The sequence below is a fragment of the Rattus norvegicus genome, chromosome 15, assembly GCF_021556685.1.
Source record: "Rattus norvegicus strain SHRSP/BbbUtx chromosome 15, alternate assembly SHRSP_T2T, whole genome shotgun sequence".
In the NCBI taxonomy this organism is placed as follows: Eukaryota; Metazoa; Chordata; class Mammalia; order Rodentia; family Muridae; genus Rattus; species Rattus norvegicus.
Window position 1 is genome coordinate 15,219,971 of NC_141548.1, and position 72,089 is coordinate 15,292,059.

General features: G+C 41.3%; 1 long non-coding RNA gene and 1 other non-coding gene across 2 annotated transcripts; both read left to right on the plus strand.

Moving 5' to 3' along the window:
* The first annotated feature begins 18,876 nt into the window (after nt 1-18,876).
* Nucleotides 18,877-19,007, plus strand: LOC120097249 (small nucleolar RNA SNORA17). Its single transcript, XR_015639206.1, has one exon. It is a non-coding gene; the product is annotated as a small nucleolar RNA SNORA17 (small nucleolar RNA).
* Nucleotides 19,008-19,101: 94 nt separating this feature from the next.
* On the plus strand, nt 19,102-24,720 carry LOC102552767 (uncharacterized). The gene is made up of 2 exons (XR_015638244.1): nt 19,102-19,281; nt 22,586-24,720. It is a non-coding gene; the product is annotated as an uncharacterized LOC102552767 (long non-coding RNA).
* The last annotated feature ends 47,369 nt before the right edge of the window (nt 24,721-72,089 follow it).

Here is a 72,089-nt window from a genome sequence, read left to right on the forward strand (position 1 = left end):
TGCTGGATTCTGCATGTAAAAGAATAGATTCATAACCCTGCATACAAGTTAAGTCGAAGTGGATCAAAGACCTCAACATAAAACCAGATGCAATGAACTTGATAGAAGAGAAAATGGGGAATTACCTTGATCACATAGGTACAGGAGATCACTTTCTGAACAGAACACTGATAGCCCAGACACTAAGATCAACAATTCAAAATGGGACCTCATAAAACTGAAAAGCTTCTGTAAGGTAAAGGACACTGTCAATAGGACAAGATGGCACCTTATAGAATGGATTTTTACCAATTTCACAACCAATAGGAGACTCTATATTCAAAATATATAAAGAATTCAAGAATCAAAATAACAAAAAAAAATCAAATTTAGAAATAAGGTACAGACTTAAACAGAATTCTCAATAGAAGAAACTCAAATGGCCAAGAAACTATTTTTTTAAAAAATGGTCAATATCTTTATCAGGGAAATGCGAGTCAAAATGACTTTGAGATTCCATCTTCTATCTTCCAGAAAGGCTAAGATCAAAAACACAAGTAACAGTCCATGCTGGCAAGGCTTGGAAGAAGGGAAACACTCCTCCATCGACGGTGGGAGCTCAAACTCATACAGCCACCATGGCATCTATAAGGTGGGTCCTCAGAAAGTTTCAAATCCATCTCCTTCAAGATCCGACCATTCCACTCTTGGGTATATATCCTAACACCAAAAACATCAGGGCGTGCAGAGAGTCACTGATAACAGTACCTACTGTCAATCAACGAACCCTGGGCTTTGAGAATGTTGCTGTTGTGATGGGGGCGGGAGAGAGGAATGAGGTCTAGAAAGGCATCCTTTCATCAGTCTGAAAACATCTCTTCATTTCTCAAGTGCTTGCTCATACATGGCGCTTAGCATCACATCTTTAGATTCATGTGTTTAACTTAGATAGAATCCATGAAATTGGAGAAGGATTATTGCTGGTAGGTGGGGGGGGCAAAATCTTAAAGAAGGAGACGTAAAGGGGAAAGGACTAATAACAAGAATGAGGTTCAGCTGCAGAGAAGAATGGAAAGTAGGTCAGAGAAGGGATAAGTAATATGAAGGGTTATCTGATAAAGCGTATGGAGGCCCTGTATTTTATAAACTTTATATACAGACTCTTTATATCCATATAAAATTTTAACTGGAGTTATCCTACAAAAAGTCTAATGTTTCTCCCTGAAGCCATAGGCTACTCAAATATTCCAGTCACGTGTAGGATACCACAAGTTGCTGGTCAGGGTTACGCTGGAGATCCTCCACAACAATACAGCAAATCGCCATTGCTCTTGATTGTTCACCATAACAAGATACTATCACTGAAGAGACCACACACTCTGATCACATGATATTGAGAAATCAAATTGGTACCGATTGGGATGTTGTGTGATCTTTTTCTTGGGACGATCTTAACAAATATCTACTCACCTCAATTTTCAAAGTATTCATATTTGCTTTGAATATTGTATATAAGAATTTATCTTTTGTATCATATATTGTATGTAGAAATTATCATAATCAAACATGTATGTATCAAGAAATAACTAATTAATCCAGAAGTCAAGTGGCTTATTTTCCCTCCATGTTTCTAGTCCCTGTAATGGCAGCTGTCTATCTTAGGCAGCGCAGGATCTAGGAGCTCTCAGCTCCAGTTCTTCCAGTTGACAATGTGTGCTCACAGAGGAGCAGCATTTGACAGATCCATTGTTGGCACTCAACAATACAGCCCCTACAAACGCACCAAGCTGTCCCACAGTCTGTAAGAGAATTGTTCAGAACAACAACGGGAAAGCATCCAGATTTGCATGAGCTCAGTACCTAGCAGGCTTCTTAGGGTCTATGACACAGAAACACATATGTGCAGGGCCTATGGCCATTCCAGGTATGCTGTGTGTCAGTGACAGGACCATATGTGCTTCCCTTGCAGAAGAAAGAGTGAAAAATCTATCTACATGAAAATGTTGAAGGTACAAGATGTGTGAGGAAGCAAAACGAGAAATTAAGAGATGTTTTCAGATTGATGAAAGGATGCCTTCCTAGACCTTATCCCTCTCTCCCACCCCCATCACAACAGCAACATTCTCAAAGCCCAGGCTTCATTGATTGACAGTGTATCCTGTTATCAGTGACTCTTTACATCCCCTGATATCATTTTCACACTTAAGACATAGTACGAAGAAGCATGACTTCACATTAGCCTGATTAGGGTAGGAATAGTTATTCCCTTGGACAAAGTACCGACTGTCCAAGAGAGACTATCTGTGTGTGCTGAGCATCTGTAAAGTTAACAAGTTCAGACTATTTATTTGATTTTTGCATTTTAGTGGCTATTTAATGTATTTACACTTTAAATGTTATCCCCTTTCCTTGTTCACCCTTCTTCTGCCCCACTTCCCCCTGCTTCTACGAGGATGTTCTCCCTCTTACCCATACATTTCTACCTCACTATCCTGGCATTCTCCTATACTGGGGAAACAAGCCTTCACAGAACCAAGGGCTTCTCTTCCTATTAGTGCCAGACAATGCCATCCTCTGCTACATATGAGGTTGGAGCCATGGGTCCCCCCATGTGTACTCTTCGGTTGGTGGATTGGTCCCTGGGAGCTCTGAAGGGTCTGGTTGGTTGATATTGTTGCTCTTCCTATGGAATTGCAAACCCCTTCAGCTCCTTCAGTCCTCCCCTAACTCCTCCATTTGGGGTCCCAAGCTCAGTCCAATGGTTAGCCACATGTATCCTCAGGTGTATCAGTAAGGCTCTGGCAGAATCTCTCAGGAGACATTCATATCAGGTTGATGCAAGAAGTACTTCTTCACGTCAGCAATAGTGACTGGGTTTGGTGGTTGCTTATGGGATGGATTCCCAGGTGGGGCAGTCTCTGGATGGCCTTTCCTTCAGTCTCTGCTCTACTCTTTATTCCTCCTGTGAGTATTTTGTTCACCCTTCTAAGAGGGACTGAGCATCCACATTTAGGTCTTCCTCCTTCTTGTGGTTCATATGGTCTGTGAATTATATCTTGGTTATTACAAGTTTTTGGGCTAATAACCACTTATCAGTGAGTGCATTCCATGTGTGTTCTTTTGTGACTTGGTTAACTCACTCACTATGATATTTTCTAGTCCCATCCATTTGCCTAGGAATTTCATGAAGTCATAGTTTTTAATAGCTGAGTCCTCTGTTGAAGGACATCTGGATTCATTCCAGCTTCTGGATATCATAAGTAAAGCTGCTATGACCATAGAGGAGCACGTGTCTTGTTATATGTTGGAGCATCTTTTGGGTATATGCCCAGGAGTGGTATAGCTGGGTCCTCAGGACCACTATATCTAATTTTCTGAGGAACTGCCAGACTGATTTCCAGGATGGTTGTACCAGCTTGCAGACCCACTAATAATGGAGGAGTGTTCCACTTTCTCCACATCCTCACCACCATCTGCTATCACATGAGTTTTTTTCTTAGCCATTCTGACTAGTGTGAGGTGGAATCTCAGGGTTGTTTTGATATGCATTTCTCTGATGACTATAGATGTTGAACATTTCTTTAAGTACTTCTCAGACATTCGATATTCCTCAATTGAGAATTCTCTGTTTAGCTATTTTTTAAAAATAGGATTATTTGATTCTCTGGACTCTGACTTCTTGAGTTCTTTCTATATATTAGATATTAGTCCTCTACCAGTTATGGGATTGGTAAAGATCATTTCCCAATCTGTCGGTTGCCATTTTGTCCTAATGACAGTGTCCTTTGCCTCACAGAGCCTTTGCAATTTTATGAGGTCCCATTTGTCTATTCTTGATCTTAGAGCATAAGCTCTTGGTGTTCTGTTCAGGAAAATTTCCCCTGTGCCTATGTGTTTGAAGCTCTTCCCCACTTTCTCTTCTATTAGTTTCAATGTATCTGGTTTTATGTGGAAGTCCTTGCTCCACTTGAACTTGAGCTTTGTAAAAGAAGATACATGCTGACTGCCAGTTGAACCAGCATCATTTGTTGAAAATGCTGTTTTTTTCAACTAGATGGTTTTAGCTCCTTTATCAAAGATCAAGTGATCATAGATGTGTGTGGATTCATTTCTGGGTCTTCAATTCTATTCTATTGATCTACATGCCTGTCTCTGTACCAATACCATACAGTTTCTCACACAATTATTCTGTAATTCAGCTTGAGGTCAGGGATGGTAATTCCTCCATAAGTTCTTTTATTGTTTAGAATAGTTTTAACTATCCTGGGTTCTTTTGTTATTCCAAGTGAATTTGAAAATTTCTCTTTTAACTCTATGAAGAATTGAGTTGGAATTTTGATGAGGCTTGCATTGTATCTGTACATTGCTTTCGGCAAGATGGCCATTTAAAAATGGCCATTTAAAAAATATTAATCCTGCCAATCCATGAGCATGGGAGATCGTTCTATCTTCTGAGATATTCTTTGATCTCTTTCTTCAGGGACTTGAATTTCTTGTCATACAGATCTTTCACTTGGTTAGAATCATACCACGGTATTTTATGTTATTTCTGACTATTGTGAAGGGTGTCCTTTCTCTAATTTCTTTCTCAGCCTATTTATCCTTTGAGTAGAGGAAGGCTACTCGTTTGTTTGAGTTAATTTTATATCCAGTCACTTTGCTGAAGTTGTTTATCAGGTTTAGGAGTTCTCTGGTGGAATGTTTGGGTCTCTTAAGTATACTATCATATCATTTACAAATAGTGATATTTTGACTTCTTCCTTTCCGATTTGTATTCCTTTAACCTCCTTTTGTTGTCTAATTGCTCTGGCTAGAATTTTAAGTACTATATTGAATAGGGAGGGAGAGAGTGGGCAGCCTTGTCTAGCCCCTGATTTTAGTGAGACTGCTTCAAGTTTCTCTCCATTTAGTTTAATATTGGCTACTGGTTTGCTGTATATTGTTTTTACTTTGTTTAAATATGGGCTTAGAATTCCTGCTCTTTCCAAGACTTTTAACATGGAGGGGTGTTGAAGTTTGTCAAATTCTTTCTCAGGATCTAATGAGATGATCAAGTGTTTTTTTTTCTTTGAGTTTGTTTATATATTGGATTACATTGATGGATTTCTGTATATTGAACCATCCCTGCATCTGTGGCATGAAGCCTACTTGTTCATGGTGAATGATCATTTTGCTGTGTTCTTGGATTTGGTTTGTGAGAATTTTATTGAGTATTTTTGCATCAATATTCATGAGGGAAATTGCTCTGTAGTTCTCTTTCATTGTAGGGTCTTTGTGTGGTTTAGTTATAAGTGTATTTGTGGCTTCAAAGAACAAATTGGTCAGAGTTCCTTCCGTTTCTATTTTGTGGAAGAGTTCGAAGAGTTGGTATCAGGTCTTCTTTGAAGGTCTGATAGAATTCTGCACTGACCTCGTCTGGTCCTGGGCTTTTATTAGTTGGGAGACTTTTAATGACTGCTTCAATTTCTTTAAGGGTTATGAGATTTTTAGATGGTTTATCTGATCCTGATTTAACTTTGGCACCTGGTATCTGTCGAGAAAATTTTCCATTTCATCCAAATTTTCCACTTTCGTTGAGTAAAGGCTTTTGTAGTAGAATCTGATTTTTTTTTTAGTTTCCTCAGATTCTGCTGTTCTATCTCCCTTTTCATTTCTGATTTTGCTAATTTGGATATCTATGCCCTCTGTTTAGTCTGGCTAAGGGTTTATCTATCTTGCTTATTTTCTCAAAGAACCAGCTCCTGGATTTTTTTTTATTCTTTGTATAGTTCTTTTTGTTTCTACTTAGTTGATTTCAGCCCTGAATGTGATTATTTCCTGATGTCTTTTCCTCTTGGGAATATTTGCTTCTTTTTGTCCTAGAGCTTTCAGGTGTGTTGTCGAGATGCTAGTGTATGCTCTCTCCAGTTTCTTTTTGGAGGCACTCAGAGCTATGAGTTTTCCTCTTAACATTGCTTTCATTGTGCCCCATAAGTTTGGATATGCTGTGCCTTCATTATCACTAAATTCTAAAAAGCCTTCAATTTCCTTATTTCTTCCTTGACCATGTTATCATTGAGTAGAACATTGTTCAACTTCTATATGTATGTGGGCTTTCTGTTGTTTTTATTGTTATTGAAGACCAGCCTTAGTCCATGGTGATCTGATAGGATGCATGGGATTCTTTCCATCTTCTTGTATCTGTTGAGGCCTATTTTGTGACCAGTGTTCATGGTCAGTTTTTGAGAAGGTACCGTGAGATGCTGAGAAGAAGGCGTATTCTTTTGTTTTAGGATGAAATGTTCTATAGATGTCTGCTAATTCCATTTGATTCATAACTTCTGTTAGTATCACTGTGTCTCTGTTTAGTTTTTGTTTCCATGATTTGCCCATTGATGAGAGTGGTATGTAGAAGTCTTCTTCTATTATTGTGTGAGGTGCAATGTGTGCTTTGAGCTTTAGTAAGGGTTCTTTTATGAATGTGGGTTCCCTTGCATTTGGAGCATAGATATTCAGAATTGAGAGTTCATCTTGGTGGATTTTTCCTTTGATGGATATGAAGTGTCCTTCCTTATCTTTTTTGATAACTTTTGGTTGAAAGTCAATTTTATTAGATATTAGAATGACTACTTCAGCTTGTTTCTTGGGACCATTTACTTGGAAAATTTCCTCCTACCCTTTACTCTTAGGTAGTATCTGTCTTTGTCACTGATGTACGTTTTCTGTATGCAGCAAAATTCTGGGTCCTGTTTCTGGTCCAATCTATTTGAAGTTCTGTAGGCTTCTTGTATATACATAGGCATCTCTTTTTTTAAGTTAGGGACGTTTTCTTCTATAATTTTGTTGAAGAGATTTACTGGCCCTTTAATTTGGGAATCTTCACTCTCTTCTATACTTTTTATCCTTAGGTTTGGTCTTATCATTGTGTCCTGGATTTCCTGGATGTTTTCAGGTAGGAACTTTTCACATTTGTATTTTCTTTGAAGATTGTGTCAATGTTTTCTATGGTATCTTCTGCACCTGAGATTCTCTCTTCTATCGCTTGTATTCTGTTGGTTATGTTTGTGTCTGTGACTCCCGATCTCTTTCCTAGATTTCCTGTCTCCAGGGTTGTGTCTCTTTTTTATTTCTTTATTGTTTCTATTTCCATTTTTAGATCCTGGACAGTTTTGTTCAATTTCTTCACCTGTTTGGTTGTGTTTTTTGTAATTCCTTAAGAAAACAGAATTTTATTTGTTTGTGCAATGTCAATAAAAAACTATTCAAATTGTTTCTAGCTCCTTTTTATGAAGCACCACTGAAGGAACAGCTGAACTAAAAATAATCTAACTCACTCTTTTTTAAAATTCAAATTTAAAATACAGACCTTTTCTATCAGAACATATTTACATGTCTCACTAATTTTAATCAGCATGTATTCCTGACTGCTCTATGGTGTGAGAAGTTATCTCATTTTACTAGAACAGCTATAGAAGGCACTGAATTTTCTTTGTTCAACTTCATTTTTGTGAGGATTCCACTCTCTTGGACGGTCATAAATTAATGTCTTTCAAGTCATATTTTTCACTCTTTGGCTGAATTCTGCAAGTTGTCTGTGAAACTGAGAAGGCACTGACAGAGTCACCACACATGTGGCCCTTGGTGGCTTTCCACAAGAGTGGGCAATTGCAGAGTTGTGTGTTTTCATGCATGTTTCTCAGTGGTGATTCCTGTAGAATCCAGCCACCGCTGGTTCCAGTTCTGACCTTTGGATTTTCTCACTACAACAGTGAATGGAGTTCACTCATGGGCTCTCTCAAGTGCTCCTTTTAGTCACACCAAACAGCTCTCCCACTCTAGTCTCAGTCACCCATCAAGACCTCTCATGTAGTCAAGGGCTTTGTCATTTTCCTAATGTTCTTCTCAGTCACACAAGTGGAAATAATCTATGATCATGTTAACTTTTACCCTGAGACTCATCCTCAAATAGAAAATTAATTCTTTGAGGGCACATGCCTAATTCACCTCCAATGCTGCCCTATCCTCAAAGCCTCAGGATTTTCTTCCCTAAATCTATGGGAACAAGGTTTTCTTACTCAACTGCACAAGCCTTCTAACATTCTGTTTAGGTCAGGATCTGTTCTTTGAAAACAGAAAAGCAAACATTCTTGATTTCATTTTTATTTGCATTCATCTGTGCCAAGTATCTTCTGAAGTAAGTCATACAAGGCACCAGATCAGAAAGAAATTGAAACCAAAAGAAGAAATGACATAAGATGCTATCTAACATGTTTGTGTTGTAATTATTAGTGGCCACATAGACATTTCGATCTCCTTTACTTCTGTTATTGTTGTGGAACGCTACAATAAATATTGTTGTTCATAAAGCTTAAGATTTATGTTTGAGTATGACAATGAGGACATCATGGGACTTCTTGGGACAAAGAGTATGTTTTTAATGCTGATGGATGGCATCACCTCCCCCTCTACAACAGTTACTGTTTCCCTCTTCCGTAGGGTACGCCATTTTCCACAGCTTCGTATATAACACTTATTTTATATCTTCTCAGATTGGTAGCTGCAAATATTCTTACCCATTTTGGGTTTTCCATGCCTTTAATTATGAAAATGATTGGCTGTATTATCATGGACACTCTAGCATTTTGTATCTTGCATTAGTTATTAATATGCAAAACATTATGTGAAATAACCCGAAAGCATATTGAATATAATTCTAGAGTTATATATCAATTCTTCTGATTAAGGAGTTAGAGTTTTACAGAATTTAAGGCAATTACTTTCTTTACTTCATTTGATAACAATGAAATATAATGCGGGTGTAAGAGGGCGGAAAACTGAGTCTCTGAGGCCCCACCAATCATTATTCTGTGACAATATCACTGTATCTCCAAGCTACAAACCCAGAGATGGTACTTATTACAGTGGAATTTGTTTCAGCGCTCAAACGACAGCAGCCATGAGAGACAGCTAGCACTGTCATGTCCCTTGAGCATGTGTAATTATGCAAAGACTCCAGTGTCTAATTAGTACAATGGATTTTGGTCTCAATTCAAATTTTGCAAAGCCTCTATTTCACGTGTCCCATGCTGTTACTGACTCAGACTTCCCAGGATAGATTCTTCTCCCCATAAGAATTCCACAAATAGAAGCTAAAAGAACATGCATAAGAGTTTCAAGAAAAACAGATGAGACTTACTGTCAATTATATGATTACAATTCTTAAGTAGGCACCAAAAACATCTAAAATATACTCTCTCTACATTCTGTGCCCATTTGTTATATTTGTTATATTTTCAATTTCATAATTATCTAGGTATCTCCCAATTATCAGTTTCTTCAAGCTGTGGGTTAAGAAAAACAAAGACAAAGCAAAACAACCAACCAACCCTTGATATCTGAATAACACTAAGGTGATTCGCTGCCACCACTGCCTTGATAACAGTCACTGTCACGCCCTAAAACTACACTTCATGGTGTGCTGGAGAACTTTGGGGGGAATTGTCACCTCCCATTTTACAGAGGAAGTGTAACACTCAGATTGTATTAGTTATTTTTCTGTTGCTATGATAAAATACCAGGGTCAAGGCAACTTACAGAAGGAAGAAGTTTATTTCAGTTTATGCTTCCAGAGGGACACAAGTCCATGATGGTGGGGACTGTGTCAGCAAGTACAAGCTTCCTTAAATGCAAGAGAGAGAGAGAGAGAGAGAGAGAGAGAGAGAGAGAGAGAGAGAGAGAGACTGGAAATGGGGTGACAATATGGACATCCGGGACATCCAAAGCTCATCCCGAGTGACACATTTCCTCCAGCAAGTTTATACCTCCTAAATCTTCTAAACTGTCTTCAAACATCTGGGCACGTCGGGGACATTCTCATTCAAACCACACTAAACGCAGACTTTTGAAACCTTGGCCAACGTCAGTATGCGGTTATTGGCTGGACCACTGAAGATTTCAAGGAGTCTGCTAACTTTTACGTGGAGAAGAAGGGGAGGTTTGTAATGGAGGTGAGGTATTCCTTAGAACAGACTTTGCATGAGTTATCACTAATAGCTTTTAATGCTAAGGTCACCTTCTACAGTATCCTCTCCACTCAGGTGTCTGTCTCTTCAATACTAACAGTTTCATTTATGTTTCCTTAAATATAAGGGTGGGTAGGAAGCCAGTTTTCTATAACTCAAATGGGGAAGGGAGAGTGCACAGACTATAGCCTGGATCATTGATTCCCATCTCCATATATCTGCATATATTCTATAAGAGAATGATCGAAGTGCCTGTTCCTAGGCAGACATATGAGATAGGTTTAAGGAGAAACAGTTGGGATGACTTTTTTTTTTTGGTCTGGAGATGGAATCCAGTTTGTGTGTTGAAGTTAAACCCAGGTAATAGAGCACTCTGAAAATGTAGCAAGAAACTGGGAGCTTGGGGAAGCATCCTCATATGGTGCATGTAATCAGACAGCCTTTCAGGAAAGCCCTGTTGCCTGGTCAGCAAACCCCAAAGGAAGAGTTCTTAACCACCAAACTCTGTGCTTCAAGATCAATTTTTTTCTTGAGGGCTGGGCTTGAAGGAAAATTTCCTTAATATCTTTGCAAGAAGTAAATCAGAAGTTTCATGTAGAGATTTTAAGACAGAGGAAGAAATGATCATGCCACTCGGAAGTTTTAGCTTGAGAGCCTCCAACTTCAAGAAATTCCATTGTAAATATTCATATGAAGAAATCAGTATGTTCAGGATTACAAAGGAAGGAAACATTTCTGCTCACTGGATAGTTTTCAGCTAGAATATAGACGCCATATCAGTTTCAATGCTTATGATCAATCATGTGTTCAAATGTTGCCGATGAACTTCAGAGAGTTCAGCTGTGTTTTCTTGATCACATACTCTTAAGCAGGATGCCATGCAGGGGTGTGTGGTGGAGGTTGAGCTTCATGCCTTGCTAAAGAGGAGGCTGAGAGTAGGGGGATATAGGAAGGGGATAAGGAAGAATGTAGCCACAAGACCCACCCTCTAGTAACTTGCTCCATGCATTTTAATTTCACTGTTCCTCAAATGGTCATATTAAAAATCCATTGGTGTTAATCTGTTGATTAGGCAGAACACTTATGATTTAATAGTCTCAGAAAATACCTTTGGACATCAAAATGATGTGATTTACTAATTTCCTCGGTGCTTCTCATCACAAGAAGCTGACAAAATCAACTCTTATACATATGATATACTGTGCCTAACTGAATGCAATGTGTTTGCAGAACTGGCAGCATCAGCACAGACACATGAGCAGCATGTTGCAGGATGATGTTACCATGACTACTTATCTACCACTGGATTAGGAAACCTTCAGCTGTCCTGTAATCTTACAGGACCACCATCCTTCCTGTGGAAGATCTAATTGAGCAAAATGTGTGTTGTGTTACAGAAAGCTGTGCATAGGCTTTTCCTCAGGATTTTTTAAATTTAAAAGCAGAGTCTCATCTATGCTGACATCTTTAAAATTTTTATATCGTCGACGTATCTAAAGCAGATCAACCGGCTTGCTTCAGAGGCTTTGTACATGCTGTTCCTTCAACCTGAACTTACCTTTCTCTAAATGAGAACAAGGTATAAACTCTGGCTTATTTCAAGTCTCTGCTTAAGTGTCACTTTATTAATAAAAATGTGTAACAATTTGGTATAAAATGCCTACACCTTAAGTTCATACATCTTAACACCTTCATTCGCTCACTTCCTTATACTGAATTCACTATCAGCTACCATATCATATCAGTGTTGTATCTGTCACCCATAAAAATGTAATCCCTATGAGGTCAGGGACTTGAATCTGTTCCTCGTTTCCTCAGTACCAAGAAGAAAGCATGGCACACAGTAACACTGACTAAAAACTTCCTGAATGACTGAAGGAGGAAGTCAACACAATCTCACCTCAAAATTGGGCCTCATTTTACACACACACACACACACACACACACACACACACACACACACACACACACACACACACAGAGTCACATCACAACACATCACATTTCAGGACAATTTTGGAGATTCCAGAAAGTACTATTTAAAATATATCTGGTCCTGTTTAAAAAAAATATACTTCAAGAAAAGTCTAGAAGGGGCTATATTTTCTTCAAGCACTGCCAGCTGGCAGAAGAATGCTCACATCTGCGTACATTGTCTGCCTGTCTGCCTCAAGGTCCCTTCCTCCTTGAATAGTTCTTAAGTTAAGGAGTCACTGGACATTCATTGTGAGAAATGTGGAAGAACCCTTTTTCCCCCTTTCATAAGCCAAACAAATGTTCCCGGCGGGTGACATTCAGCAAAGGTGAGCGTTTGACTCCAGCACTTACCAGTGTTTCTGACATGTACACTGTAATTAAATTACTCTGAGGCCATGCTTTCGTCACTGGTGAATTTCATGAATATTCAAACCGCTCATTGTGAGGAAATGGAGAAAGATTTGAATATTTTCATTCTAGCCTCAGAAGAAATCCAGAAGAGCTTGCTAATGTTCTTACAAAGAATAGCGCGCGCGTGTGTGTGTGCGCGCACACACGTATACATACACACACACAAACACACACACATGCACGCACGCACACACATATACACACACACACGCATACACAAACACACACACATGCATGCGCGCACGCACACACCTTCTATCAAAATTAAAAGACATTTAAAAGGACAAGTATTTTGATCAAAATTGTATCTAATGCCAGATTTTAAGTAAAAATCAACACTTTACTTGTCTAGGATCATGTTTTTTGTTCTCTCTTCTGAAAGTAAATTAAGATGTCTACTATGCATTATTCATCATGAGAACAACCGTTCTGAATTCCAGCTGTACACTCAAAATGAACAAGAACTTTGACACCGAATGCCTTTTTTGGTTCATATAATCTGGAGTAAGGTTTTGAAAAACATGAAACCTTTATGAACTAAATAATTTTCAAAATTATTTTCTATTTATTCAACTTGAAGTGATATAATATTCAGTAATATAAATATTCAGTAATTTCTCTATCACTGTGACCACATACCTGCCAAAGGCATTTAGGGAGGGAAGTGTTTATTTTGACTCATGTTTGGAGGATAAACTGTACTACGGAGGGGCTGGAAATGGCTATGTGGTTAAGAGCACTGGCTGCTCTTCTAGAGAACCCCCTCTTCAATTCCCAGCACCCACGAGGCAGATCACAACTGTCTATAACTACAGTTCTAGGGGATTCACACATGCATACTGGGACACATGAGAGCAAAGCACATTAAATAAAATGTTAAATTTAAAACAACAAACAAACAAACAAACAAACAAACAATGAAACAGTGCACCTCAGCCAGGAAGGTGAAAAGGTAGAAAGAAGCCCTAGGCAGCTGGCCGTGCTGGGTCTGCAGTCAGGCAGCAGACAGATGAACGATGGTGCTCAGCTGACTTCCGCAACTTTTCCTCTCTGTTCACTCTGGAGTCCCTGACCGTGTGATGGTGCCACTACATTCAGATGGGTTAAACCTCTCTAGAAACTTCCTCAAGACACACCCAAAGAGATGTTTCCTAGGTGCTTCAAATCCAGTCAAGCTGACATCATCACTATAGTTGTGGCAAAGTCCTCTTTCCTTTTTTTTAAAAAATTTTATTAGACATATTTCTTTACTTACATTTCAAAGGTTATTCCCCTTCCTGGTTTCTTGTCCATAAGCCCCCACTCCCTCTCCTCCCCCTTCCCCATACCGGTATTCCCCCTATACATTCCCCTTATTGCCCCCCCCCATATTCCCCTGCACTGGGGGTCCAACCTTGGCAGCACCAAGGGCTTTCCCTTCCCTTGGTGCCCCAACAAGGCTATTCTCTGCTACATATGCAGTTGGAGCCCTGGATCAGTCCATGTGTAGTCTTTCGGTAGTGGTTTAGCCCCCGGAAGCTCTGGTTGGTTGACATTGTTGTTCTTATGGGGCTGCAAGCTCCTTCAACTCTTTCAATGCTTCCTCTAATTCCCCACAAGGGGATCCTGTTCTCAGTTTGGTGTTTGCTGCTAGCATTGACCTCTGTACTGGACATGCTCTGGATGGTCTCTCAGGAGAGATCTATATCCGGTCCCTTTCAGCATTCATTTTCTAGCTTCATCAATCTCATCTAGTTTTGGTGGCTGTATATATATGGACCACATGTGGGTCAGGCTCTGAATGGTCATTCCTTGAGTCGCTGCTCTAAACTTTGCTTCCATATCCCTTCCTATGGATATTTTCCCCCCTTTCATTTGTGTTAAATTGCACCCAAGTTTAACCCGAGTTGCTGTCTTTACAGTTCACCAAATTGGTATGTTTATTATCCCTTTGAAGCTGGGCAGTCATGTGAACTGTACATTTTCTGTTGATACAATGAATACAAATAAGTGGAACTTTCTGCTTCTGTGTCTAAATGATTTTCCTCAGAATACAAATAAGAAAAGCCATGGAGACAGCAAAAGCTATTTTTGTATTCTACTTGTAGCTTGAGGCAGATTTGGGAGGACAGAGACATCCTAGAGAGCTCAGTGGAAGGATCATCTTAAATGAAGTCCTCTCCACACAGCAGTAGAGCAAGGCTTTCCCTGAAGAGTCTATGTCTGCATGGCCTCTTTCAAGCAAAGATTGACTCTCAGCATGCTAGCATGGAGGCTCTCGGGTGGCTGGAAAAGAGAGAGCAGAAGACTCTGCAGAAACTTTGAACAGTTAAAGTGCATGGCTTGCTCTAAGTCCCCCCACCCCAAATCTATCATCCCGGAGTCAACCACCCCTTGGCTGTTGCCAAACCTCTTATCTATCCTTCCCTACCAGACAATGCACGCAGTAGACTTATGTTTCCTTGCCTTCTACTGTGAACTTGATTTAGCTATGAGGAGATTCTAAGGAAGGCTTGGGAAGCAAGTAAAAGACAAAGCAATCAAGTGAATCTATTCCATTCGACCTTCTCTGTGCTTTCGGTAGCTTCTGAGGCAGAACCTGGGATGTCCATGGGCTCCAATCCTTACAGGAAGATGACTGTCTTCACCTTATCTTGGTTCCCATAAGATATCCTATGCCTGATTTCTAATACTATTCTCACAAGACTTTCTCACTGTGGCCCCAGGTTGGTAGTAACTTCCTTGCTTTGGTGAAATTCAGCCTGGTCTATCTTCAATGACGTTATCTTGAATTTACACTAAAAAAAAGTGTGTGTGTGTGTGTGTGTGTGTGTGTGTGTGTGTGTATACAACTGCCATTTTATTCAAGCAGTCAATCAGTTTTCAAATTATGCTTTATTTCAATGGGCTATGAATTTCACTGTCATATTTCCATCCTACTCTTTCCCATTCTTCTAATTTCTTCTTCTCATAGACTGTGGTTGTGCTGACAATGATTTAGAATAATGATGTTAAAATCAGTTGCAGGCAATTTGTGGGCTTCTCTTTCTTAATATGCAATTTTTTTCATTAGATAATCCTATTCTCCATCCTGGTACTTTACCCCCTACCACAGTTTGAACTTCCAGGGTCTTCTTCAGTGGAAACTAATGGTCATGAGTATCCCGGTCTCTCTGAGCTATGAAAATAATTCTGTTAAGCTGACTTAGCATTTCTTTGAGGTCCTGGCTGGTTGCTTTTCAAGTTATTTCATCGACTTGAAGTATCTACCGTACACTAATGATGTGACCTTGGACTTGCACATTCAGATTATGGTAGGTTAGGATTTCCTAGGATTTCTTTCTCTTTTTAAGACTCTGTAGATACACAACAAGTTTCTTGATGCTTGGAACCAAGGAGGGTAGACTTTTCCCAGCCATGAGTATTACTCAATATTCCTGTATAAGGCTGTGACCTAAGCAGCTACCTTCTCATTCCAGGTAGCCACCTTCTCGTTCTATATAATACCCCAATTTCAGCCTACACTACAGCTCGCCTTACTTGAGAGTTTTTGTTTGGTGTCTAGAAATGCATATTTGCTTTTGGACTCCCATTCACATATTTTATTTTCCTCCATAAGATTTTATTAATTCAGATTCTAATGTAGAAGTCTGTATTATTTAGGGTTTTCTAGAGTGGCAGAACTTATAGTGAGAGGCCAAACCTACTCCATCTTGGAACTGGCCTCCATTTTAAAAGAAAAGGAGCCTGAAAACTTGATCTGCAGCTGAACCCACGCTCCACTCAAGTACCAGGAAGACCCCAAGGCTTGTCCCTGGACCATATACTGTAGAGTTACTCCTTAGCAACCCCCTAGCAACAGCCAATCAAGATTAGTCTGGTGGTTCCAGATGTACTTTCAGACCGCTTGTGATTGCTCATGGTTTTGCTTCAGAGCACCCATCTGTCAGCTTACAATAGTCATTCAATTAGATGGTTGCCAGGCTGGAAATTCCCTTGCTTGCTAGCCATTTCCTATAAAGCCTTGTCCCACTGATGGCTCAAGGCTTCACCTCCTGTCCTGCTGTTTCAGTGTCGAGCCCAACATCAAGCTTGAATAAAAGAGACCCTAGGGCAATTGCACCGGAATTGACTCCTTGGTGATTTTTTCCAGTTCACAATCCTAAGCAGGCACAACAATAGATTGAATCTCTCTCTCTCTCTTTCTATATCTATCTATCATCTATCTATCTATCTATCTATCTATCTATCTATCTATCTATCTATCTATCTATCCTACACACACACACACACACACACACACACACACACACACACACACACATAAAGGATTTATCAGAATGAGCTACAGGGTATGGTCCAACTACACCAACAATGGTTGGCTATAAATATAACAATCCAGAAATTGTTCAGTCCACAAAGCTGGACTTGTCTCAGCTAGTAGATGTGTAGATTCAGTAGATGCTGGAATCCCCCAAAAAGTTGGCTCTTATGTTCTAAGCCTACACAAAATGAACTTGATAACAAGATAAGAGCAAGCAGACAAAGAACAAAACCTTGCTTCTTCTGTGTCCTTTATATAGGCTTCCAGAAAAAGGTGTGGCTCAGATTAAAAGTGCATCTTCCTACCCCAGGGTCTGCATTAAAGATTTGGATCTTCCTATCTCAAAGGTTTGAATTAGGAGTGGATTCACCCACTTCAAATCAAGCAAAAATAAACAAACAAATAAATAAATAAATAAAATGATGATGATGATGATGATGATGATGATAATAATAAACAACAACTTTCAAGGTGTGCCCTCCATTTCCAGATTGTGGTTCATCCCAGATGTAGTCAAGATGATGATGATGATGGTATCTTTCATAAGTACTTTACCAAGGGTTTATTCCCCCATACTGATCATGAAGAAAAAAAATATGTTGAGAATTACAGACTCTTCTATAGTACATAGTATCTATATAGTTAGAAGAAGATGTAAAATATATCCCATTAACAGGAAAGAAGTAGCATTACTCTCAGATAATCATAAATTTACCAGAAGTTCATGAAATTGTGGTGAATGATGAGGGCTGGGGAAATCTTAATAAGAGGTAGTTAGATCAGATAGAAAGACATCCACTTGGTGTTTCCTGCCTCTCATCAGAGGAATAATCGAAAGACAAGACAAAATTAGAAGTTGGGAGCAAATTTTATTGCAGAGTAAAAGTTACCATTCAACGGTAAGTGTGGGTGATCTAGGAGATTTTCTTGGACAGCATGATGCTTAATGATACAGGAAAGTCCTCCTAATGAAGCGAAGGTTAGAGTTTATCTTCATTAGCAATGCCGGTCCTATCTTGACCCAAAAATGTCATATTTTTCACGAAGTTCTTACATGGTGTCCTGCTTCATTATAGCTTGGGCTGTGCCACCTTTAGCTTTCATGCATTTGCTTCAGTTCCTATGATGTCTAGCCTGCCGTAAAATGATGTAAAATAGGGCTGGGGAGGTAAGTCTGATGGTTAAGAGTTTACCCAGTAAACACATGGATACAAGTTAGGACTCTAGACCCTATGTTTCAAAAGTCAGGTATGAGGGAAGGAGATCCTGGGAAGGCACACTTTTAATCCCAGCACGGTTGAAGCAGAGACAGATGGACCCCTGAAGTTCACTGGACATCCAGGTTACTCTACTTGGAAATTTTAGGTCAGTAATAGATTCTTATCTCCAAAACTAAATGTGAATGGTATCTGAGAAATGACACCCAAGATTGATTCCTGGCCTTTGCATACCTGCCTGTACACACACACACACACACACACACACACACACACACACACACACACCACACACACACACTCCATGAAAAGAAGCATTTATTTAATTCTTTATCAGATTAACAATTTATGTTGATATCTGTGCTGGTTTGACTAGGAGTAACCTTCATAGACTCATGTATTTGAATGCTTGGCCCATAGAGAGTGGCATAATTAAGAGGTGTGGCCTTCTTGGAGTAGATGTGGCCTTACTGGAGAATGTGTGTCAAGATATACCACCCAATGTGGAACACAGTCTTATTCTGCTGCCTATGGATCATGATGTCAAACTTTTCTAGTACCATTTCTAACTTCATGCCATCATGTTTCTCACCATGATAACAATGGACAAAACTTCTGAAAGTGTAAGCAAGCGCCAATTAAATGCTCTTCTTTATAAGAGTTGCCATGGTCATGGTGTTTCTTCATAGCAACGGAAGCCCTAATTCTAGACCAACCCCTTTGTCCAGAAAAAAATGCAAGTTTATATATATATATATGTATTTAATTAAATAAATATAGAATAAATTAAAGAAATGTTTAAGTAAACAAATATATTTAAATATTTATATATGTTATATTATACATAGTATATTAATATATCTATGTATTTATAATATGTACATTATATTATATAATATAGGCATATATTACATAATTATATGTAATTTTATATTATATAAATATGTGCATAGTATATTGATATAGTATGCATATTAAATATGTGTATAATATATATATTTAATAATAAATGTGGAAGCTATATCACATGTGTGTCAGTAGGTGGCAGAGAGGAGAGAGGCTATGTTTATACTCTGTGTTCTTACCTATGAACATCTGAATGATTAATAGCCTAACATTTTCTGAAAAAAGAACTTGAGATGACAACAATTCTGGTGCCAGAGGTCTTGGACAGGGAACTAGTCTGAAACCAACACCAGTCTACTGTTTGCAGGTCTGGGTGGTATTCCAAGGCAGAAAGCAAGCCTGACACTAGAAGAATCCTGCCTGAGATCATGGGGCCCTCAGAGGAACAGAGCTGGAGACAGACGACACTCACATGGGACTACTCAGGAGGACCTGGATGAAGACCAAGTTCAAGTTAACCACCAGACCATGGGGCCCAGACAGGGAGGTAAGATGAGCTCACCACTAGTCTAGCTCTGCCCAGGACTTGGGGCAGTGGCAGGCAGACCATGTGCCATGGTCACCCAAGTGCCATAATGCATGTGCAAGGCATAGCATGCCTAAGACCACTCCTGAGATGTCCCCAGACACTCAGGGACACCGGGCCCCACCAGGAGGAGCAAGTAAATGGTAGAGAAATGGAAGAGAGCAAGAAACAGAACAATGTGGGCAGGATGAAGAGAGGCAGAACTGAAGACTGGAACATAGTGAGAAACGGTCTGACGTGAGTAGCTGATAATGCTGACTGGAACCATGGTGGGGTCCTGGCCTGCACTGGCACCAGGGGCTACTATGTCTGAGTCTGTGTCCCTGTAGTCTGTTACCACAAAAGGACAGGAGGACATCCCTGGTCTGGGCTACTGCCCAGGGACATGTTCGTGTCTAAGGGCTGTGCTGAACTGGTCCTACCTCTTCCCTAGGTATCATGGGAAAACTGGCCCTGGGTGGGGAGTGGGGGGGTGATGTGATCAGGAGGGCTGATCCTGTCCATGACCAGTTGCCCTTGAACAAGAAAGAACTTCTCTAATTTCTGGTGATCTTAGCTGGGTACTGACTAGAGATAAGTCTATTCTTATCAATGATAAGGGTAATAAAATTATAACAAACAAGATCAAATTAGACTCACAGTGGGTTGGTCTCAGGCTTCTCTGAGAGATAAACTTGGTAAATGGTTGCTCAGTGTCAGGCTCTGTAACTTCATGGATAAGCAAGTGTGAATGACTGCCTTTCCCATCCTCAGGCCATTTAGATGCAGCATGGAGATGCTCGTGTCTGTTTTCCACCTTTTATTGCTCCACTTGACATACCACCATTCTCCTCTGTTTTTCTTTGAGTCCCAGCTCCTCCGAAGGCACCAATCCCTCCAACATATGCCTGTTGTCTCTTTCTTTGTCTTCTGGGAGAGTGAAGGCAGATCCTGATGGTTGGAGTCTTCTTACAGTCAGTTCAAATCTTACATGCACAGCCTCTTTAGACTTCGCTCACCGCAGAATTCTCCTGGGCCATATTTATCATTACCCCGCTTTAGAAAATTTGCACTTTCAGAAGTCCCTTGGTCTGACTGAGAGGCATATGTTTATAATGATGTCCTTGTCTAGGGAGAGTACAGTCTTCCACAGTATAGCAGAATGGGATCACAGCTAGATAATTAGTTCAAAATATGTTGGTGATGAATGAAACTGCATGTTGCCTAAAGTCCTAATCGATACAATCACAAACATGGCTTGTTTTCAGTGTTATGGACAATTCTAAGTTACTACAAGACTCATGGACAACTGGCAGCAAATCCTATGGTCTCCTCCACAGGAATAATAAGTTTGTGTCATTTTATTCTCCAAAATGATTTAGCTAAATATTTTTATCAAAAATATTATAAAAAGTTATTAGTAACTTTTTAATTTTTGAATGATAAAAATTTATGAGTATGAATTGTGGTGTCTTGAGAAATAGAGGCAGGAGATCAGAAATCTGAGATTATTCTTGTTTACACAGTGAGGTTGAGATTATTCTGGCATACATGAGACCCTGACTCAGAAACAAAAGAGAAACAGTTTGTGTGATGACAAGTACAGCAAACTAATGACAGCAATAGACTCAATCCTTCCTGAGAAGATAGCCACTTCCAAACACGGATGTACTGAATTCTCACTGCTACTTCAGTTCAAAACCCACTGCTATGAAACAACCTCCCGGGTTGTCTGACGTCCTGCCTCCAGGGCTCAATTTCATCCTGATCCATATTAAGTACAAATGACTCCTCAAAGTGTCCAGATGTTATCTTCTACCTATCTAGCCATTAAAATTAAGTAGAAAAATCACATCTCTTTTTATATCATAGCACATTTTTAGTTTAATAGCACTGAGAAGACTCTGGAAACTTAAAATGTCCCTGTGTTACATCTTTGTTTTGCTTTTTTAAAAAAAAGCATTTAACCTAATATAAACATTATGCTGTTTTATGCCTCTGAGTTTTCTGCCACTAAGTTTCATACTGTAAAAAAAACAGTTTGAAATGATCCCTGAGAAAGTAGGAGTGCTGTTGGGAGGGCAGTGAGGGCTGCGAGGAGGGAGGCTGTCGGACCAAGAAGCCAAGGAAGAGAAAGAAGACCCAGGCAGATAAGGTCTTCTCTACCTCTTCTGGTGACCAAATCACTGTAAAAACAGAATTGTTGACTTAAATTGTGTATTTTTCATTAACTCTAATATCTGACCAAGATATTACATCCCTTTCCTCTCCATTATGCTGAATTATCCACTCTGGAAATGGTTGCAGAACAACCAGAGCATGCTGCTACATGGTGGGTAGTGGCAGGGCTCCAGGCATCAGGGTTTGAGAAAGGATGGAATGGCAGGGAGTCCGTATTTGTGAAAGAAGACATTTATCTCTTCCTCACCCAGATAACAAAGGGTTATCTCACTGGCAACGTCACACAAGGCTTCTGTGAGGAAACCTGATTAGCACCTCTCAGTCCAACCTATCCATCTACTCTGAGTCGGAAACTCTCCGGCCCTTGCAGCGATTGATGAGCTCAGCCCTGAAGAAAACATTTCTAGGTCCTGAGACAGCCCAACAGCAGCCAGTGGGAGTGTGTGCTGCAGTACACCCCATGGAGACCAAAATACCAACACAAAGACTCTCAAAGTCTGGCATCACAGACAACAGGAGGCTGAGAAGTGTGTCTTGGACCTGCACAAACAATTGCTTGTCAACCTGGAAGAATTCAATAGGAGGCTTAGTCTTCTAAGCTGCACAAGAACAAGCCAGACCAAAAAAATCCCAGGATGGAGAGGCAACCATGAAGCCCACCACTTGGTGGAGAACCGTTGAAATTGGAAGCTGCTTGGATATGGAGAGTCAGCTTTCTTTAGGATGTGGTTCCCCAGAGGCCAGCCATGCTCCAGTACATAGTCCTACACCCAGACGAGTACTGGCAGCAATAAGGGTACTCAGTGCATTTATTAAATATCACAGAATTGGGGGGGGTAGTTATGGAATAAAAGGAATTGGAGGGTGGATTTGATCAAAACACATTATATACATGTGTTAGATTCTCAAACAATGCAAATGAAGTTGGGAGAGTTGGTTCTACTCACCACTAGAGGGTAGCAATGAATTATGAACACTATTTTGCATGCTTTTTAAAAACGTTTAAGATGCTTTAAAACATCTATAATGTGGACGTTTTAAGACATGCGAGTGTCAAGGCAATACAAACAATTTATTAGTGGCTCTTTTCCCTCTTATCTTCCAGTTTAATCAAGTACCAGAACAAGCCCGTATTCAAATGCGGAAGAGAGTGAGCTCTGGCCTGGGAGCCACGGCAGCAGCAAAGAGCAGCAGCAAAGACTCCTCCCCTCCTGCTCTGTATAGAGCAGGTGTCTATGCAGGACCTTTCTTCTTCCATACAAGTCCCAACCCAAGCCCCCAGTCTACTGGGTGGTTCTGTTCTTTGTCACCCAATCTGCCACCCCCTGAAGATGCGTCTGGAAATGATTCCCCAACAGAATCCCTGACCAGTTCTCTGTCAAGTGGGATAGTCAAGGCCAACGACCGCACCAAGGGAAGGCAAACAAACAACCAACCAGGAGCTGAGAGAACAACAGGGCAATCAAACCACTTTTTGGTCCTTTCATTAAAATGAAAGGAGAAAGACGAAGGCATCCCTGTGAACCAGCCAGTCCTTGGGTTTGGAAAGGAAGCCTGTTCCAGGGTAGAACCTCTTCTTTCCTCCTCTCCTCCCTGTTCTATTGCTTTTCTAAGAGGCACCTGAAAAAGGCTAATGCTCTTCCCAGGGTTCTGTTCCTCAAGGGCTAAGTGTGAGGGGCTTTTCTTTGAAGGATGCTGACTACTTTTACTATGAATCCTCAAGCAGATCCAGTCCTGCTATCTCTGTGAATATGTGTTCACTTTTTACCTTTGGGAGTGTAAAAGGGAGTTGCTAAGCTGTAACCTAATGGTTATTCCTCTTCACCGGGGGAAACTATGAATTAGTCACAGCATGGCTTTGGAAATGGCATCTTCTAGGAAGCCTCCTTATATCACAAATGAGCCTCACTTTGTCAGGTTCCTAGTATTAGGTACTGAGGAACTTATTTAAAATGTCGTATTGCTTCCTCAGAATAACCCTATGGAGTGGTTGCTATTATTTTGCCTAATTCATGGAGGCTGGAACTGAAACTAGGCTGAGCTAAGCTACCATACAGAATTAGAGGTGGAGAATGTTTCTGTCTTCAGGTTTCTATTGCTGTGGAGAAACACCATGACCCTGAAACTTTTTATGTAGGAGAACATTTCACTGGGGTTGGCTTGCAGTTGGGAGTTTTAGCTGTTATCATGGCAGGAAGACCTGGAGAGGTAACCAAGAGTCATTAGGCAGCAAAGAGGGGGAGGGAGGACTGAACTAGACTTGAGCATTTGAAACCCAGAGCCCACCCTCCGTGACACATTTCCTCTAACAAAGTCATTGTACACCAACAAGGCCACATGTCCTAATCCTTTCAAACAATGCCACTCCCTATGAACCAGTGGGGGCCACTATCATTCAAACCACACAATTTCTCAAAGACAGCCCAAGCTCCTGTGTCTGCTCTTCCTTGCCCTGCTCTGTCACCATGAATTCTCATAAAGAGATTTGTTTCCAGTGGGGGCTTGTGTGCTGGTCTTGAACATTCTTACAGTGTACATCAATCAATTTTCTTCTCAATGTTCTGGTGCCCCTGGAGAGGGGAACAGAGGCTGATGAGACTAAAGAGACTAGCAAAAGGTGCTCCAACTACAAGAGGAAGTAGGATTAACCTGGGGGTAAATGTCAAACGAAAACTTCCATGCTGTCTTTGCTGTAGTGACTCAGAATCCACCCTCCAGAGTCTCCATAGAAAGAAGGAATAAATAGAAAATACATCAAAAGGACCAGCCCTTAGAAATGCTATTTGTGATCACATCAGAGACTTGGTATCACTTCAGATATGTATTAAAATACCATTCTGGAACTTCAAGGCCTTTACCTCCCTTCCCAGTGGTTTAAAACTCCATTTTATCGGATTGTTCTGTGGAAACGTAAAGGAGAAAAGAAGCCACTGGGAAGAGAAAAAATTGATATTCCTACCCCAAAGAGTCAGGCAGGCAGAAGGCAGGGCTGTCTACTGTTGGAGGATAGTGGCACCTGACATGATTCTGTATGACCAATGAATACATTTTTTAACATTTTTCTGTGTTCTATTGAAAATAGATTTTTTTCATACAGTATATTCTGGTTCTCCTCCCTCAACTTCAAGATTTCCTCCACCTCCTATCCTGTTAAAATTTACACCCTTTCTGTCTCTCCTTAGAAAACAAAAAGAAATTGCTTCTCGACCTTTTGGCTAAGATCATGTATAGAAAACAAAAGGAAATCTAAATAATAATAATAATAATAATAATAATAATAATAATAATGAACAAAACTGAAACAGGACAAAACAAACAGAGAAAAAGAGCCAAAGAAAAAGCCAAAGATATGCCTGTAGACACTGAGAAACAAATGTGTGCACACAGGAATTTCCTAAAAACATAACACTGGAAGCCATAATATATATGCACTAAGCTTGAAAGAGTTACTAATATCTGATTATATTAGGGCACACTCCATGAGGGGCCCTGTCACCAACACTCCAATTGGTCAAACACCTGAGAGGCTAGGGACCTAGAGGAAAACCAAATAATATTGTTCTGCTGAAGCTATGGTTTTCAACCAGTGGGTCGTGCACAACACCTTGGGGACCGGGGAGACTAGTGATCCTTTTACAGGGGCCACCTAAGACCATTGGAAAGCACAGGTATTTACATTATGATTAATAACAGTTACAATAGCAAACTGTTACAAAATAGCAGTGAAGATGATTTTATGTTTGGAGTCATCTTAACTGTACTAAAGGGCTGAGGCATAAGAAAGGTTTGGAAGTACTGTGCTAAAGGAACATAGCCATAAAGTGATGCCTAGTGTCATTCCGCTACACTCACAGATCAGGGTTTGCTCAGCCATTACCAGAGAAGCTTTTTCCTGCAGTAGACAAAAATGTATACAGAGACACATAGCTGGACAATGTGCAGCAAAAGAGAGAAAGACACACACCACACACACAAACACACACCACACACACACATACAGAGAGAGAGAGAGAGAGAGAGAGAGAGAGAGAGAGAGAAAGAGAGCGAGCTGGAGAGACAGACACACACAGAGAGAGACAAAGCCAGTGACAGAGACACACAGAGACAGAGAAATAGAAACAGAGACAAAGACACGGAGACATAGACACAGAGACAGAGTGAGAGAGTTAGAGAAAGAAAGACAAAGAGAGAGAGAGACAGAGACAGAGAGAGAGACAGAGACAGAGACTGAGAGAAGAGAAGCCGACCAACTGTGGACCACAGCATCCTAAAAGGGATGTCTCCATTATCTCCCTCCCCTTGGGGTTCAGTGAATACATTCCTTACAAGGAATTGTTTATGGTTGTATATTAATGTCATTAGTAATAAAGGTAAAAAGTCAATCATGTAAAATTAGTAATTTCTGGCATTGTTTCTTAGAGCAAGGCTATGTTTTGGGAAGAAATCTGAAGACAACAATTGAACAAATAATATAATGGAAAGGGAAGGAAAAATGCCGAGGGTGTGTGTGGAACATTAAAGTTGGGACTCATTTGTATCTGTCCAGATTCTCCAGTATGACTACTTGTTCAAAATGTGCTAGCCTTTGACTTGGGGCATATAAGGATTCCTGCAAATGCTGCCTGGAAGAGTAACGGACCATGAGAGACAAGAAGGAAACCCCATTTACCACGATGCCATTAGCAGTGCACGAACATTTTATTTTTTACATATTTAAACAAAATACAACTTTGGAAAGATGTTTCCTCATGACAACTATCACAAGAAAGCCTAAGGCATGGCTACATCAACTCTGGCAAAGGACGTGTCTTTGACAAACTGCCTGTGACCTCTTCCACAAGAATTGTTTCTATTGACTGAGAGACCATGCTCAGGATAAGGAGGACCAGGGTGCAGCCTGGCTCTAGAGTAGCAGAAGTTCTTGGACTACAGACAATATCTGTCCCAGGCTTCTAAACAAAACAGCCATGAATCACTGCCTTTCAGGAGACAAGTCTGCATGTTTAACGTTTCTGGTTTCCCTAGTACTATGTGTGAGCATGGAGGTCTCACGTCCTTCTACATCCCCCCATTTCTAACCTTTTAAAGAGAAAAAACCGTGGCTGTAGTAGAGGTCATGGTACAGTGCATTGCCTCCATGGTTAGTCTAATTAATCTAGGGAAGCACCACAGAATTATAAGAATAACTAGCAGATGACCAAGGAAAGGGGAAAACCATCTTAGCCATGACGACCACTCAAAGGTCACTAAAGACATTTTGTCTATCTCCTTGTATAAATCATTAATTTGACCATCAGTAGTACAGGGAAATCTGACACATTCAAACGACACTTGCCAGGAAACTGTTTTCAACCAAGATTATGCCTGAGCAACAAATTATCTACAGTGGCTCTATTTTGGATCAAATTTGATAAGCAATGCATCGGGTATTTGCTTCACATTTACCCTTACAGTTTCCTCTATCAGAGCTTTATAAAAGAGAACTTAATTATGGTAAAATCCATATTGCTATGTTTGGGCTTGATGAGTTAGATTAATCCAACCAAAATGGGCCCCACTTCAGTGACTGAATAATTACACGCCATCTTTTATGGACCACTCTTTCTAAAAGATAAAAACAATCCTTAGTATGGCAGAACAACATCATGCTATCTCCCATAGGCAAAAGGGATTTTGTATTGACGCCTAAGAATTAACATACCATATACTTAGTAAACATAATTTTTGAGTCAGTAGTAAAATGTCCTTGTTGTTTCCCCAAAGTCTCACTTGAGAAGTTAGAGTCTTGATGTATCCCCCAAGTAATCGGTTTATTTTTCCTCTTGGGGTGTCTCCTCTTGAAGGGTTTGTTGTCTAACTCTAGATGGTTCATTTGTCTTGTGGTTTTTGGAACTCTGTTCTGGTTGGATGCATCAAAGTGGGAGCTGTCTGAGACTCCACTCATTTTCTGGACAGATACAGCATAACTTTTCCTTGATGCTGGGACACCAGACCTTTTCCATTGATTAATATGTAAATTGTGTCTTCTTTAGGGCAGAATACTTTTGGGCAACAGAAAAAGCATAATCCTTTAAAATTAAAAAAAATATATAATTAGCATAGCTAAATATAGCATGGTATTTGGGAACTTAGTATATATATATATATATATATATATATATATATATATACTTTTTATTATTAAAATTTTCCAATTAAGTATTTGATGGAGTTTCATAATAGTTTGATCCTGTGGAAAGTAAGAAATTTAGTATCATTAAAAATACTAAATTTTCTTAAATCACTTGCTAGTATTATTGGGGCAGTTATCATTCTGTTGTTGTTGCTGTAACAGGCCTTAGAAAGAACATGTCAAAAATCTATTTGACAAAGTTGAGTTTTAGATAGGACAGAATGGTGGTTCCTCAGAGCTCCTAGAGCCTTATGCCATACTTAAGGCTATGTTCTGTAGCTGACTGGTTAGGAAGAAGCCCTGTGCACACCTGTAGTGAATTTTCCTGTAGATCTCTACAGGCCTTACAGCAGAGAAGGTTCCAAACTCAGACACCTGCAGTTTCAGATGTTTTGATTCTGAGCTCAGGAAGATTCTTTTACTAAATAACAGGATACTCAGAAGTACCTGAGAAACAACCACAGAAAATCCTGAAGGTGGAAACAATTAAGTCTTTCCCATGCAAACACACAAGTATTCATTTTGCTCATACTATAAATAAAGAAAAAAATGTGTGCAGCATTTCCATGAAAGAACTTACTGGAAGCCTTCAGTTTCTATGAGTTTTAGAGACAACCTGATGTAATAGATATTTGGGCTGTATTACAAATCACAAAATATTTTTGGTGAAAACTTTACAATAATCTAGTTTCCACTGATTGCAACTTTGTTTTTAACCCCCTTTAGGTTAAGCCCAAGGGACTTTGAGAAATATCCAATTATGTAAGCTTTTCTTGGCCATAGTGTTATTTAGAAGAAATATAAAAGCAAACACACAAGCAAGAACAACAACAATAAAACTTTGATTTTAATTACTTTTATTTTCCTTAAAGTCAGTTTTAAAAAGTTTACTGAAGTTTTAGAAAGTACAGATAACAAAGGGACCTGGGTAGTATTGGTGCTCTCGATGTCTGAAAGGCCTGAAATACGAAAGTCTCCAATTTTGATGTGAAAGACAAGATGAAGTTTCTTTTTGCATTATTTTTATTGGATATTTTAAATTTACATTTCAAATGTTGTCTCCTTTTACAATTTCCTGTCCATAAACAACCTATCCCGCCCCCTTCCTTCTTCTATAAGGGTGTTCTCCCACCCTTAGAGTAGTTTGAGTTTGAACTAATTGGTATGAAGGTTCTGTTCACACAGTGGTACTTGTACTCAGCCCCACTCCCCAAAACAAACGATAAAAATATAATGACTTACTTTGGGGTGGCAGTTGAGAGACTCTCTCTGTGTAGCCCAAGCTGGCCTCAATTTTCCAAAAGCCCTGTGTCTCCAGCCTCCATAAGGACGGGCTTACAGTCATGAGCTCTCACCCCTGGCTTACAGTTAGCATTTTCACCATCGCCTCCCATGCACACTCATGCAGATGCTTCCTGCTGGCTCCTTGAACGACTTCTCCTGTGCATATCCCAGATGGCTATGCTACAGGATCATCAGTGGGAGTTAATTGGTCTCCTGCTACAGGACGCCCATTCCTAATGGCCTCACACCCCCAGGCTGGCTTTTTTTTAAATTTATTTAATACTTAATAATAATTCTTTGGTTTCCGGGCAAACATCCCCCTCCCCCCTCCCCTTCCTTATGGGTGTTCCCCTCCCAACCCTCCCCCCATTACCGCCCTCCCCCCATAGACTAGTTCACTGGGGGTTCAGTCTTAGCAGGACCCAGGGCTTCCCCTTCCACTGGTGCTCTTACTAGGATATTCATTGCTACCTATGAGGTCAGAGTCCAGGGTCAGTCCATGTATAGTCTTTAGGTAGTGGCTTAGTCCCTGGAAGCTCTGGTTGCTTGGCATTGTTGTTCATGAGGGGTCTCGAGCCCCTTCAAGCTCTTCCAGTTCTTTCTCTGATTCCTTCAATGGGGGTCCTATTCTCAGTTCAGTGGTTTGCTGCTGGCATTCGCCAGGCTGGCTTTTTAAAGGTAGATTTGTATGGGCTAATGATGTAGCTACCACAGAGCACTTGCCCGACATACACAAGGCCTGAGTTACATTCTTAGGACAGAAGAAATAAAGAAGTGGAAAAAAAAGATTTGTAGACACCTGGTTTTGATCCAAATTATTTTCAAGACGGTGAAACAATAATTATCACTCGCTTAATACATGAGGTGTGTGAGCACACCACAAGTCAGTTTTGATATGTTAGCATCTGTAGTCTTTCAATGCCACTGAAAATTAAGACCTAGTAAGTTGACCTTGTTGCCACAGATTTATAAGTGACGATGTCAGGATTCTTAGTCAAAAGTTTTGGGATCTGGACCTATTTCTATTAATGTTTCGAGAATTCCAAACGGACAAGAGCATAAGAGAAGAAATTGTAAATATAGGTCCCCAGAATTCCACTTACTATGGCTAAAGGTCTCCGGTTAAGATAAATTACAATGCCATAATTATAAGACCGAGAGTTTGTCACTGTTTCCATTAGGTTTGTGACTAGGTTTCCTCTCTGTATCTTCTGCCAGTAGCTATGGGTAACTTGATGAAGTAAGAGGATTCAGAACACCTAAGGATGACAACCTGTCACCTGCAGTAATGAATGCCACCAAACAAGGACAGGGGGAAAGGAGTGGGGCCTAGGACAACTGTGGGACAGAGTGGCGTTGGACATGACTTGTTTTTACCACCCACTTATTACTAGCTCTTACAGTTATTACCCCTGGGAGAGGGGACACGCATATTCGTCTAGAATTTGAAAGAGGTTACCATGTAGAATTTACTGATGATTATGAACGACGCTAGAGATACGTCCAAGCATAACCTAGACACTGTTCATTTCCCCCATGCCCAGCGTGGTGGGAGAAGGTCACGACTGGCGTTGTGGGAGGTGCCCCAGCTGTGGGACTTTAAATAAGTCATGGAAAACAGAATCCCCAGCTGAAATGGTGATAAAGGGCTGAAAGGCCACAGGGATGATAACTCCCCATGCTTATTGTCCCTAGGTCTACTTGAAGGAGTCTGGAGTTTACAGCATTTCATGAACTGTGAGACTTCAGGATGATCGTAAGTCTCATGGGCAAAAAGCAACAATGAAGGCCCATTCCCTACTCTGCAATTTCTAGAGTGGCCACCAGGTGGCACCAAATGGTAAATTCTACTTCTGTTTTTCTATGGTAAAAACAAAAACAAGAGGAAAAATCAGAAATGAGCATACACCAAGCAGTCCGGAAATTCCTTCCTCCCCCTTCCCATAAACATTTGCAGCCTGAGTTTAACCCTTAAAATATTGTTGGAAGAGGCGGTCCAGAAATCTTCAGAGTGAACTAGAGAGAAAACAGAGAAAGGAAACTAGGAAAGACTGAATGCCCGGGTTTGAACATAAATGCGGCATACGTCTAGCAAAGTAGGACACGTGAAACCACCACAGCTTGATTCGGAAATAATCAATTCACTCTCTTCAACTGCGTACCCAAGAGGAAGCTTGTGTTTGCGTCTTCATCTGTTTCATACATAAAACGGAGATGGAATTTCTTACCTGCCTGAAGGAAAGAATCCCATGATGCTTAGCTACCCCACAGTCGCTGAAAGGACCCATCCAAGAGATGGAGTCCTCATCTAGACTTCAGTGTCCTCTCCATGTTCGTGGGCGGGGGCATCTTAAGCAGAATGTAAGAGAGAAGTTGCGGTAAAACCCAGCCTCGCACCCTGAGTTCCGCTCGAAGCCATCCTTTTCAGTTGAACTACGAGAGCATCCTAGCTTCCTCCTCTTTCTCCCTGCACTCACTTTACCCAACTGAATAAACAACCTGAATAAACCGATCGTAGCACAAATCCCTTCAACAGCCACTTTCTGCATTTAGAATAAAATCCACACCCTACCCTGTGAGTCACCAGGCCCTGCATAAACTGGCCTTAGCCTGCCTGTAACAGTTGCCACTGGCTAACTGATACTATACATTTATTCCCCTTTTGCTTTATGAAAAAAATAAGGGAATAGCGCGCGCGCACACACACACACACACACACACACACACACACACACGCGCGCGCGCGCGCGCGCGCGCACGTACGCACAGTAACACCACTAACATAAAAATAACAGGAATTAGCAATCATTGGTTATTAATATTTCTAACATCAATAGACTAAACTCCCCAATAAAAGACGCAAGCTGGCCTCCATTGCATTACCTCCCTTGCCTCTTAGTTGTTGGAATGGTAAGCAGGACCTGTTGTCTGTCTTGGACAGAACTCACAAGCTGGCTGGCTAGTGCATGGGTCTTCAGGGCTTCTTGGTTTTCCACAGCTTTTGCAGGTTAACTGGCTCTGTATTCACCTCCCTGCAGACTCACATCTCTCTGATGAGTATGGAAAGAACTCCAAGCTGGAGTTCTCCATTTGAGTCCTATAATTTCATCCTCACGACCCACACCACCCTGAGCACTCTGACTCTGCTTGACTCAGTAGACAGTGAGGCCATTTATGACATTTGTGGTAGAAAGCCATTGAGCACCCAACCTACACTAACCTTAACTGCCTCATCAGCCAGATTGTGTCTTCTATCACTGCTTACCTCTGATTTTGTAGGTCCCTTAATGTTGATCTGACAAAATTCAAAACCAACCTGGTGCCTTGCCCTTGAATCCACTTCCCTCTGGTCACTTATGCCATCTCTGCTGGGAAAGCCTATCATGAGCAGCTTTCTGTAGCAGAGATCACCTGGTAGCCAAGTGGCTGAGGTCCTTAGAGCTTTGAGCAACACCACAGCCATTGCTGAAGCCTGGGCTTGTATAGATCACAAGTTTGATGTGATGCATGCCAAGCATGCCTTTGCACACTGATACATGGGTGAGGGCATGGAGGAGGGGGGCGTTCTCTGAGGCCCGTGAGGACATGACTGCCCTAGAGAAGAATTATGAGGAGGTTTGTGTGAATTCTATTGAGGGTGAGGAAGAAGGAGAGGAATACAGGGTCATTCCTTCGGACCCTATAACTTGTTAAACTCAGAACTTCGGTTCCAGCATTAGCTGCAGGAATTGATGCTTCTCTGCTATTGCCATTCTCTGGCCATGTCTTCTCCATGTCTCCTGTAAGCTTTCCATGATGTCTCAAAGTAAAAGCTTTAAGAAAAAAAGGACAGAGAAAGACAGGCTAATAGAATGGATGTGAAAACAGATCCTTCATTCTTCTACAAACAAGAAACACACCTCAGCAACAAAGATATATGTTACATAGAATAAAAGGCTGGAAAAAAATTTTCCAAGAAAACAAACCCAAGAAGCAACCCAGAATAGCCATTCTAATAACTAATCAAATTTACTTTCAACCAAAATTAATCAAAAGAGATGGGGAAGGACACTTCATACTCACCAAAGGAAAAATTCACCAAAATGACATCTCAATTATGAGCATCTATGTCCCAAGGAAAGCAGCATTCTTAAAAATTACTAACATTAATTATGGAAAACTTCAACACTCATTCTTAACAATGGACAGGTCATCAAGACAGAAAGTAAACATAGAAATAATGAAACTAACAGAATTTATAAATCAAATGGAACTAAATGATATCTACAAAATATTTCACCCAAACATAAAAGAATATCCTTCTCGGTACCTCACAAGACCTTCTTTTTTTAAAAATTAATTTATTTATTTAATGTATGAGTGCCCTATCTGCATGTACACCTGAGTGCCAGAAGAGGGCATCAGATCTCATTACAGATGGTTGTGAGCCACCATGTGGTTGCTGGGGATTGAACTCAGGACCTCTGGAAGAGCAGCCAGTGTTCTTAACCGCTGAGCCATCTCTCCAGCCCCTCACAAGACCTTCTTAAAAATTGAGCACAAAGCAAGATTTAACAGATACAAGGAAATTAAAATGACTTCTTATATCTTATCTGACCACCACAGATTAAAGCTGGACTTCAACAATAACAGAAACAACAGAAAGCCTACAAACTCATGGAAACTGAACAACTTTCTACATAATGATCACTTAGTCAAGGAAGAAATAAGAAAGAAATCAAAGACTTTCTCTGATTCAATGAAAACAAAGGCACAACATATCCAAACATGTGGGGCACAACAAAAGCAGAGCTAAGAGAGAAGTTTATAGCATGAAGTCCCTTCATAAAGAATTAGAGAGTTCTCATACCGATAATATGAAACTAAACCTGAATGAAAGCTCTAGAAAAAAAAAGAAGCAAACACAGGTGGCAAGAAATAGTCAAACTTAGGGATGAAATCAATAAATGAGAAGCAAAAAGAGCAATACAAAAAATCAACAAAACGAAGAGCTGGTTCTTTGAGAAAATCAACAAGATAAACAAAACCTTAGCCAATTTAACTAAAAGGCACAGAGATAGTATCCAAACTAACAAAATCAGAAACGAAAAAGGGACATAATACACAGCAAGGAAATTCAAAACATCATTAGGTCTTCAAAGCTCGTACTCCACAAAATTAGAAAATGTAAATGAAATGGATCATATTCTAGATAGATACTACTTACTAAAGCTAAATCAAGATCAGATAAACTATTTAACTATTTAAACAGAACTTTAACCCTTATGGAAATTGAAGCAGTCATTAAAATGTTCCCAACCAAAACCAAAAGGCTTTAGGGCAATATCCTACCACAGTTTCAAATACCATAGTTTCAAAATAGTTGGTATCAGTACTCCTCAAATTACTCCACAAAATAGGAACTTGTCATACTCATTCTATGAGGCCACAGGCACTCTGATACCTAAACCACACAAAGACAACACAAAAGAGGATTTCAGAGCAATCTCCTCTGTGAGCATGAATCTCACTCAGAAGGAGACACTAAATGGACATTGGAGGTGGATGAAGGGGGGACTGTGTAAGCAAGGAGGTGAGGAGGGGAATGAGGATGAGGATCAGGTGCCTGGAGGGGGCATGGGACTAAGAACAGTAATCTATGAGGGGCATCTCTGGAACGAGCTGGAGACCTGAGATGGGGGAGGATACAGGGCATCTATTTAGATGACTGAGACTCCTATCAGCAGGAAATATGGAAACAGAAGTGGCGCCCCTCCTGTAGCCAGATAGGACTTCTAGTGGAGGAAGGGTTACATCAATCCTGTCACAAAATCTTCAACCCAAAATTTGTCCTCCCTAAAAGATGTGCAAGGATAATGAGGGAGCAGAGATTGAGGAAACAGTCAACCAATAACTGGTCCAAGTTGAGACATACATATCCCATGTGAGAGAGCCAACCCCTTACACTATTAATAATACTATGCTATGCTACAGAAAGGACCCTAGTATAACTGTCCTTGAGAGGATTCATCTAGTAGTGGATGGACACAGATCAGAGACACACAGCTAAATATCAGGCAGAGTCAGGGCAGTCTTTTGAAAAATGGAGGATAAATTAAGTAAGGCGGAGGGGTCAAAAACATCACAAAAATACCTATAGAGTCCATGGGGGCTCGCAAAGACTGAACCACCAACCAGAAAGACATACAGACACCTGACCCAGGTCGCCTGCTCTCCCACATATTTGTAGCAGATGTACAGCTTGGTTTTCATGTGGGTCACCTAACAATGGAGTAGGGGCTATCACTGAATCTATCATCCCCCATTGGATTGCTTTTTCCTAACTGGACTGCTTGCTTGTGCCTCAGTGGGAGAAGATGAGCTTAGGCCTACTGTGACTAGATATTTTCAGGCAGGGTGTTACCCAAGTGGGATTTTCCCTTCTCCTGAAAGAAGGGGAGATGGTAATGGGGGTGAGAAATTAGGAAGAGATTAGGGAAGATGATGTGAGCAGGATGCAAGGTTAATTAATTAATTAATTAATTGACAAAATGCTAATTTTAAGATTGTAGATAGTAGAAACAACAGCCAAATCATTCACAAGTCAATTCTACCCTGGGTCCTTGATTTACCATCAAACCAGTGTGTGTGTGTGTGTGTGTGTGTGTGTGTGTGTGTGTGTGTGTGTGTCACTGTTCCACAGGTCTATCCATTCTATCCATATATACACTCATACACAGTTCATACACAGTGTTATTTAGGTTTTGTCATCTGAAAACCAGGAATAAACACTTGATTTAGATATGGGAAAGTAAAATTTAAAATCTGCAAGAAAGTCTAACTCTGAATTTGGGAAACAGGAAAGATGCGTCTTTCTAAGCACTTACTCAACAAATACTAAGAAGTACCTTTCAGAAAATAAGTAAGAGGCAAACGGTGGAATGAGAAAAGAAGACTCTGGAATGACCCTATGCAAAGACACTATGCTCATGAGCTACCCCAAAATAAAAGAATGAAATATTTCAAACATATCCTAGAACACATGGGACACCCAATTTAATTAAGAATGATAAATCTTTTCATTAGGCCTTTTATCTGTAATTGCTATCATGCTATAATCATATTAATTTTCAAACCAAGGAATTAGGAAGTCTTGAGGGACAAACATTGTAAGATAAACATAAAACTGAAAAACAGACAACAGAAGAAGTTCTGTGAGACTTAGACAAAGGGCATTTCTTCTGTCTGGGAAGCCCTGTTCCATGAACACAGCAGGATGCCCATGCCTGTTAGTGGCCTAAACTGGGGTTTAAATCTTAAGAAGGATACTGGTTAGCTGAAAGATATCTCAGCAGATGGAAAAACAAGTGGTGGGAAACACACTGGAGAAATAGAGGTCAGAATCTCTGATGTGAGCTGGTTTGTGGCCACCAGCAAACCAAGAGATGTTGCAGACTCAGTCACTCTATCTCGCCAGAGTGTTCATGAGAAAATTTTAAGTCAGGAACAAATCCAAGAGTCATGAAAATGACATCACCATCAGATCAATACCTAGACCAGTTGTTCCCCAAGTAATAAGTATGTGGTTAAGGAGCACAATTTCCAAATGGCCTCTGTGTCTGTGGCAAATGCCACTAGCTCATCACATCATTGAGTTCTTGTCCTCATCGGGCATAGAAGGGTACAATTCCCTACCCTCGGGCAGTTGAGAAGGGCAAGGACTGTTCTACAAATGGACTGGAGAGGCCCGCGTCCTTTTCAAACTCAAATGGGAGATTCTCTCTGTGTAATTATTGAGTTTTCCTCTTCCATTTCTGTGAGGAGTGTGGAGCCTAGGTGTTGGAGGTACAGGAAACACAATAGCTGAGCCACTGGCTGCAGCAACAGTATGAGATTTACAGCAGAGAATGAGTTCTCAAAATCATGTATGTGTAAGTTTGTATACACGTGGGCTGGGGAAATGGCTCATTGGTAAAGTGTTTGTCAAACACAGTATGAGGATCTGAGTTCTGCTTCTCAGATCCCTGAAAAACCGAGCAAAGGTCAGAGCCATTCTCCTGTCTTCTCAGCTCTGGGGTTGTGGAGAGAGGCCACAGTGTACCCATCTGACTATCTAGTCTAATTGAATTGATGAGCTGTAAGTTTAGTGAACAATTCTGTAAAAGTTCAGGGCTCTTCTATGTCCTCCTTAGTTTTGAAATAACGACTCAGAGACCCGGTATCCTCATTAAAAAGCTTTTTGTGCTAAAGGCAGGCAAGGCTCTCATCTATTCTAACCTGACTATGCTGCTTATTACCCAGCCACGTGTCCCATCTTCTTAAGTCACAATTGCATCCTGACTACTTCTGCTTCGTCTGTGTCCTCATGCCCACTCCCTCAACGACTGGAGCCCCTCACTGGGATCAGAAGTTCTGCCTTAGCTTTCCTCCCCAGTAACAGGCTGATTAGCTCTTTATTAATCAATGAGAAGTGATGAAAAGCAATGATTTACATGATACTGGGTCAGGAAATACTTCATAATAATGACAATACCAAAATCCTAACTACACACAGATCTCTGGGTAGAGAAATCAGCACTGAAATTACACAGGGTGCTCACACGCATCAGTGTTAGTGTCAGGGTTAGTGCCCGCCCATGGGATGGATCCCAAATTGGGCTGGTCACTGGATGATCTTTTGTTCAATCTCTGTTCCACTTTTGTCCCTTTATTTCTTTTAGACAGGAACAATTCTGGGTCAAAAGTTTTGAAAGTCGGTTGGTTATCTAATCCCTCCACAGAGCCCTGTCTGTCCGCTGGAGGTGGTCTCTTCAGGTTTTATCTACTCACTGTTGAACATTTCAGCTAAGGTCATCCCCATTGAGTCCTGGGAGCAGCTCACATCCCAGGTCTTTGGAACTTTCTATAGGTTTCTATACGTTCCTCCCCCCACCCCCACAGCTGCATATTTCCCTTCATTCTCCTGGTCCTCTGGGCTTCTCTCCTGACTCCTCCCTTACATGGTCCTTCCTCCCTTTCCCCTCCCTGTTCTCTCTCTTCTCCAGGTTTCTCCCCCTCTCTGCCTCCCATGATTATTTTGTTTCCCCCTTCTAAGTGGGATTGAAGCCTTCCTTCTTGGGCCTTCCCTCTTGTCAAACTTCTTAACGTCTATTGTTGTATCATGGGTATTCTGTACTTTTTGGCTAATATCCACTTACCAGTGAGATCATACCATACATGTCCTTTTGGTCTGGGTTATCTCACTCAGGATGATATTTTCTAGTTGCATCTATTTGCCCACAAAACTCCCATGTCCTTATTTTTAATAGCTGAATAATATTTCATTGTGTAAAAGAACTACATTTTCTGTATCCATTTTTGGTTGAGGGACAACTAGGTTGTTTCCAGCTTCTGGCTGTTACTAATAAGGCTGTTATAAACATAGTGGAGAATGTGTCCTTGTGGTATAGTAGAGCATCTTTTGGGTTTATGCCCAGGAGTGGTATAGCTGGGTCTTCCTGTAGAACAATTCAAGTTTTCTGAAAAACCACCAGATTGATTTCCAGAGTGGTTGTACTTGTTTGCAATACCACCAGCAATCAAGTTTTCCCCTTTCTCCACATCCTTGTCAGCATTTTCTGTCACCTGAGTTTCTGAACTTAGCCATTTTGACTGGTGTGAGGTGGAATCTCAGGGTAGTTTTGATTTGCATTTCCCTGATGACTAAAGATGTTGAACATTTCTTTAAGTGCTTTTCAGCCATTCGATATTCCTCAGTTGAGAATTCTCTGTTTAACTCTGTACCCCATTTTTTATTTGGGTTATTTTATTTTATTTGTTTTTTTTAAATATTCTTGAGTTCTTTATATATTTTGGATGTAGGGTTAGTGAAGATATTTTTCCAATCTGTCTTCCTTTGGCCTATTGACAGTGTATTTTGTCTTACAAAGCCTTCTCAGTTTTTAAGTTTTATCCGGTTCCATTTGTCATTCATTGATCTTAGAACCTGAGTCACTGGTGTTCTGTTCAGTGAGTTTTTCCCTGAGGATTGTTTTTGCTATCCTGGATTTTTTGTTTTTCCAGATGAAGTAGAAAATACCATCGTTCTTTCTATCTCTGTGAAGAATCATGTTGTAATTTTGATGGGGATTACGTTGACTCTGTAGATTGCTTTTGGTAAGATGGCTATTTTTATTATGTTAATCCTACAGATCTATAACCACTGGTAGATCTTTCTATCTTCTGAGGTCTTCTTCAATTTCTTTCTTAGGCATTTTGAAGTTCTTACCATATACATTTTTCACTTGCTTGGTAAGAGCTACACCAAGATATTTTATACTACTTGTGGCTATTGTGAAGGGTGTTATTTCCCTAATTTCTTTGTCAGCCTCTTTACCATTTGTATAAAGGAAGGCTACTGATTTAGTGGAGTTAATTTTGTACCCAGCCATTTTGCTGAAGTTGTTTATTAGCTGTAGGAGTTCTCTGGTAGAATTTTTGGGGTCTCTTACATATACTATTATATCATCTGTGAATAATGATACCTTGATGTCTTTCCAATTTGTATCTCCTTGACCTTTTTCTGTTGCCTAATTGTTCTCATGAGAACTTCAAGTACGATATTGAATAGTTAGGGAGATAGTGGACAGCCTTGTCCCTGATTTTAGTGGGATTTTATCTACTTTCCATTTTAGTTGATGTTGAATGTTGTTTGGCTGTATACTACTTATACTATGTTTAAGGATGTGTATAAATTCTCGATCTCTTCAAGATTTTTAACATGAAGGGCTGTTGTACACTCGTCAAAGTTTTTTTTTTCCAGCATCTAATGATCATGTGATTTTTTTCTTACAATTTGTTTATATAATAGATTATGTTAGCAGATTTTCATATGTTGAACCATTGTGCATTATTGGCATGAGCCTTCTTAATTGTGGTGAATGATGGTTTTGGTGTGTTTATGTATTCAGTTTGTGAGAATTGTAGTGAGTGTTTTTACATCAATATTCATGAGAGATTGGTCTGAAGTCCTATTTCTTTGTTGGGTCTTTGTACGGGTTAGGCATCAGAGTAACTGTGGCTTCATAGAATGAATTAGGAAGTGTTCCTTCTGTTTCTATTTTGTGGAATAGTTTGAGGAGTATTGGTACTATCTCTTCTTTGAGGGTCTGGTAGAATTCTGAACTAAAATCATGTAGCCCAGAGCTTTTATTGATGGCGGGGATTAATGACTGCTTTTATTTCCATAGGGGTTATGGAATAGTTTAGATAGTTTACCTGATCTTGATTTAACTTTTGTACATTGTGATCTGTCTATAAAATTATCTATCTATCTATACTTTCCAGTTTTGTTGAATACAGGCATTTATAGTAAGATCTGATTTTTTAAAAATTTCCTCAGTTTCTGTTGTTATATCTTCCTTTTCATTCTAATTTTGTTAATTTAGATAATGTCTCTGTGCTCCTTAATTAATGGTTTACCTATCTTGCTGATTGTCTCAAAGAACCAACTCTTGGTTTTATTGATTCTTTGTATTGTTCTCTTTGTTTTTAACTGGTTGACTTCAGCCCTGAGTTTGGCTATTTCCTGCACTTCTATTCCTCTTGGGTGCATTTGCTTCATTTTGCTCTAGAGCATTCAGGTGTTATGTTAAGTTGCTAGTATTGGATCTCATCAATTTCTTTATGAAGGCACTTAGTGCTATACATTTTCCTCTTAACACTACTTTCATTGTGTTCCATAAGTTTGGATATGCTGTGCCTTTATTTTCATTGAATTCTAGAAAGTCTTTGATTTCTTTATTTTTTTCCCCTGACCAAGTTAACCTTGAGTAGAGAGTTGTTCAGATTCCATAAGTATGTGGGCTTTCAATTGCTTTTGTTAGCTATTACCAAATGTAATTTGTACATTTTGGGTTTTGATTATTATATGGTGGGAGGATTTTCTTTTCTGCTCCAATCTATTTGGTATTTTGTTAGCTATTGAAATCCAGCTTTAGTGCATGGTGATCTGGTAGAATGCATGGGATTATTTTAATCTTGTGTCTGTTGAGGCTTGTTTTGTGTTTGAGTAGATGGGCAATTTTGAGAAGGTTCCATGAGGTCCTGAGAAGAAAATACAGTTTTGCTTTGAGGTGAACTATTCTATAGATATGTATTAAATCTGTTTTGTTTATAACTTCTATTAGTTTCACTGAGTCTCTGTTTAGTTTTTGTTTCAATGATCAGTCCGTTGATCAGAATGGGGTGTTGAAATCCCCCACTATCATTGTGTGAGGTTCAATGTGCGCTTTGAACTTTAGTCAAGTTTCTTTTACAAATGTGGGTGCCCTTGCCTTTGTGCCATAGATGTTCAGAGTTGAGACTTTGTCTTGGTGGATTTTTCTTTTAATGAATATGAAATGTCCTTCCTCATCTCTTTTGATTGTTTTTGGTTTAAAGTATATTTTGTTTTTTGATATTAGAATGTTGACGCTAGCTTGTTTCTTGTTTCTTGGGACTGTTTGCTTGGAAAACTTTCTTTCCAGTCCTGTACTCTGAGGTAGTATCTGTCTTTACTGCAGAGGTATGTTTCTTGTATGCAGCAAAATGATGGATTCTGTTTGTGTATCCAGTATATTAGCCTGTGTCTTTTTATTGGGGAATTGAATCCATTCATGTTGAGGTATATTAAAGACCAATACTTGTTATTTCCTGTATTTTTGCAGTTGTTGGTGGTATTATGTGTGTGTGATTCTTTTCTTTTGGATTTGTTGTGAATTGATAAATTACTTATGTTTTCTTGGGTGTAGTTACCCTCTTTGTGTTAGAGTTTTCCTTCTAATATCTTCTGTAGGGCTGGGTTAATAAAAATATATTGTTTAAATTTGTAATGTCTTGATTTCTCCATCTATGGTGATTGAGAGCTTTATTGAGTATAGTAGCCTGAGCTGGCATCTGTGGTCTCTCAAGGTCTGTATGACATCTGTCCAGGATCTTCTGGCTTTAGGGTCTCTCTTGAGAAGTCTGGCGTAATTCTGATAGGTCTGCCTTTATATGTTATTTGACCTTTCCCCTTTACAGCAATTTAATATTCTTTCTTTGTTTTGTACATTTTGGGTTTTGATTATTATATGGTGGGAGGATTTTCTTTTCTGCTCCAATCTATTTGGTATTTTGTAGGCATCTTGTACCTTTATTGCCATTTCTTTCTTTAGGTTAGAAACATTTTCTTCTATGATTTTGTTGAAGATGTTTTCTGGCACTTTGAACTGGGAATCTTCACCCTCTTCTATTCCTATTATTCCTAGGTTTGGTCTTTTCATTTTGTTCCAAATTTCCTTGATTCTTTGGGTTAGGAATTTTTTTACCCCTTGTATTTTCTTTGACCAATGTGTCAATATCTTCTATGATATATTCTATATCTAAGATTCTCCCTTCCACCTCTTGTATTCTGTTGGAGATGTTTGCATATGTAGCTCCTGATTTCTTTCCCAAGTTGCCTAACTCCAAGGTTGCCTCCATTTCTGATTTTTTTTTTTTGTTTTTTCTATTTCCATTTCTAGGTCTTGGACCATTTTGTTCAATTCCTTCACCTGTTTGATTTTATTTTCTGTATTTATTTAAGGGATTTTTTTCTCTTTAAAGATTTCTACCTATTTGCCTGTGTTTTCTGCATTGTTTTAAGGGTTATTTATATCCTTTTTAAAGGCCATTATCATCTTCATAACATGAAATTTTAGGTCAGAACCTTGTTATTCATGTATGTTAAAGTAGCCAAGTCTTGCTGTTGTGGAAGAACTGGATTCTGATGATGCCAAATTACATTGGATTCTGTTGCTTGTGTTTTTGTGTTTGCCTTTCAGCATTTTGTTATCTCTGGTGTTAACTGCCCTGGGTATTTCAGGCTGGAGCAAGCTTCCTTGGAGGCAGGTAGAATTGTGTGACCTGGTTAGAGCAGGCCTCCTGTGTCCCTGTGTCCCTGTGTCCCTGTGTCCCTGTGTCCCTGTGTTCCTGTGTCCCTGTGTCCCTGTGTCCCTGTGTCCCTGTGTCCCTGTTAGGGCAGACCTCCTGGGAGACAGGCTGACTCTGGAGTCTGTGGGTAGGCATGTTGATATTCCACAGGTTCGGGTCCAGGTGCAAATTGGAAGGATGAGGGTGCTCATGCAGAGAGGGATAGATTCTCCTCTGCTAGGCTCTCTGGGGAATCCCAGCTGGAATGGGTACTGGGGGAGGAGTCTCATTTGTGTTCCTTGTTATGGCAACTCTCCTGTGAGACAGGTAGCCTTGGAGGGTAGGCTAGGCACACCAATCTGCAGCAGGTTCAGGTGGAGATGCAGACCAGGAAGATGACATAGTTCAGGCAGAGCACGGTAGAGAGATGGGGAAGAGAAGCTAACATGTATGGTTCAGATGCCTTAGGTCTGATGGAGGTGGATGAAGGGCAGTCGGAGAATGGATGCCACCCTGAGATAACAGGTTTCTTAGTACAGTTTGACTTGGCCTAGAGGGTTCATAAAGCAGGGAAGGGGGTGGCAATAGAGAAGCTTACCTGTTTGGTTCAGGAATCTGACGGAGGTGGAGGAGAGGCAGCAGGAGAATGAATACTAGCCTTTTCTAACTTTACAAAGCTACACATCGTTAATGCCAGTGCTCAAACCTGGTTTTTCTGAGTGGAGTATTCATGGGTTTAGCCACGTCTGAATTCTTGAATGTCAAATTACATTCAAATAAATGCCATATTGCATACAAAATAATAATTGCTTGAGAATACTGCACTTGTTAGTTAAATTCTTGTGTAAGAGTGCTTTCCCTTGCTGTGATAAGCATCCTGACTAAAGCAACTTGAAGAGGAACGTGTTCATCTTACAGGCTACCGTGGAATGCAGGAACTCAAGGCAGAACCCAGAGGCAAGTTTTCAAGCAGAGCCCATGGATGAGTGCTGTTACCTGGCTTTCTCTTCTTGACTTTCTCAGTTTGCTCTCTTATACATCCCCCAGCCCCCCAAGGCCTGCCCATAGTGGGCTGGGTCTTCTTGTCTCAATCACTAATCATGAAAATATACAACACACTTGTCTACAAGCCATCTAGTGGGTTACTTTCTCCTTTCTGGTTTCTGCTTCCCACACGACCCTAGCTGTGTCAACTTGACGGAATAAAACCAATGTTATCTCCTTCACAAGTCCATGTTAAGTTGAACTTTTATATTGAAATGCACATCCTTCATTTCTTCTCCCTTGGCATAGACATACACAGAAACATTTATAAAAATTGTCTCTCCCATCTTTCTCTTATTCTTACCAGTCAGATCAGGACCCCTGGGCATTGATCTGAGCCCAATGGGGACTAAGAAACTACACAGGTACTTAAGTACTGTTAACACGGCAAGGTGTGAAGCTATTAACTGCTGGCTACAACCTAAGAACAGTAAGCTGTCATAGCAGGAGCACTGAGGAGCACAGGGTAATGTTGAGGCTATTTGGGGAGAAGCTTACAGTTGTATGACCTGTAGCTGATGACTGAACTGCTTGTGGAAGCTAGCAGAGGAAGGAAATATGGCAAACTCTGGGTGTGTTCTGGGGGAAGTGCTTCTACTGGTCTGAAGAAAGGAAAGGTGTGAAGACTTGTATAAAAGAAAATCCCTCCATGAAAATGATCTGGAAAAAAAAGGTCTTGCTTCCTTTTTCCTCCTGTTCTCCTTGCACCCCCTACTGAGAGATTGTACAAGCGCCACTACTGACAACTCCAGAGTGAAAACTTTCCAGTCTGAGTCTCAGTATCCAAGAAAGATAGACAGAGTGGGCTTCAAACTGAGATGAAATCATTTAGTAATCAGCCTACAGGCCTGTTAATAACCTCATTCTCTCTGGTTCTTTATGATTAATTATGATTCTAGCATTAAAGATCCCAGAAAGCCTTCTTCCCCTTCTTTCCACAGTAAACTTAAGTCCAGAGTTCGGTTCCTTTTGACCTAGCTATAACAGTATCCGTCATACCAGACTTCTTAATGTTATACTTTGTCTCTGTTCCAAATTATTCTTTCTGTTGAGCAATGTAGACTCAGCACCTATTAAGTACTGGATACTAGTCTGACTGGCGGATCATGAGTGAAACTCATTCCAAACAGAGCAAAAGACAAATGCTCTATGCTGTGAAGCCCTGTATAGCCTGAAGATTGCTTCTACTTGTCCACACTCAGGGTCCCTCTCTTACCCTCTCTACTGTGGAAATTATGACCTTCTTTCCATTTTTTAAACATGTCATGATCTTTTCCTGTGAAGAGCTTTTCTGCATTCTGTTTAAAGGTCTAGAAAGATCTTTAATCACTTATGAAAAAAAGAAAACTCACTATTTAGGTTTCTGCTAGAACATGAACTTTTGCTCCTGCTACCATGAGTTACTGTTTTTGCTGTGTTCTGCCTTGGTGCCTCTCCCATGTCACCATCCTTACATGTGGGGGGACATTATAAAGCACAATAACAGTTATTTGAACAGGTGCTTCCAGCTGCAATAGTCAGACAAAGGCTGAGGCAGCTGTAGAGCAGGTGGAAGCAAACAGAGCATGGACACTCTGCTCAGAGAATGGATTGTGCTCCAACGGCCGTAGAGAGCACAATGCAGGATCTCACTACAGTCCTCAGAATGGCACCTAACTTTGTGAATTGCTTCATTCTGGTATCTTCATACCACTCTTGACCATAGATAACTGACCTCACAGAAAACAAAATATGGACAAGAGTGGATTAGAGAATGTACTCAGCATCCCTCCCTCTTTGGTCTCTATCATCTGTTCCTTTAAGGAACCGTTCCCGAAGAGAACTTGGAAATGAGTGTGATCTTGGTGAACTCATTGCCTACTTATTACATAGCTGTATCCCCAGTTGAAGATGAGTCATACAAGGCCAGGACCCCAACTCTATTCCCACACCCAATACAGAGTCTAGTGCATATAAATATTTGCAGAATGTTTGGGTCAATTGTTATGAAGGCTCCAAGAAGTAACTTTAGTGTTACTCACTGCAGCAACATCTAAACTTATCAGTCCATGGAATCAATCACAAAATATTTCCAGTTCTGCCTACTGATAGGCACAGAGGCACATGTCTATGAACTCTGCACTCAGCAGGAGTAAGACACTGAGGCAGGAGAATCACTAGGTCAAAGCCATAGAGCTACACAGTTTAGAGACTTGCCTAGTCTACACAGTGAGCCTTTGTCTAATCAAACCAAATCCTAAACTAATTCAAATAAAACTTCATATTCTGGGAATACACATGGTGAAACAGGGTTGAGATGTAACTGCTCCCCCACCCTTGCACTCCAAGAAACATTCCTTCCAAGCAAAGCATACACAGAAGCAAGTTGTACTTTTCTCCTAGTTTACAAAGAGTTTACAGGTATTTCCAAGACCCCAGGAGGTGTCCTAGAATACAGGCAAAGCCAAAGCTATAAGGTCATTGAATCCGTGCCTGATGTCTCCTGTAAGAGGCAGATTATAGTCAGGCCTGCTATCTTATGACTGCAGAGGGATTATGAAGAGAGAGAGCAGGCAGAGCCTCGGACGCACTGTGCGGAGTGCATCCTCTCTCTCACTGGTGGCTCCCTGCTTGTCACCTGCTCCTTTGGTCCATCTCGATGCACAGATAATCGCTCACAGTCTCCCAGCCTTGACCTGGCGTGGGTTGCATTAACTCCTCGAGGAGAAAGTTTTCAACTAAGGCATCATGTATTATGTTTCCATCTCTAAAATCCTCCCATTCCCTCAGCCAATCTTCAACATAGTCCCGCCTCTCAGAAATTTAAAGCCTAGTTGTTTGAGAATAATCGGCACAGAGGCAAGAGCTAAAAAGAAACTAATGGCTGCGGGCCGTGCTGCTTTTTAATAAAGCAGATAGAGCTTTGCAGTACCTGAGACTTCTGTGGAAAGAACGCTGTGCAGCTTCGGTTTCTGATCACCTTAGCGTGTGCTTTGGGATGAAGTTTGAGGAGTCCACCCAAAACTAAGTTAAATTCTTCTTAACTCTGTGCCCCTTTAAGGCCAAAGCACTTCTAGGAATTTGTCCTTATCGGTCTTCAACTACAGAAAGATCCAAGTTACTTTTTAAGGTCGGACATCTTAGCACAGTGCCTCCACACAGACCCTGGCATGCGCAAATGGAAGGCTATTTTTTTCTTCTCCCCCAAATAGAAAACAGCTTGAGATCTCTAAAGTCTTTGTCATTTACCAAGGTAGATGGAAAAGAGAACAACCATATACCAAAGTAACAGTGGTAGTAGTCCATGGAGAGGTCATAGAAATCCCATTTCCATTACCTTGAATCTCCCTATTCTAGTGCTGTGGCATCTTGACCTGAAGTAAAAGGCATTTCTTACCTGTCTTACAATCCTGACTTTTTTAAAAATATTTATGTAAGTTAGCAGAATCTGGAGGAGTTGGTGAAGGAGGAATTTGCTCAAATACAGTCAGAAGATCAAGAGAAAAGGTTATAGGAAGATAGAAGAAATGAGAAAAAAACTACAAAACAGGAAGGAGGGAGGGATGAAGAGAGGGAGGGCAGAGGGGAGGGGAGGAGAGATAGAGAGAGGGCAGGCAGAGAGACATGCAGGCATGAGAAATTATTACCTCACACAGAGTTTGATACTCACAGGAAGATATCAAATGGGATGGTAGATTATCAAGAATGACACTATAAAAGCATTAAATGACTACGTTAGTGGTTCTAAAAATAGTTTCTGTTGATTTTCAAAATTTGTTGAGGACCATGTAGGAAGAGAACAGGGACAGCATACATTCCTACCTCTAGTCAGCTCACACTGTGAGGGTGGACATTTTAACACTGTTTCATAAGAATGGAATCTATCGCCTTAAAAATGATAAAACATCACAGCAGTAGTCGTTCAAGAGGAGTCCCCAACTTTCAATAGGAGTCTATGCGACTAGGGTAAGCTCCATAGCAAACAGCCCTGTCTAAGGTTTCCTAAGACGTTTCCATTTAAAGCAGGTTTCTGTTTGTGGGAGGTGGTGTGTACTCATTGTAACTAACTTCTTGGTGACCGATGGACAGAGTCTAGAACAGCAAGGACGTTTATGCTGCAAGGGCAATATTAATCAAGAACATTTTCTGAGTGAACCCACATACAGAGATTAAAGAAGCACTGACTGTGTGAACAGGCAGTTTATTTAAAGACCAACTTGGGAAATAGCAGAGAATGCCAACAGCGGAAGGCAGCAAAGCTGAACCCAGACAGCCCAGGAATGTCAGAGAGGACAGGGCTGGAGAGCTGAGCCAGCCACACTGCTCTCAGTAGAAACTCGCCTTCCATCACCGCTGGGCTGTGCATGAAATTGGATGACTCTGAGATATAAGATCTTAGCCTTCCTAAAATATATTTCCCCTTCACTTATTTTCTTCCCTGACTTTCAAATCATAAAATGACACCTATATTCCCAGACTGAGGTATATGTTTTTCCTTATGCTATTTTTAAAATTAGACAATATTTTTATTAAATCGTTGAAGGTTTTAAACAAAACCTTGTGTATCTTGATCACATTCAACACCTCTTCTCAAATTCACAAGATGCATGTATGTTTAGTGACTGCTGAGCGTGTAAGTGGTTTTGTTCCTTTATTTAAGGAAAAAAGCAAATGTTTTTAATAGTGTGGAAATAACCCAGAACATGCCCTGCAGGTGATACTCAGCGCTAATGTACCAAAAAGAAAAAAAACAAAACAAAACAAAGCGTGCCATCAGAACTCGGAGCAAGCGTAAACTAACCAGGTTATATATCATGAGCCATGTCTCTCAGTGCATGAAGCCCACAGTCCATAGGCTTTGCATTGTGGTCCTCCAAGACGGAGGAAATCCATTCCCAACTTACTAGAGCACAGGCCACCCAAACTGGGTATTGCCAAGAAGAGCATTTGAGAAACGTCATTCCCATCCTGACCAATCAGTACTCAGCTTCCCCCAAACACTTCGCATGCAGATATGGAAACGTCTTTTAAATGTCAGACAAGGTCTTGCTTCCTAGAGGACAAAGCAGACGACATATGGCAGGGCAGGCTTTTAAAATAAATGAAGAAGCAGCAACACCAGACCATATGCCCTCGGGCAAGAAATGCTAACTCACGCTGCTGTGGGCTTGACAGCAGCATAGGGCACTCTCCTAATGAGTGCTATGAACTCTTCTCAGGCAACAGAGATGGCTCGGTGGGTAAGAGTGCTTGCGATGCATTAGGAGCACCGCAATTCAAATGCCCAGCACCCACCTAAGAAGCCAGGAGAGCACGCCTGAGTGTAAACCCCAGCACGGATGGGAGCCGAGATAGCTGACAGCATAGCTCTAAGCAGCAGGAGACCCTGCCTCACAGACTGATGGAGCTTGATAGAGCAGGTCACTTGACATCCCTCTCTAGCCTCTTCATATGCCCCCATGAGCAAGTGTACCTACATACATACACACCCCAGAAACTCATTTCCCCTCGTCAGCTCTCACAACAGACCCTATGACCTTTCCTAAGTGATTTCAACCTAAGCCCTGTTGCATGATAATGGTATATGTTTTCATGCAATTTGAACTCAAAGAATGGTGTCCATCTAAGTGTGCTACTGATTAAGATGACTGTGTCTTTGCTCTGAAAACTAGTGGATCTCTGGAAAGTTGTTAACTCTGAGTCTTTCTTGTGTGTACACATGACACCGGGGAAAACTTTTATCTTCTAGCTATCTGTAAACCAACATCTCCGAAGCTTTCCCCCAGGAAAACAAACACTGATTTGTCACTACTCAAATGACCAAGGACAATGACTGGGGCAGGGACTGGGACCTGCTGTGGCTTGCATCATTTTAGGCTCACCGAGAGTGCATCATGCTTGCTGTCGAGGTTTGCATAGAAAAATTTCCTATCTTTCTTTTTTCTAACATGATTCAGACTGTAATTTGTTTGCAGAGTTGCTAATGTTGGGACAAGTTGGGATAAGATATAACTTGTCCTTCCTCTCTGGTTTCTTGGTTCGCCTCAAGACTACTACTCGGACAGCCTCACTGTGCTGTGGTGTGTTTTTATGTGGAAGTGCACAATAGGTGACTCGTTTCTGATAAATGCCTAGGAACATGTTTTACACAGAGACATTCAGGAATGCTTACTAATTGTTTGATCTTCTTAGCTACAAATGTTTCCTGCTCATCATTTTCCCTTTGGTGACAATGTCTTGGACAGCTAGTCAAGTCGGAGGTGAAACCCACCTGTTCCAGCTTCCAGTTTCAGAGCCACTGTGAGTGGAGTTAGCATTCATCAACCCGGAAGGAAAGACCAGATCAGTACACTCCGAGCAGAGAAATTAATATTGAGCCAGAATATTTTCATACCTGCCAGACACACTTCACTGACATGTTTTCCCACAGTGAAATATGTTAATCCTCAGCCTTCCTGTCTCATTCATTACCCGGAAAATTATTCTCTTTTACTAACAATAAACAGATTACAAGAATGACAAAATACGAAAATTTAGCTTGGAAAGTAAGTACCCTCTCTTCACTTTGAGAGAGTATTTTCCTTATGTTGCCCTTAAGGTTGTATAAATATACAAACACATATACACAGTCTCTCAATCTCTGTCTCTCTCTGTCTCTCTCTGTCTCTGTCTCTCTGTCTCTGTCTCTCTCTGTCTTGCTCTGTCTCTCTCTGTCTCTCTCTCTCTGTGTCTCTCTCTGTCTCTCTCTGTGTGTCTCTCTCTCTGTCTCTCTCTGTGTGTCTCTCTCTCTGTCTGTCTGTCTCTCTCATGTGTATGTGTGTATGGGCATGTGCTCTAGGGATTATATGTCCAGAAATATCCAGTCAAACCATAACAGGACATACTAAACTCTCATTTCATATAGGAATTTTCTGACCGAGACAGACAACACATTGTATATCCTAGGCAGGCAGCTAACAAACAGGGATAGCTATCTGTGGCTCACACAGCTTATGAACCTGAAACCAGCACACTAGAGAGGCCGAGTCCAGTTATCCTTGCACATCAGTGGAATGGTGTGGATTTGCTTTGTACGCACCTGACAATAGAACATATACCTCCCACATGGGGATATGGAGGGAGCTTCACTCAGCCATGGGCCTATATGATGACTTCACCCTGCTCAGCGAGAGGCCATTTCAACAGCAAATGTGCTTAACAGCTGTTTGAGATTTCTTCAGCAACACCCTCATGTGCACGAGGAGGAGGAAGATTCCCCCATGGCAGGAGCTTTTGATTCTTTACTTTGAGGAAGGCCAAGTGTTACATGAAAAAACAGAGCAGTTACCACAGAAAAGGAAGAAGAAACTAGTGTTTGGGTCACTTCCTTAGAAAGCTTCTTAAATGGACAGGTTCAAAAATATTATTGCAAAGCTATTTTTTTCCAGTAAAACAACACTTTGTTCGGGGAAAAGAATAGAATTGGAAGCTGGCTTACACATTACACATGGAGCAAGCTGTAGGGGCTTTGCTGACTCTATAGAACATACACATCATTGGGAGTCAGTAGGACTGAGTTCTAGTTCCCAGGTAATGGCAAAAATAGTGCAAAGCTGCATTAGAGTTAAAGCTGGCCGTTCTGTTCAAAGCTGCTTAGAAGAAAAACTATTGTTCTAACAAGGCAGGGTGTTCCATTGTAGACATTCTCGTTCTTTTATTGATTATTTGGGAGTTTCACATAATGGATCCAGGTCACATTTACTTCTCAGTCATCCCAGGTCTGCTCCACCAATCAGTGTGAGTTCCCTTGAAGAAAAAAGGAGAGAGAGAGAGAGAGAGAGAGAGAGAGAGGAAGAAGGAGGAGGAGGAGGGAGGGAGAGACAAAGAGAGAGAGAGGGAAGGAAGGAGGGAGGGAAGGAGGGAGGGAGGGAGAGAGACAGAGAGAGAGACAGAGAGAGAGAGAGAGAGAGAAAGGAAGAAGAAGGAGGAGGAGGAGGGAGGGAGGGAGAAACAGAGAGACAGAGAGGGAAGGAAGGAGGGAGGGAGGGAAGGAGAGAGAGACAGAGAGAGAAAGAGAGAGAGAGAGAGAGAGAGAGAGAGAGAGAGAGAGAGAGAGAGATTACCAAGTCCAATTTGTGCTGCCCATAAACTCACTGTAGCATGGTCAAACTCTCCCTGACTAACCCCTTAAAGAAAACTGAGTCCTTTCTCACTCCTGCCTTCTCTAGAAGCCATCAACATGAAGAACTCTACTCCAAGATCCATATCTCAGTGTTTCAGGGTTCTCTTCAATGACTTCTTGTCTAGACAGTTTCCTTTAGGAGAGGAGGAAGCTGTTCTAGTGGCCTTTCAGGTCGTCTTGACTATGACTCTGCAGTAATCAATACCCTGCAAAAGAAGCTTCCTTGCACGTTGCAATCCTCATCAGCACATACCATGGACATCCACATGGCCTCCGGTATCCACAGAGACAGTGGACCTCAGCATGGTCGCTGCTCCTGGCAACACAGACCACAAACACCAACAGGGAGCTCAGCTGCAGCACGGACCACGGACAGCATCTTAGGCCTCTGGCAGCAACATGAGTGATGGACAGCAGGCAGCGGCACAGCCCATGCTGATGTCCATTGTCCCCCAGACCCACTGGGACTAACCATTATGCTTGCAGCCAGTGAGCAGCACCTTGACCCTGTGCTTGCTTCTCTCCTCCCAGCAGGGAGAGCGGCATTGTTGCACCACAGCGACCCTATGCTGCAGGCCAGCTGAAGGGAAGAGGGCTGGTTCTACTCAGTAATAAGTTTTTATGGGAGCTCCAGACCAGCACACAGCTCCCTGTCTTTGGATTCCTGCTGCCCCGAGGCTCACTGGGCACAACCAGCTGCTCCTGTCGTCAGCAGGTAGGATTGTGATACCTCCTGGCCCCTATATTCCCCTTATTCTAGCAGGGGGAACAGAAGAGCTCTCAAGGGCCATGGGCAGGCCTTACTGAGTAATGCCCTGTCCTTTAACCACTGTGGCCGTGCCCTCCCACATAACTCCCATGCCCCCTACCTCCATGTCTCTACATAAGCCATTGTCCACTGAGTGCTTGCCTGGTTCTGCTCTGCCATCTTTCCTTCGGTTTCTGAAAGTATCTTCCCATTGGACCTGCCTTTTTGTTTTCCTTTAAGTTGTTATGGAGATACTGTGAGTTCTGCAGCGTCCTTCACATATCAGAACAGCACTCTGGCTATGGCTCCTCCATGGTGTCTGTGGGACTGGGTGGGTTGGAGGGCTAGGGAGTGGGAGGTGGGGGATGTGGGGCTATTGCACAGATATTAAGGACATGATTTCATTAAGCTTTCTGGGGACTCCTGCTAAATGGTAGAATATAAAACCCTACAGAGCTTCTGTCTATAAACAAGAAAAACAGTAAAGACAACTACAGACAATAATTACATTTGTGACATATTCTGACATGCTGCTGTGGTTTGAATAAGAAATGGCTTCTATAAGCTCATATATTCAAATGCATATTTTAAAAAAAACATTTACTCATTTTATGTATGTGAATACACTGTTGCTGTCTTCAGGCACCAGAACAGGGCATTAGATCTCATTACAGATGGTTGTGAGCTACCATATGGTTGTTGGGAATTGAACTCAGGACCTCCGGAAGAGCAGTCCGTGCTCTTAACCACTGAGCCATCTCTCCAGCCCCTTGAACACATATTTGAATTCGTATGTGTGCCACCCCAATCCTTGTTGGTGACACTCTTTGGTGAGCTTTGGAATCTTTGGACCTCACTGGAGGAAGCATGTCATGTTGAGGGCTTACAGCCTTCCCCATTTCCTGCCAGTGCTCTGCTTCCATGCCCACATAGAATATCATCCCTTGGTTTCCTGCTTCTGTTTGCTCCTCCACCCCCACCATTATGATCTCCATCCCTCTGGGGTGGTAAGCTAAAATCAACTTTTTCTTCCCTGAGTGGCTTTGGCCATGGGATTTTACCCCAGCTACAAGCATGGCAAGGCACAAGCCTATGTGAGGACATTTCCATCCATTCCAGTGGCAACAAAGACTAACCTTTACAGATGTGAAACTGTATGAAGGGAGAGAATGAAGAGACATTTCAGTGGTGAAGTGTTTGTCATGCAAGTGCGAGGGCCTGTATTTGATTCTCAGAACCCAGGGGAAAAGCTCAGTGTGGTGATATACTTTCCCAATCTCAGTGTCTTAGTTAAGGTTTACACTGCTGTGAAGAGACACCATGACCAAGGCAACTCTTATACAGGCAAACATTTAAACAGGGCAGGCTTCCAGTTTCAGAGGTTTAGTCCATGCTCAATATGGCAGGAAGGCAGCAGGCAGGCAGACATGGTGCTGGAGGAGCTGAGCTCTACACTTTGATCAGAAGGCAGGCAGGAGGATACTGTATGTATTCCACACTGGGCATGGTTTGAGTCTTAAAGACCTTAAAGCCTACCCCTGCAGTGGCACACTACCTCTAACAAGGCCACACCTCTTCCTATAAAGCCATACATACTAATAGTGACACTCCCTATGGCCAAGCATCCAAACACATGAATCTATGGGGCCATTCCTATTCAAAACACCACACTCATCACAAAGAACATGTGTACACACACAGAACATAAATACAAGGGGGAAATGATCTTGTTAGACTGGCATAGAGGTCAGAAAAAGATAGGAAACACATAAGCAAGGGGATATGGGAATACCTCGTGACAGAGAGGCAAATGGAGAGAGAAGTTGATACAAAGGTCTCACAATAGCAGATAAGGGGGGAGCATTGAGGACTTTTTCTTAAAGATATGACTCCTAATCAAAAGGAGGGATGAGGATTGAATCATATAACTCCCCAACCTCCCAAAATATATTGAATGGTTGAAGGCCCAGTCTCTCATAACTCAGAATATTTTGATATATGCTCACTGCAGGTATAAAAGGGGGGTCTTTTTAGTGTATTTTAAGTGTGATCCTACTTGACTGTTGTGGTTAGAAGGGAAACAGATATACACAGAAAGAGGGGGTGGCAATGTGACAACAGCAGGACAAACTGTGACCATGCTTCCATAAACCAAGATACTTAGAAACACTAGTAGAGACAATAAAAAGAGCCCCTTCTCAGAACTTCTGGAGAGTGGCTTTGGGGTGAGGTGGCCATTGGACTTCCGGGGCTATGAGAGAAGGTGTCAGCTGCTGTCAGTCTCCTCTTCTGTGGAATTCGTTGTACACCTCACTGGTGATTGCAGCTCTGTAGGCGGTAAGTCAGGTTGGTATGTGCAGTGGACCGCACAGGGCCTACGGAATCTTATTAAAGCTTCTTTTCTCTAGTAGTAATGGTGATCCAAGTCCCTATTTTCCTGAAAATGGGCAAGGCAGCCTGGCTGGGTAGTCCACCAGAGGGCCAGATTTGATGTTCATAATAGTCACCTGGGCTTTTGCAGCAACTGAAGGAAAGAGGTAAGATGAAGGTCCACTTATTAATTTTCTTTTCAGCTGCCCTAGAGCAATAAATCATTCTTTCTGCCTTCATCAATGCTGGATGCCAGAAGCAACTTCTCCAACTCTGTTCCAGGGGGCTGATGTCATGAAAACACACTGAAGAAAATTCCCCTGGTCAAAATAAAACATTTGGAAGTTGTGAACTTCTTATTTGTTGGACCTTTCTTTTTTCTTGTAAAATCCCAGTGCATATTAATATAGTAAAAGCTGTGGGAAGCTTTATAGTAAAGTAGGTGTCCAACCCCAATTCTACAATGTGTTTGAGAGTTCACTTTGGGAATGCAGAGGGGTTTTTTTTTTTTTTTGAAAGAATATAAGCGTATTCCCAGAAGGCATGGAAAAATAGGGTCTGGGTCAGTTGATATAGTACTTGGCTAGCAAGTACAAAGACCGGATTTAAACTCCAGGACTACATAAAACCAATAATCCCAGCACTAGGCTAAAGAGGAGTGGAGGCCAGAGGATCAGGAGTTCAAGATCATCCTCTACTATATTAGTTGGTCCAAGCACAGGTACATGAGATCCTGACCCTGGATAATATTTTTATATCCCTACTCTCTTTTTCACTATTTTATTGCTGTCAGAGACACTGTGGGCACAGCCACCCTTATCTAAATTAAAAACAAAAACCATGCAATTGAGGCTAGCTTACAGTTTGAGAGGCACATTTAATTTAGTCCATTCTCATCATGGTGGGGAGCATGGCAGCATGCAGGCAAACATGGTGCTAGAGAAGCAGCTGAGAGTTCTACTTCTAGATCCAGAGGAAAAAGGAAAAGATCCCTGTTCTGGCTGGGGCTTTTAAAAATCTCAAAGCCCATCTCCAGTGATACAATTCCTCTGCAAGGCCACACCTCCTCCGACAAGGCCACACCTGCTCCGACAAGGCCACACCTGCTCCGACAAGGCCACACCTCCTCCGACAGGGCCACACTTCCAAATCCTTCTCAAGTAGTTCCACTCTGCGGTGACTAAGTTTTTAAATATATGAACCCTTGGAGGCCATCCTTATTCAAACAATGATACTTATCCAGCTCTGTTATCAAGAAACTCTACCCAACACCTCCACTGTAGGTCTTTCTGCTCTCTTTCCTGAATCTGAGGCTCATGAAATTCCAGTTACTTACTGTCTCTGAAGGGTTCTTATCTTCAAACTGAAGCCTCCTTTCAGCCTGCCATTTCCAGTCTTATTATAATTTTGGAGGATCGCAAATGAGCAATTTAAAGTACAATGTGGAGAAATACACATGAACTAATTTTAAAGACAGCACGTGATCAAATAAGATTTCAAGCACATAGTTCCAATCTTCAAATTTTTGGTTATTGTCACCAATGAAGAGAATGTTATCCTGTGCAGAATTGTATTCATGAGTCATTAAAAATGTCTTGATCATAAATAGACTAAGGTCCAGATAACTGCAGAGTCATATCATAGACACGGTGCAAAAAGGCTATGCACTGAGGACTGTGACATTATGTCCTTCCTGCAGAGCTTTTTTTGAAATTCATCTTCTCGGGCTTTACAGAGATGTACTAACCTTCTCACAACATTTAAACTCACACGTCTATTGCTGCTATAAAGAAGATCATCAAAAGCAAAACAACAAACTCGTCTGAATTGAGTACATCATCTTTATGAATGAAAATAACCCATTCAACTTAAAGACCAGCTAGGGAATATTAGTGCATGTAAAAAGAAGTGCCTGTAATTTGAATTTTATGTTCTAGCTAAACATGTGCCATACAAGCAATTTCCTTTAGGTTAACAATAACAAAAATTTCTGTTAACAATTTGTATGTTTATTCTGAGTTTTCTGCTCTGGATAGAAGATTATATATGTGTGTGTTTATATGTATGTATATGCATATGTATATATGTATACTTGTATGCTTGTATATATGTTTATATATATTGTATGTATGCATATATGTATGTATTTATTGATTTCAGTAATAAAGTTAAGGAAATTACTCTGAGTGATAGATGCTCAGTGCAGAAAGGGTTTGCTGTGCAAGCATAAGGACCTGAGTTTGTATCTCCAGAATCTGCATAAAGGGTTAGGCATAACTGCAGTGATGTAAATGTAGCATCATGCAGATCTCTGAGATTTACTGGAAAACAGTCTTGCTCCAAGTTCAATGAGAGGTCTTGTCTAAGACTGAAGATGGAAGACAGCTGAGGAAGACAACATGTTGGCCTCTGGCTTCTACATGCATGCATACCCACATGCACATGCACATAACACACACACACACACACAACACAACACACACACACACAAGCACACACACACACAACACAACACACACACACACAAGCACACACACACACACACAAGCACACACACAAAACACACACACAAAAGATGACACAAAAGCGTTAGCAGGCTTGATTCTGAACCTCAGTGATAGCTTTCCCAACAAGGTTGAAGGCCAAAGCTGGAGGCCAATAGCAATGGTGCAATGACTCCCCCAATGGAGCTGAAGCACTACACAGATGTGTACACTGCACCGACTCCAAGGAAAACAGTGTTCTTGCAACGTTTCACCACCCAAACCTTCCTCTTTAATTCCACTCAATTAAAAAAAAAATCAAATGTCTGCTGTAATATTGGAACACATACAGGCTTGGCGACTCAAGGCAACTGTTCGGTTCCCATGTATCTCTCCTAAGAAACGTTTGAGGACAACTTTGATTCTACAAAGAGTATCTTGACTAGCTAATCTTAAAGCCTTCTGGATACACAAAGCATACTGTTTCCAATGTGATTTCGGCAGATTGACCCAGCCAGCTATGTATGCTATAGTCTGTGCGCATCTAGACTGACATTCTAGGAGGATCATCTTGCTTCTTCTCTGGGGGCTAGGCACTCGTACAATCCCACCTATGCTGAACTGAAAGCAATTTACTTTTTAGTGTCTCCTCATCGCAGACACCAGATGCATTCTTCCAGATGCTCGGAGAGAAGATTACGGTACCACATGGAAGTTACAGTCGCTGTCTTCACAGGAAACAGCTCAGGTAGGGAGGGAGACACTGAAGAATTAAGAAGAGCAACCAGATGTGCATTCCAACTGTCCTGCTCATTTTCCACCTGCACTTGAATGAGTTCCTTCGCCTTTCCTCATTTCTACATCAGAAGTGACAATACGCACTAGAAAACATGCCCAGAGTTGACAGTGTCACCATCAGTGCTGGCATTCAGAGTCTCAGCTTTGGGCACTTAGCTCCCTTTCATGGGCTTCCTGTGAGCATCGGCATTCAATCCAGGTACCTTCAGAAACCAAATGCTAGCTCTGTGTAGAAATATGGTCAAGAAGGCCCATGTCCCAGAATCTCTAATGTAGGGGTTGAATCGAGCTTTATGAACCCCAGCACTGGGAGGTGACAAAGGAGAACAGATCAATGAAATGCATAGTGCACAGTACACACAGTAAGAGGTGTCATGTTTAGAGCCCAAAGCAGTACCAGTTCCACTAGCTCCCACAGATCAGAGTTATGGGGACACTAAAAGGCACTTGTACAATCCCATACTACATAAATGGCTGGCAACAGAATAGGAAGCGTGACATCAGGAGTGGGACCATATGCAGCCATCATCTTTCCCCAGCTCTTCTAGACTTTCCCGCTTAAGGGTCTTATTGAACTTCTGTGAGCTTAGACTTTCTCATTAAAAAGAGTCATGGAATAGCATGGAGGGGTCTTGGGGTTTGCTGGTGTGTGCTGTAAACCTTGTCTTGAACAAGTGCTGTGCATAGTATAGCCATGCAGCCGGGCTTTAGTCGATAACATGGACACTTACTGTTCTTCCTTAATGCTTTCTTACCAGACACTTAAGGTCAAGTCTGAATCACTCTTAACCACAGGGTTTCAGACTGGCGGGGCTCCAAAATGTATAATAGCAACACAGCACCGTGTACAGAATGCAAGCAAACAAAAGAAGCCTCTGCTCATCTTAGAGAGATCCTTCCCCTGCACTCAACAGTCAGGAAGCAGATGTGAAGTGCTTCTTCCTGCTGCCAGGACTCCCACAGTGTACATTCTTCACACACAGATGTGATTGGTGGATAATATGCTCTTTCAGAGTGCTAGGCTCCCTTCTAGAGCAGATCATGGAAGAGACACTCTTATGCGTGGCCCAGACTATTGCCTGACCAGGGGTAGAATCCCAGAGCTGCTCAGAAACTATCTGAAGCAGAACTCAGAGATGTACCAATATACTCCTAGAGAAGAGCTAAACACTTTTCCTGGGAGGTTCTCAATATTTCTTTGCCCCCTCAGAACAGTGACAAGAAGCTATAATTTATCATGGTGGGTGTACTGAACATTGCAGTCTTAGATGGCCCAAGGGTTCAGCAAATGAGCGAAGTATGATATGAAATAAAGTCAAAGGGATAAGCAACTGAAAACAGCATATTTGTTTTACATTGTTTTTATCAGTCTTATATGGATGCAGTTTTAGACATATATAAACATATACATATAAACATATGTACATACATATATAAAGTTACATACATATATGTATGTATACTTACATGTTATGTATATGCCTCTGGGTTTTGTAGAGCAGCTTATAGCAGCTGTACTCAAATGCTGAAAATGGAAACATCCCAGAGCCTTTTCAGATAGTGATAAACAAAAGGGGGTAAATGCATACAGTGGAATACCACACAGCAACAGACAAGAGACAACCGAGTAATATGTGTAATCACAAAGAGGTGAGAAAGACAATGCGAGACTAAAAGCTGCACACTCTGAATCTATAAAGAGGCCCCATGAGACTTTCTAGAAAGAGGAAAAACTCCAAGGTTCAAAAACATGGTCATGTTTACAGGCTGTTGGAACAAAGACTGGAATTGTCCATGAAAGAACACGTGGAGAGGGAGAGGTACACACACACACACACACACACACACACACACACACACACAGACACAAATTGATCATAAGGAACATACCAATACTCTCAGAAATGCTATGTATACCCAAAAGGACAAAGTTCACTGTGTGTCATTTAAATATCAATGAAAGTGAAAGAAAAATGTCTCTGAGTTTAATAAGACTCTCTAAGGAATGCAACTTACAGATACAGCTTAATATGGCTGAGGCCCCTTCCAAGGCAGAACCTTAGTGCAACGGGGGCCTTGTTGGATTACAGCGGCTGGGAGCTGACAGGCCGAATGAGTTTGGGCCTAGACACAGAGCCAGCACCAGTGGAAGCAGCAACAGCAGCTGTTTCTACCTTCCATCTTGAGCTGCTGCTGAGGGCCCTGCCTGGTGCCTGCAGGTATAGTCAGATTCCTCCAAGCCTCCTCAGGCATGTGACCAAAATTAGGTATTGCCAAGATTCCTGGGCAGCTTCTTCCTTGAGACTTATCTCTGTGGTAGGATAGACCAATGTACCATAATGGTCTGGATACCACAGTCAGGTCCTGTCCAGCTTCAGGCGCTCCCCTGACATCATGTGCTGGCTGGGCCTCAAAGACAGCCACACCCCTGGCAGGAATGTTGTTGCACCAGAGGAAGAAATGGAGACAAGATTCAAGATCAGGTGAATGACAGCAGTACTGCCCCCTCCCCACACATACCTCTAGTCCACATGAAGAGGTGTGTGGATGAAGAAGGACTGAAGCAAAAGAAATCCCAAAGTGTTCACATTGTGATGTAAAGACTTGGTTCAATACATGTGAAACATCGTATCAATTTTTACATCATTGGCACGTTGAAGCAGCAATCTTTTTTAGTATGTTGCTTAAAAGTAAGGTTTTTACAGCTTTAACGTGACTCTGGACGTTTTTAAATTAAATTCCTACATAAAATTTAGTTTCTCTGTCAATGTCTTTAAGGATCAAAGCTAAGGATGGTAAAAACTTGGCAGAGGGGACTTTCAAAACTGGTTGCTATAATTAACATGAACTAGAGATTTAAGTAATTAGAAGCTGCGTGGGCACTTAGCGGATGTCAGATTATTAATGGCTTCCTGTAGAGATTAACTCTGAGTAGAGCCAGCCCAGCGACTAGAGAGTTCAACAGCTAAGCATGGCAGGTTTGTGAGCAAGTCCAAATTCTTCTGGTGGAGCCTCGATTATAGTGAATTCACATGGAAGTCTAGGCCTCCAGTTTAAGAAAGCCAGTTCTTCTCTGCTCCCAGACCCCGTGGGAAAGAGACCTCACTGCCTGGTCAGGAGGGCACTCCTGAGGCTGCAGAGCGGAAGAGACCACCAACACTGCTCACCCCTGCCCACATCCCTGGCCCAAGAGGAAACTGTATAAGGCCTCTGGGCTCCCATGGGGGAGGGCCCAGGAGCAGCAGGACCCCTGCGCCTGAGACACTGCTGGAACCTGAAGGAAACAGACCGGATAAACAGTTCTCTGCACCCAAATCCCGTGGGAGGGAGAGCTAAACCTTCAGAGAGGCAGACAAGCCTGGGAAACCAGAAGAGACTGCTCTCTGCACACACATCTCAGACGCCAGAGGAAAACACCAAAGGCCATGTGGAACCCTGGTGCACTGAAGCTCCCAGAAGGGGCGGCGCAGGTCTTCCTGGTTGCTGCCGCCGCAGAGAGCCTGTGGGCAGCACCCCGCGAGCAAACTTGAGCCTCGGGACCACAGGTAAGACCAACTTGTCTGCTGCAAGTGACCTGCCTGGTGAACTCAAGACACAGGCCCACAGGAAGAGCTGAAGACCTGTACAGAGGAAAAACTACACACACGAAAGCAGAACACTCTGTCACCATAACTGGCTGAAAGAAAACAGTAAAACAGGTCTACAGCACTCCTGACACACAGGCTTATAGGACAGTCTAGCCACTGTCAGAAATAGCAGAACAAAGTAACACTAGAGATAATCTGATGGCGAGAGGCAAGCGCAGGAACCCAAGCAACAGAAACCAAGACTGCATGCCATCATCGGAGCCCAATTCTCCCACCAAAACAAACATGGAATGTCCAAACACACCAGAAAAGCAAGATCTAGTTTCAAAATCATATTTGATCATGATGCTGGAGGACTTCAAGAAAGACATGAAGAACTCCCTTAGAGAAACACAGGAAAACATTAATAAACAAGTAGAAGCCTACAGAGAGGAATCGCAAAAATGCCTGAAAGAATTCCAGGAAAACGTAAATAAACAAGTAGAAGCCCATAGAGAGGAGACACAAAAATCCCTGAAAGAATATCAGGAAATCATAAATGAACAAGTAGAAGCCCATAGAGAGGAGTCACAAAAATCCCTGAAAGAATTCCAGGAAAACACAATCAAACAGTTGAAGGAATTGAAAATGGAAATAGAAGCAATCAAGAAAGAACACATGGAAATAACCCTGGATATAGAAAACCAAAAGGAGAGACAAGGAGCTGTAGATACAAGCTTCACCAACAGAATACAAGAGATGGAAGAGAGAATCTCAGGAGCAGAAGATTCCATAGAAATCATTGACTCAACTGTCAAAGATAATGTAAAGCGGAAAAAGCTACTGGTCCAAAACATACAGGAAATCCAGGACTCAATGAGAAGATCAAACCTAAGGATAATAGGTATAGAAGAGAGTGAAGACTCCCAGCTCAAAGGACCAGTAAATATCTTCAACAAAATCATAGAAGAAAACTTCCCTAACCTAAAAAAAGAGATACCCATAGACATACAAGAAGCCTACAGAACTCCAAATAGATTGGACCAGAAAAGAAACACCTCCCGTCACATAATAGTCAAAACACCAAAAGCACAAAATAAAGAAAGAATATTAAAAGCAGTAAGGGAAAAAGGTCAAATAACATATAAAGGCAGACCTATCAGAATCACACCAGACTTCTCGCCAGAAACTATGAAGGCCAGAAGATCCTGGACTGATGTCATACAGACCCTAAGAGAACACAAATGCCAGCCCAGGTTACTGTATCCTGCAAAACTCCCAATTAACATAGATGGAGAAACCAAGATATTCCATGACAAAACCAAATTTACACAATATCTTTCTACAAATCCAGCACTACAAAGGATAATAAATGGTAAAGCCCAACATAAGGAGGCAAGCTATACCCTAGAAGAAGCAAGAAACTAATCGTCTTGGCAACAAAACAAAGAGAAGAAAAGCACACAAACATAACCTCACATCCAAATATGAATATAACAGGAAGCAATAATCACTATTCCTTAATATCTCTCAACATCAATGGCCTCAACTCCCCAATAAAAAGACATAGATTAACAAACTGGATAAGCAACAAGGACCCTGCATTCTGCTGCCTACAGGAAACACACCTCAGAGACAAAGACAGACATTACCTCAGAGTGAAAGGCTGGAAAACAACTTTCCAAGCAAATGGTCACAAGAAGCAAGCTGGAGTAGCCATTCTAATATCAAATAAAATCAATTTTCAACTAAAAGTCATCAAAAAAGATAAGGAAGGACACTTCATATTCATCAAAGGAAAAATCCACCAAGATGAACTCTCAATCCCAAATATCTATGCCCCAAATACAAGGGCACCTACATATGTAAAAGAAACCTTACTAAAGCTCAAAACACACATTGCACCTCACACAATAATAGTGGGAGATTTCAACACCCCACTCTCATCAATGGACAGATCATGGAAACAGAAATTAAACAGAGATGTAGACAGACTAAGAGAAGTCATGAGCCAAATGGACTTAACGGATATTTATAGAACATTCTATCCTAAAGCAAAAGGATATACCTTCTTCTCAGCTCCTCATGGTACTTTTTCCAAAATTGACCATATAATTGGTCAAAAAATGGGCCTCAACAGGTACAGAAAGATAGAAATAATCCCATGCGTGCTATCGGACCACCATGGCCTAAAACTGGTCTTCAATAACAATAAGGGAAGAATGCCCACATATACGTGGAAATTGAACAATGCTCTACTCAATGATAACCTGGTCAAGGAAGAAATAAAGAAAGAAATTAAAAACTTTTTAGAATTTAATGAAAATGAAGGTACAACATACCCAAACTTATGGGACACAATGAAAGCTGTGCTAAGAGGAAAACTCATAGCGCTGAGTGCCTGCAGAAAGAAACAGGAAAGAGCATATGTCAGCAGCTTGACAGCACACCTAAAAGCTCTAGAACAAAAAGAAGCAAATACACCCAGGAGGAATAGAAGGCAGGAAATAATCAAACTCAGAGCTGAAATCAACCAAGTAGAAACAAAAAGGACCATAGAAAGAATCAACAGAACCAAAAGTTGGTTCTTTGAGAAAATCAACAAGATAGATAAACCCTTAGGCAGACTAACGAGAGGACACAGAGAGTGCGTCCAAATTAACAAAATCAGAAATGAAAAGGGAGACATAACAACAGATTCCGAGGAAATTCAAAAAATCATCAGATCTTACTATAAAAACCTATATTCAACAAAATTTGAAAATCTTCAGGAAATGGACAATTTCCTAGACAGATACCAGGTATCGAAGTTAAATCAGGAACAGATAAACCAGTTAAACAACCCCATAACTCCTAAGGAAATAGAAGCAGTCATTAAAGGTCTCCCAACCAAAAAGAGCCCAGGTCCAGACGGGTTTAGTGCAGAATTCTATCAAACCTTCATAGAAGACCTCATACCAATATTATCCAAACTATTCCACAAAATTGAAACAGATGGATCACTACCGAATACCTTCTACGAAGCCACAATTACTCTTATACATAAACCACACAAAGACACAACAAAGAAAGAGAACTTCAGACCAATTTCCCTTATGAATATCGACGCAAAAATACTCAACAAAATTCTGGCAAACCGAATCCAAGTGCACATCAAAACAATCATCCACCATGACCAAGTAGGCTTCATCCCAGGCATGCAGGGATGGTTTAATATACGGAAAACCATCAACGTGATCCATTATATAAACAAACTGAAAGAACAAAACCACATGATCATTTCATTAGACGCTGAGAAAGCATTTGACAAAATTCAACACCCCTTCATGATAAAAGTCCTGGAAAGAATAGGAATTCAAGGCCCATACCTGAACATAGTAAAAGCCATATACAGCAAACCAGTTGCTAACATTAAACTAAATGGAGAGAAACTTGAAGCAATCCCACTAAAATCAGGGACTAGACAAGGCTGCCCACTCTCTCCCTACTTATTCAATATAGTTCTTGAAGTTCTAGCCAGAGCAATCAGACAACAAAAGGAGGTCAAGGGGATACAGATCGGAAAAGAAGAAGTCAAAATATCACTATTTGCAGATGATATGATAGTATATTTAAATGATCCCAAAAGTTCCACCAGAGAACTACTAAAGCTGATAAACAACTTCAGCAAAGTGGCTGGGTATAAAATTAACTCAAATAAATCAGTTGCCTTCCTCTATACAAAAGAGAAACAAGCCGAGAAAGAAATTAGGGAAACGACACCCTTCATAATAGACCCAAATAATATAAAGTACCTCGGTGTGACTTTAACCAAGCAAGTAAAAGATCTGTACAATAAGAACTTCAAGACACTGAAGAAGGAAATTGAAGAAGACCTCAGAAGATGGAAAGATCTCCCATGCTCATGGATTGGCAGGATTAATATAGTAAAATTGGCCATTTTACCAAAAGCAATCTACAGATTCAATGCAATCCCCATCAAAATACCAATCCAATTCTTCAAAGAGTTAGACAGAACAATTTGCAAATTCATCTGGAATAACAAAAAACCCAGGATAGCTAAAGCTATCCTCAACAATAAAAGGACTTCAGGGGGAATCACTATCCCTGAACTCAAGCAGTATTACAGAGCAATAGTGATAAAAACTGCATGGTATTGGTACAGAGACAGACAGATAGACCAATGGAATAGAATTGAAGATCCAGAAATGAACCCACACATCTATGGTCACTTGATTTTTGAGAAAGGAGCCAAAACCATCCAATGGAAAAAAGATAGCATTTTCAGCAAATGGTGCTGGTTCAACTGGAGGTCAACATGTAGAAGAATGCAGATCGATCCATGCTTATCACCCTGTACAAAGCTTAAGTCCAAGTGGATCAAGGACCTCCACATCAAAGCAGACACACTCAAACTAATAGAAGAAAAACTAGGGAAGCATCTGGAAGACATGGGCACTGGAAAAAATTTCCTGAACAAAACACCAATGGCTTATGCTCTAAGATCAAGAATCGACAAATAGAATCTCATAAAACTGCAAAGCTTCTGTAAGGCAAAGGACACTGTGGTTAGGACAAAACGGCAACCAACAGATTGGGAAAAGATCTTTACCAATCCTACAACAGATAGAGGCCTTATATCCAAAATATACAAAGAACTCAAGAAGTTAGACCGCAGGGAAACAAATAACCCTATTAAAAAATGGGGTTCAGAGCTAAACAAAGAATTCACAGCTGAGGAATGCCGAATGGCTGAGAAACACCTAAAGAAATGTTCAACATCTTTAGTCATAAGGGAAATGCAAATCAAAACAACCCTGAGATTTTACCTCACACCAGTGAGAATGGCTAAGATCAAAAACTCAGGGGACAACAGATGCTGGCGAGGATGTGGAGAAAGAGGAACACTCCTCCATTGTTGGTGGGATTGGAAACTGGTACAACCATTCTGGAAATCAGTCTGGAGGATCCTCAGAAAATTGGACATTGAACTGCCTGAGGATCCAGCTATACCTCTCTTGGGCATATACCCAAAAGATGCCCCAACATATAAAAAAGACACGTGCTCCACTATGTTCATTGCAGCCTTATTTATAATAGCCAGAAGCTGGAAAGAACCCAGATGCCCTTCAACAGAGGAATGGATACAGAAAATGTGGTACATCTACACAATGGTATATTACTCAGCTATCAAAAACAATGACTTTATGAAATTCGTAGGCAAATGGTTGGAACTGGAAAACATCATCCTGAGTGAGCTAACCCAATCACAGAAAGACATACATGGTATGCACTCACTGATAAGTGGCTATTAGCCCAAATGCTTGAATTACCCTATATGCCTAGAACAAATGAAACTCAAGACGGATGATCAAAATGTGAATGCTTTACTCCTTCTTTAAAAGGGGAACAAGAATACCCTTGGCAGGGAAGAGAGAGGCAAAGATTAAAACAGAGACTGAAGGAACACCCATTCAGAGCCTGCCCCACATGTGGCCCATACATATACAGCCACCCAATTAGACAAGATGGATGAAGCAAAGAAGTGCAGACCGACAGGAGCCGGATGTAGATCGCTCCTGAGAGACACAGCCAGAATACAGCAAATACAGAGGCGAATGCGAGCAGCAAACCACTGAACTGAGAATAGGACCCCCGTTGAAGGAATCAGAGAAAGAACTGGAAGAGCTTGAAGGGGCTCGAGACCCCATATGTACAACAATGCCAAGCAACCAGAGCTTCCAGGGACTAAGCCACTACCTAAAGACTATACATGGACTGACCCTGGACTCTGACCCCATAGGTAGCAATGAATATCCTAGTAAGAGCACCAGTGGAAAGGGAAGCCCTGGGTCCTGCTAAGACTGAACCCCCAGTGAACTAGACTGTTGGGGGGAGGGCGGCAATGGGGGGAGGTTTGGGAGGGGAACACCCATAAGGAAGGGGAGGGGGGAGGGGGATGTTTGCCCGGAAACCGGGAAAGGGAATAACACTCGAAATGTATATAAGAAATAGTCAAGTTAATAAAATAAAAAAAAAAAAGAAAGTCAGTTCTTTGGCGTTTGTGACGAGTGGAGTGTGTTTAGGAATTGTCACCTCTCTGAATCAGCCAGAGGCCACGTGATCCCAAAGGCAGAATTCCAGTGAGCCCTGAGTTTCACAGTTGCTGGGGCAAGACTGCACTCCCCAATGTCTTTGGGAGCCTGGACCCTGCACTGAGCAGAGAAAGTGAGGAGAACCATTTCAAAGAATAAAAAGTGCTCCAGTGGGCTCCAATCTCTATGATGCTCAGTATAAAGAAAGTTGTCCCCAGATCCCCACCAATGACCTTAAGATGCATGAGAATAAATGTTGTGTAACTAACTGAAATGTGTTAGAAAAATTAAAAAAAATATGACCTTTCTTGCACTCCAGGTATTACAAACCCACTGTGGATGCTTAACCTTCAATGTTGTATTTTCATGGAAAAAATGTGGCTGAAACACATTCAGGTGTAAGTGAAGGGACTCTGGACTATTTAAGAGTTGTGAGCATGGTCTTAGCAGACCTTGCCCTTTTCCCTTAATCCTTCTGCCTTGCTAAATACTGTTCGGTTTCATTCCTAAGGCTAGCCCCCAAGGTCTATTCCCTTATTTGGCCACTCCCTCCTCCAGACTGACTACCAAGGTCCAACTATAAAAGTATTGAAATCCAGTGATTGAAAGCCCTCTTTGGCTCTCTGATTAACATGTCCAATTAAAATTAAACACCTCATCCTGACATGGGATTCCCCCTTTACCTTTATACACTGCCATTGCCTATGGTGCATACATATCTCCTCTCTATCTAGGGGCAGTCCTTTGTCTTCTGGGACAAATAACCTTTCCTCTTCTCCTTTCTCTATCTCCTGTCTTTGCCTCTTAGTCCCTGCTTTTTGCCCCTCTGGGGGCAAATACATCTTCTTTGGGCTGGGAACTGTACTTAGGGTCCTGAGTTGATACCATCCCTTGCAGTTAATGTCTGTTGTCTGCTATGGTAGGGAAAGAGTCAAGTTTTATGGTTTCTACTTTAGTTTTCCAGAGGGTGTCGAGATAGGGGCAACCGCATTGTTTTTCTAATAGTGATAATGTAATCACTACATCACCATGTTGTGATTACAACGATGATAATTTTGTAACACTGATAGTGTAATACCATCTGGGAAAACAGATGAAATCACAGAGATTCTAAACTTTCAGTCATGCCTCAAACACCTTGCCAACATAGAGAAGGCCCTCTTGTTGTTCCCCTCTGAGTTCGAGTTCTCAGAGCATGAGTTCAAGTACCTGATTCTGTCCCCAGTGCCTTCACACTGCCTCTCCCACACTTCCAGTGGGCCAATGGTCAGAGCGACATCTTGGCAGTGCTTCCCAGAAAGAAAGGCTGGGCCATCTGCCCTTCAAGCTCCTCTTCCCAAGGTTCAAGTCAAGGACCACTGTGCAGGTACCTCAAGTGTCAGCTGCTGGGTCATCTGCCTAGAAACTTTCCACCAACAGCTTGCATGTGTGTCTCTACTGATTGACACCACACCTCCCGCTGTCTAGGCACCTCTCTCAGAGGAAGGCCATCTATTCGGGTCACCTGGAAAAAACTGGGAGAAAAAGTGATAGAGTTTGAGTTCCAGAGAGTGCACAAGGTTTCAAACAGGCTGACTTGGATCTTCTTACTCCACTAAGCAGGGGCTTCCTCTTGGCACATGAGGAGATGAGGATGTTGATTCTGGGGGCTCAGCTGTTGTCTTTGCTGCAAGGCCTTACCTATCTCTGAGTTCTGCAAGAGTCCCTGAGTTTCATAAAGGTTTCCCTCCCCTTGCTCAGGTTAAGTCTACTTGGTTTCAGCTGCTTTCCTTCAAAGCACCTTGGGGGAGAGAACAAAACAAAACAAAACAACAACAACAACAAAAGCCTACCTACCATACCTGAAAGGGACAGGACAGGGCGGGCTGCATATTCTCATTTGGAAAGATATGCATGTCAGTGACAAAATTAACTCATTTCTCATCTGTAGCTTGGGGATTACAATAATTATGTTCCTTCCTAGGGATTTATAGACTAATTTGTTAGAAAGTTGTTATGATGTGAAGCTTACCCTCATTAAGCTTCTCGACTGCTTCGCTGCATCAGGCCCTCTAGACACCGTTGGCTTCCTTAGGATCCCTGGTCAGCTAAAGATGATGTGAGTGCTTCTCCTTTACACAGTTCAGAAAGAACAATTGCATTCAAATTTGCAACCTAAAATGAGCTACACCACTACTACCAGGAGACAGAAGGGGGCACCCTAAGAATGTGTAACAGTAGTTAGCAGGCACACATCAGCACACCTTTTAAATGTCCTGTCGTGAATGCTTGCTTCCTCTAAAGTACAGGAAAGGAAAATGTGGTTCATTTTAGAACTAAATTTATTCTGGGGAAGCCCATGACTCAGGGATAAAAATTAGAACTCCCTAAGTCAGCCTCTGAGAATAAGACAGAGACAAAGGAAAATGACTTCCACATCTGTGGCACGCTATTAATCGGATTGTCAGGGGCACATAGAAATTGTCTGCATTTAATGCCTTGGAGATTAGAGGGAGATGATCAAATTACTTCGATGAGTAATTTATCCATGCCAAACACGGCTTTCAGTACACTGTTTACTAATGTACACAAGCCTGAGAGACAGGTGCTTCCGATTTCTCTCAGGTCTTCAGCAAAGCTGAAGCAAACTGTATTCTCATCTATGAGAACTCTGGAATAAACAGGTAGATCATCCAAAAAATTGTCATCAGATGAAGCAATAAAAAGAAAGAGGTTGGAAAGATTAAAGACAAAGAGAAGGAAGAGTTAAAATGGTTGGAGGGGAGGAATGGAGAGGAAAGGAGGCAAAGGGAAGGTAGGGAAGGAAGAAAGGAAGAGAGGAAGAGAGGAAGGGAAGGAGGAAGAAAAGCAGGAAGGGAGGGAGGGAGGAAGGAGGTAGGAAGGGAGAAAGGAAGGAAGGGAGGGAGGGAAGGAGAGAGGAAGAGAGGGAGGAAGGAAGGAAGGCAGGAAGGAAGGGAGTGAGGGGGAGAGGGAAAAAGGAAGGAAGAAAGGGACAGGTAAAGATAAGAAAAGAATGAAAAGAAATAAAACAAAAAGAAAAACTGGAAAGAAAAGACAAGACAAGACAAGACAAGACAAGACAAGACAAGACAAGACAAGACAAGACAAGACAAGACTGTAAAATAGACAGACCCTCCCTCTGGGGTTTCAGAAGGACCTTTATTAGCAGGAGTGACCTGGGTTTCCTATATGTTTCTCCATGTACCTGAAGATCGAACACAAATCCTAGGCCACACAGTAGAACTAGACAACCCAGGAGGACATTTAGGAGGAAGCCAAGGGTGACGCTTAGCAGAAGCATCAAAGCAGGGCTATTGACTTAGCAGCTCTGAGTGGCCTTCTGTGAAAGGTTTTGCTTTCCCCAGCTGTTCCTTAGTTAATGAATATGGAATATTGACTCAGGGGCGTCCTCAAAGGTGGCCAGAAAACAATCTCATTTCAGGCCTGTCAATAGCCCAGTGCCCAGAGCATGGTGGATGGGGTGGGGCACAATCCACCCTCACTCTGCCTCTCTCCAGGGCCTTAGGCCTGTGTGTGTGTGTGTGTGTGTGTGTGTGTGTGTGTGTGTGTGTGTGTGTTTTCACCAGATGAGACTGGCCTGTCATAAAGATAAATAGACCCACCTGTTCACTGCTTTCTAAACACTGTTTAGGACAGGGAGAAAATGAGTCTTTAGTTTTTTTAAAAAAAAATTACTAAGGTAGGTAAAAAGCTTCTTTTAAAGTAACTCTTAATAGTTTATTTTATACCATATCTGTAGAAAATAATATTGCATATAAGCACTCCAACACACACACACAGACACACACACAGACACACACACACACACACAGTGGAGTAAAGCCAAAGGAGACCTTTACATATTCGAAGGTCTTCACTCTCTCTCACGTAGCTCAGGCTTGCTGTGTAGCTAAAAATGACCTGGACTTATTATCTTCCTACCACTAGAATTTCAGGTATAAAACATCATGCTCAGTATTAGGCAGTGCAGTGCAGGGTTTCCTGTGTGCTAGGCACAC